The sequence below is a fragment of the Alligator sinensis genome, unplaced genomic scaffold (genome assembly GCF_000455745.1).
Source record: "Alligator sinensis unplaced genomic scaffold, ASM45574v1 scaffold820_1, whole genome shotgun sequence".
Lineage (NCBI taxonomy): Eukaryota > Metazoa > Chordata > Crocodylia > Alligatoridae > Alligator > Alligator sinensis.
The window spans coordinates 6,980-65,199 of record NW_005842428.1 but is presented as its reverse complement, the minus strand read 5'-3'; the positions used below and the strand labels follow the sequence as shown (position 1 = coordinate 65,199).

Here is a 58,220-nt window from a genome sequence, read left to right as displayed (position 1 = left end):
AGCCTACACCGCGACCATCTTGGGTGTAAGTAAATAATCTTTGAATCAACCACTATGCCTCTGTGACTAATTCTAGCCCATGCGTGCCTTGCCGCCGCGCGGTCTCCTCTGACCCCGCATGCCCGGGCTGCTGGCCACAGCCCACGTGCACAAAGACGGGTCCGCCTATCGCTCCTGGCTCGCACATGGCGACATGGGTGGGACCGGGAGGCAGCCCGCACAAACACGAATCTCTTAGTTCACGCTGAAGCTGCAGAGCGCCCGAAAGGGACTGAAGGAAGGGGACTTAGTCCTATCACTGCTGAGGCCAGCCTATTGAATCGTATTGCTGAGGCGAGCCCATTGAACCGTATTACTGAGGCCAACCCATTAAATTGTACTACTGAGGAATGAAACCATATTTAGGTGTTTGGCTTCTCGGAATTCTAGGATTGTAAGTATATTATGAAAATAATAGTATTGATTCAAATTTAACTTTTAGTTGTAATTGTAGTTGTTTTTGTAGTACTAATTCTTATAGCATTGTTTGGGAAGGAAGTGCATTCGGAGCATTGTTTCTGATATATGTAATTATTGTGTTCTTAATGTTTGTGGTATTTCTTAAAGCTAAGCAGTGTTATATGCGTAGCAAAGAATTTTAAAATAAAATTGTGTTGTATGAATTAAGAGTGTAATCACTGTGAAATTGTGCAATCAACTAACTACTCCCCCAGCCAGTGCATCAAAACGAATCAGTAAATTATGTGGGATTTTCTCTATTCCATAACCCACTAGAGACAGGTAGCATCTAGCTCCTCCCAACTTTTGATGTTGGTATCTGTTTTCTTGAGATAGGCCTTCAATATATTGTTGTAGCACTTCCTTCAGCTACAAGTAGATACACTGAAACCATTATATTTACTTGTATTAACTCTTCTCGCTGCAGTGTAAATTGGATCAAATATGCTTCTCTGCCGGCTGTAAAGTACTGTGAAGTGTTACTGTGCAGTAGTAGAGCCAGTGCCAGAGTTTTCTTGAATTAGGTGCATGTTTAGGTCCTTGAAGGATTGCCTTGTTTTATGCTGTCGGTATTTGGGTCGGAGAAGTGATCCCTACAGTTACTAAGCTCTCATAAATAATGCTAATTATTGTGGCATACATTGATACATAGATAATAAATATAGGGCACATCTACACATAGTTGTCACTGTGCAGTCATTTAGTACTTGCTAAAGTAGTACTAAGTAGATTTTAGGTCATGTAGTACTACATGATTTTAAACATATGCAGCAGACATGTAGAATTGTATCTGAAAATTTTAAAGTGGCCTGCTCAGGTGATTTGCTTTAGTGGTTCTAACAGTTTTTTTCCTGAGGTATCATCCTATGTACCTTAATGAGTATGTAAAGCTTGTTCCTGTTTGTCTTCTTCGTACTCAGAATCTTGCATCAAATCTGTGATTGTGCCTTCTAATTGGGTGTGGTGCAATAGGAGTGCTTTAGAAATTTTAGAGAAAAAAAAAGTTCTTTACTTATGAATAAATTCCTACTGGGGCAGAACAGTCACTTTGAGAGTTCTCAAACCCTTGCAAGGTATTTTTGCAAAGAAATGCTTTTTATGATGACCTGTATAAAGCGTCACCCAGTGAGTGGCAGGAGTAGTTATTTCCTACTTGCTAGCTTGCCATACAGTTTGTTCAGCTCAGATCCATTGTTCTTTGCAGGTAGTTATTGCCCTTTTATCCCCAATTCCCCTCTTTCCTTTTTCCTCATGTACATGGGAGATAATGCATACAGTAATGATTAAAAACATTTAACAACACAGCTGTTCTTTTACTTTTCCAATAATCTTGAGTTTTATTTAATTGCTTTGCTCTTGGTCATGTGCAATTACACTGCGGTAATATTAATTGCTTGTCAAATCTTGTATCTTTCTTTTCAGTTCACAATTAACTTGATATTTTGAAACCATGTGATATTATTTGGGCCACCTGCTATAATGAGAGTTTATGAAATGTGTACATTTGGGCTAAATGGACCATTGGTATGACCCAGTATGGCTCGTCTCATGTTTTTTGTGGTGATAAAGAAATATGATGAAGAGAAAACAACAGAAACAGATTTTGTTTCACCTGTTTCAAGAAACATAAAACACAATTGTAGCAGCCTTTAAAAAATGAACCCACCTGAACAGAATGGGAAGGGCTGCCTGGCAGAGAGACAGAGGTTATCCCAGAGGGGACACTGTAGGCTCTGAGGGCAAGTGAAGCTGTTTGGAAGCAGCCCTGTTGGAAGTGGGAGGGGTGATGTAACCCCAGCAAAGTTTTGAAAGAGCAGCCTGGGAAGGGCTCTGAGCTGGGATTGGCTGAGAGGCTTGGATAAAAGGGGGAGCAGTTTTTCCGGTTGGGGGGGACAACAGAGAGAGGGGGTTGAGGGACAGGCTGGAGACCGGATTCAGAGTCTCAGCACAGTGGCCCCTTGGAGAGCCCCTGAGAGAGGCCTGCAGGAGCAGCAGTGGAGAAGCTGCGGCGGCAGGATCAGGCAGGGACTGCTGGTGTGGAGAATCCAAGTCTGGAGGGACCTGACTGCAGCTGGTGTGGCTGGGTGAGCACAGCAGAGCTGGGGTGGGGACTTCCGGAGTCTACCCTAGTTTACCTGATGGGTGAGGGGCCCCAGGGGCAGGCAAAGCCCAGGGAGGGGCTGCCATTGCCAGGGCTATGAGGCTGTGTGGGGCAGGAGGGTTGCTATAGCCTGCAGCCCAGACAATGCTCACAGCAGAACCAGGGAAGGGGTCAAAGGCAGGGGAAGGCTGTCTTGCAGGAACTGCAGAGGAGCTGCTGCTTGGTGCCCGGAGACCCCAGGAACACGGAGACGGGCATCAGCGCCAGGGAGCGTCCACAGACCACGTGCAGCGACACAGACAGTCCCACTTCCTGAGATACCCCACCAGGGCAGTGCACACGGGATCCCCAGAACACCGTGTGCAAGTGAGAGACTGTGTAAATAAGTTCTTGAGGGTTTATTAGTCGGTATATCCATGTGCTTATTTAATGATTATTTGTTATGTTGTAAATAATTAAATCTTGTAAATAGTTTGAGAACTGTCTGCAAGGGTGCTTGATTGTAAGGGGAGGCTGTCCGCTTGGGGGCAGCGCACCCAGGGGGGCTGGGCAGGGCTACTGGCTACCGGGTACCCCAGGATCCCATTATTCAGGTGAGGGCACATGTAGTGTTGCGTCCAGGGTTACACACTGTTCAATGTATATTTATTTATAAGGTGTATATGCCATCCTTCAAGCTTTATAATTTTGCTGTGTCTTGTTAAGATTTTATGCCTGTTTCCAAGAGCTGATCAAAATTTTATGTACCACGAGATACAACCAATTAAGAGTTGGGCCTGCACTGTGCAATTTAGATTTTAGCGTCCCCAAAGCTCAGATGGGGTTTAGATGTGAGAGTGTGCCTCAGTGCATTTTAGTAATAGGGGCCAATTTCAAAATGTGGGGATGCATCCAATATTTGAACTTTACTAAAGGAGACGAGGTGGTGAACTTTGTTTGGGTAACTGAATTTAACCTGAAGAAGTAGTGTCACCTACTGGAAGGGCCCTACTGGGACTTCAAGTGATGTAGGTACAATTCCAGATTGTGCCACTGGGGTGCCAGGTGACCTTGAGCAATCAGTTCTTCCCGTTGTCTCAAATTTCCACATTTGTAAAATGGGATGATGTTATTGATGTCCTTTGTAAGGAGCTTGGAAATCCATGGATTTTAAGGTGGGAGTCGGGTCTAGAGGTAACAGTGGTCATTCCTAAATGAAAAGGAATCTAAAGCTGTTTACAAAGAGCAAATCATCTATTCTTTTGGTGTGGTATGGTATGTTGATACACAGATTACAGGGAGCATCAGAAAAATAAAAAAGACTGGCTGACTGCAACAGAAACACAGAAAATTTCATGTAGGAATTGTTTAGATTTCCAGAAGAGTTTCCAAAGAAGAAAAAAGAAACTTTGCAAAAGTTAACCTAGTTATTTTACCTTTGCCTGTGCTCCACATTTAGTTTTATTACAAGTTTAGGTACTACATAATTCCTGCAATCCTTGTTTCATATGAAGAAGTGCAAGCAATCATTTTTCATATCCTTTTGCACCATAAACAGTCTAACAGCCTTAATAAATTATATCATATACATCCTGAGTATTGAAAAACCTTTCTTTTAATATGGTAACTTGCAAAAGGCCGTGTTCAGTTAAAAAAAAAAAAAAAAAAGAGACCCCTATAATCTTCACTGATTGTCACAAAATCCAGTCCTCTTCTAAGGATCAGAATAAAGAGTTTGTATTTCCACCTCTGATTACATTTTCAGAACTGCTTTGCATCAAGATGTCCTTCGACTACAAACATGATCTGTCTTGATGATTATTTCTGAAGGATATGAACTGCACACAAAATGGAAAGTTTTTTAGACACTGACTGATAGCACCACTTCATGTACACTGTGTTAAAGAGAGATCTTTTACAGTGACTGGGCTCACCTACACGAGACTGCGCAGTATAAATACAAGTACTGTCCTGCTGCAGAGCTTTTTCATGTGCAACAACACACATGTAGATGCTGAGCCGGCTGGCTGGGGCACAAGGGTACTTCAGTGGAGGGGCTGCCTGCCAGCTGTCCCCACACTGGAGCACCCTCATGCCCTGGCCAGCCCCTCCGCAGCACGTTGAGCCAGATCAGAGCAGTCCTGGGGTGGCAGGCTGACCCCCTGGATCCCCTACCAGCCAGGGCTGCTCCTACCTGGCTCAATGTACTGCGGTCCTTGGTGCATGTTCAAACCTGGCTCCCAGGAACAATAAACTCTGGCACGATATGCACCACAGTTTATTGCTATGCATTAACAGCATGTATAGATGCATTCACTGTCAGTTACTTCCTTGTTTTGGACAGGGGAGGATGAAGTTTGGTAGTCACGCGGCTAAAGCCAGAGTGGGAGATAGAACTGTTTTTTATTTCCAGCTTTGCCAATTACTTACTGTCTGACACTGCAAGTCACATGCAGTATGAGGTATGTTGAATTCTGCCTGCTGGACATGCACCACACTTGCTGTGAGGGATTCCATATACTGAATGCCATGTGCTGTTAGTTTTCTGGAGCCAGGAAGAGTTTAGGCCCAGTTTATGTCTTTCAGCCTATAGGCCCTTAAGTACCTATTTCAGGTAGAAACCAGCAGCACAGACAGAAATGCAGCTCCCGGTTTAACTCATGGTGCTTCATAGAAAGCACCATGGGTTAGACTGACCCCTTGACCCAACAGATATTAGCTGTTGGGTTGGGAGAGTAGGGAACTGAACTTCAATTTGGGGCTGATCCAGCGAGACAGGCTATCTGTCTGCAGCCTCCTCCCCTAGCCCTGTCCCCTTGTCCCTCCCTGGTGCTGTCTCAGGATGGGAGGGAAAAAAGGCAAGGGAGGGAAGTCTCTTCTGGGGTTTGCCCAGCTGTCCTGGAGGGTTGTGGGGTGAATTGAAGCCCCACACCTCAGGGAGTTGGGGGGGGGGCTCCAATCCACCTGTGCCCTGCCCCCACCCAAGCTGGGCAAACCCCAGAATGAACCACCCTTCCCTGCCTTCGCCCCATCCCATCCTGAGACAGCACTGGAGATGCGACTTGGCTGCTTCAGCCCAGCCGTTGGAGCAGACAGAAGTTAATGAAGGCACTCTGCTTCGGAGTGCTTTCACTAGAACCCTCATATAATGAGGGTTAATTTGTTGCATGATTGGAGCACTCTGCAGCCATGCAGTTCTGTTTGGGGATGGCTGTGGAGCGCTTTCAAGGGGATGACTGTGCTACAAATGTAATTTCTGTCTGGGCTTCTGGTTCTGATAAACTTGTCAATGGGAATCCTGCTGCATGCAGATATACCTTAGAAGCAGGTTGAACACTTATTAATATAAAGATAACTAGCAAGTGTTGATAATTTCCGTGCTTTGATTTCCTTATGTTGGAGCATTTGGGGAACTTTCATGATGATCCTTTGGCTGTTTAACAGCCTTCATATCAAGGATCTTCATATCAAGGATCTTTTTTCCCCTCTGCACAAAATGAATTTTCTCTGAGCTTGGCTGATCTAGCAGCTAAACCTATGTCCACAGAACCATGCCAATGCTTTGTCTCCCTACTCTGAAACCACACCCCCTCTTCTTTTCTCTTTCTCCTGTTAACAGCTTCCATAAAATTTCTTCTTTGTTCTTCTTCTGAGTCTCCCTTAAACCTGTTTTGTCACCTTTATCCCATTGTCTTCCTGAAAATTTTCCACTCTCCAAAATCCCTGCATTCTGATGAGGACCTTGTCAGACTGGTTTCCTTGTTCAGACAATCTCCTTAGCATATGCATTATTTGGAGTTGTTTTTACCTTGAATGCCTAATGAGGTTTAATGACTTACACTGTTTCTGGTCTGGGAAGGATGGGGCATTATGCTGACAATATGTGGTGGATCTCCTATCTACACAGAGGCATTTTATAATACAGTAGTTTCATAACTATTTCTTAACATCAACCAGAATTTGTAAGTTGTACATATATGCCCACATCATCATGCATTTAAAGACAGGCAAAGGCCCTCCCTTTGGAAACTCTGCAGAAGATTTTGCCAGTCATTTTTGGGTGCTCAATAATGAAGACTGTTCAAAGGAGAATATGAGCAGTGGTTGTTCTTTAAAGATATGCTTTTAATACTGCATTCCGAGGAAATCTGAGTACTCAGGCTTCCGCCTCTGGCTTCTACAGATTTTCAAATCTTCACAGCTGTTTAAAACTCCATAGTCCTGGTGCTGCAATGTGAAGGAGAATAATTAAGGCATCTTGCTGGGCTCCAGAGGTGTGAATTAATGTTTTCCGTAGGCTTAGGGTTCCTGTGAGAGATTCACGATCATTCACAGTTTCTCAAGCAGAGCGACTGGGCAGCCCAGGCACTTCTACACCATCAATTTTGTTCACAGAATTTCTAGTTTTTACTGTAGCCTCATAGTTGGAGTTTGTCTAAATTAGGGGGCAGCTGCCACCCTAACTATGGTGGCAGAGCTATGTCAGCAGATCCCCCTAATAGGGATGAAGCATGTGGTGGCAAAAGGCAGTTTCTGCTGGTATAGCTATATCACCGTTCTTATCTCTTGGAACTAGCCACCTTCTGTCAGCAAAGCTATATAGCCAGTTGTGTGTTTTTGCCAGCATAACTATACAGCCAACATAACTAGGCTTGCAAAACTTTGTGTTGTATGTCCAGATTTTAGACTGGGACTTTTGTCCCTGTGGAAAAGATTTTAACTCTTTTTGCCTTCTGCAACTACAGTCAGACAGCTCTTTTTAAAGCAAGAGGGTATAAGGTTAGGCTCTACATTCCTGATCTTTTGGGAAGATTAGATTCTTATCCTAGAAAAATCCTGATTTTCTTTCCTAGAATGAGATATATTGAACACTACTCATGATACAACCTGGACTTGGTACTGATCTTTGTTATATGTATGTATCAGAATTAAATTAATTTAAGTCACTTGGACTTGCTGTGTAACTGAAATAATTATCTGGTCTCATTTCACATCAGTTGTGTATTGCTTTTCCACAAATTCAACATGACTGTTCTGTATGTCTGTCAAGGAAGAAGAGGAAGGCTGAATTCAGTGCTATCAGAATGACCTTTTGAGGTTTAGTTATATAAACAATTCTATTCCATCATGGGTTTACACTCCTACCTGGGTGGTAGCACTGTTAATCATGTTGTACTTCTGAGAAAGCAAAAGGAAAGAGAAGATTGAGAATCTTCTGAATTTCTTCCAAATATGCCATTTCCCAAAGTTGACAAAAAAAAGGCAATAATACTGAAAGCTTGAGATTAGAACCCCTCCATAACTATCTTGAATTTGGCAGGATCTCCAGCTGAGAACCACTGGAATGCTGCCTCTGCTTGCCACAATGGTTCTGAACCAGGGTGATGCCCCATGCTTCTGCCTGTGTCAAGGTTATCTGCCTAAAGCAGGCAGGAGCATAATGAGTTTTGTACTCTGGGCAAAACTTGCCTGTGCCCCTGGGGCAGTGTTTGGAGGGGAAGGAGGGTGGTTTTACCTGTCCTGGGTGTCCCTATACCCAGCTTCTCCAGCCAGGCACAGCAAAAGGCTGCTCCAGCACAGCAGGACTCTCTTGGCTGAGCAGTATAAAAGGCTGCTGTAGCCCAGCGTGACCCCTCCAGCTGGGCAGTGCAAAGAGCTGCAACTGGAATGCCAACTCTTGCCACAGGGGTATAGGTTTTAGCCATGTTGGTTTAAGGACATAGGTAGACAGTTGGTGTGCAGATGCTTTCTCTGCCTGACAAAGGGTATTTATACCCAAAAGCTTGCTAAGAAGAATTTTTCCAACTATTTGAGTTGGTCTAATAAAAGATATCAGATTTACCCAAAGAACTCTTGACACAGCCCTTCCAGGTCTGGCCTTGCATGCTTCTCCTGGAAGCAGAGGGGCGTGGGACAGTTCTACCTGCCTGGCTTCAGGAGGTGCATGTGGGGTCAAGATCAGGAAAGCCTCCAGGATCTCCAGGAAGAGAATGGGTTTCAGCCAGCTCCAGCCACAGCTGCTTCTCAATTTGTCTCTGCAGGAAGTGCCTGGGGTATTTTATCTTGGCTGTGGCTGCATCCAAGTTGCAACACTCCTGGAAGACTCTCACAGCACCCTAAAGTACCAGATCACCCCAGTTGAGAACCACTGCCCTAGAGGTTCTACAGTGAGACTTCTTAAAGTTGAAAGGAGCATCTTTTTAATAGGGGGAGCAAGCATGGTGATATATAAGTACCTCCACATAATGCTGGAGACAGGAAGTATGGGGCATTGAAAAGGCTGGCAATAGACAGGGACAGATCCACAGATTCGGTGTGGGGTGGTCGGCAGGGTGGATTCAAGGGGTGTGCAGTGGTACAGTTGCACCTCCCACTTTTGCCTCTGGCTCACTGCTGAGAGCTCTTTGTGGACATGGAACACGTGCAATGGTTTTTCCACCACACTTCCCTTTTTGCCAACCTGGATCCACAACAGATGGTTAGTCCATGTTCCTTAGTGCTGCATCTGTGCTGTACAGCAGCATATCTAAGCACAGTGTACCCTAGTGCACCCCAGAACCTCTCCCTGTATTTACACTTGGTGGTAGGTTTAGCAGGATTGATAGACTTCAGTAGCAAAAGAATATGGAACATTTTGCCACAAGGAAGTTTATATCATCAAGACAATGGCTCAGAGTATTGCCAACTATGGTGGAAAATTTCTGGGGGTTCCTTGTTCAATCTGAATGCATGTTACTAAATTACAAGTAACACATCTTCATTCTCTAAGCTTCTGAATGTATCCTGTACTTTGTGCCGTTCCACTGAGTTCAGTGAAATGACAATGGATGGATATAGTGGAGGACCTGCAGCAGAACAGTTGAGCAGTGGTTACAGTGTTTCCTGTGATGCTTGCTAAGGTGAAAACTATTTCAGCATACACTAGATTTCCTTATGGCAGAAATGTGAACCTAGCTAGTTATTTTACTTCTGTGCGATTTCAGTTGCCTTGCAATCAAAAGGCATGACAGCCCTTAGTACTGTTTTTCTTCCATTTAGGTCCAACACTAAGATATATAATTTATGGAAACAAGTGCATTTTTCCCATGTTGCCCAGTGTTTGATGAAAGCTCTCCTTGTACCAGGTCCCTAAGCCACTGCCCCTTCTTAAGATTCTCTTTAAAAGAACAGAAAACCTCTTTTCCTATATAACTAACAAATTATCATTAACTGTATTTCCCAGGGCATTTTGTTTTCTAGACCATTTGTTTGGTAGGTCCTAGATAAGTATCTCAGTAATGCCAACTAAGTACATAAAGCTGAGCACATGCACACAGATTTGGAGGATTAGATGCTTAGATTCAAGCTCACTGAGGCAGACTGCTGTTATATTTGTTGAAGTCAAACAAATTATTTAAAAATCAAAATGCTGGCCCATGAGTTGACATTTGGGTTGCCAACTCTGAATCTATTCCAGGAACCAAAGTGCCCGCGGCACACAATGCAAATGTGCCTGCATGCTTGCATATATCAGTTATGGATTACGGTGCGTAGATTTTATGCCAGGAAGGCAAAGGCACGTTACTATTACATTTTAAAAACCTACTGGACTACTATAGAAATTGGATTCAACATTTATTTTAATGAATGCCCTATCACGCATCTCCCAGGTGACTCTCAACCGTCTCCTTAAGATTTATATCTAATTCCTGGAGACTCCAGGGCAGCCCTGGAGGGTGTCAGCCCTAGATGATAACCAGCTGTTGACATTTTTGAAACACTGAAGTCTGAAAAGGAGAAAAGAAGAAAGAAACTTACAACAGCTGATACTTTTGGACTGCAATCATATTTTTCCTGGAGGTTTCCTCTTTGAACAGTTTTTTTTTTTTTGACCTGGTATAATTATGTTGGTTAGAAAAGTGATATTCTACTGAATCAGTTATCCTGGTCCAAACCCTTTTCTGGACAAAGTTATATGGGTGTATAGTAAAAGGGAATGGCCTGTTCTCCTTTCTATAGGGGACTAGCTAAGTTGCTTAATGGATATTTCCCCCCATTTAACTGCATCCAATATGGGCTATTGCTTTAAAGCAATACCAATATGGGTAAAGGAGTATGATGTGTGTGTGTGTACACAGGGGTGTAGGTTGTAGCCATGTTGGTCTAAGGACATAGGCAGGCGAGATTCTTTGGGTAAATCCGGTATCTTTTATTAGACCAACTAAAACAGTTGGAAAAGTTATTCTTTGCAAGTTTTCTGGTACAAACACCCTTCAGCAGCCTAAAAAAGCTGCTTCCTCAGCCTGACAAAGGGTGTTTGTACCCAAAACCTTGCAAAGAACTTTTCCAACTATCTTAGTTGGTCTAATAAAAGATATCTGATTTACCCAAAGAACTTTGCTTCCCTCTGTGTACACAGTCCCTTACTAAAGCTCCTGCCCCACCTGGGACTGGTTATAAATATTGAATCATGCTAAAGCAATGACTGGCAGTCCAGTAAGAAGACCACCTCTTGTTCCTGCGGGTGAAATCTGGGTGCTGTTATGTGCAAGGGCTTCCTCTGCTTTTGCTTGCCCTGATGCCTGGCAGAGAGAGCAGGGTTTTTGGACGTGCTCCTCACACGCAAAGGGCAGGTGCCCAGACTGGGAGCACTGGGGGCTTTTGGGTTCCTCCACAGCAGGGTGGAGTCACCGGTGCCGCCTCGCCCAGCAGCAGTGAAGGGTTTAATCCACAGCCCACTTGAGTCCCCGAGGACCTCCACGCACCACTCTGGCCTCTGGGGCACAGCAACACTCCCCTGAGGCGTGGCCCCCACAGGCCCCTTCGCCTCAATAGGGCGGGCTGCCGCAGCGGCCCGGTCCTCCCCGCTAGGTGGCAGCAGCGCATTCCAAGGCCTGGGCGGGAGCCTGGCGCCCACCGAGTCCCAGGGTGCAGTTATTGAGGGGGCGGGGGGTAGAGCGGCCCGGAGGATCTTTGTATCTCGGCGGACTCGATAGTCGTGGGCGTGCGCAGTGAGACAGAAGTTGAGGGGGCGGCAGGACTTAGCGATGGCGTGGGCGGGCTCCGCGGGGCGCGCAGACCGCGGTGTTTCCCGGCGCCCTTGGGGCGCTTCCCTCCCTGGATTCGCGTTACGCTCCGCAGTCTCGGCCGGGCCTGAAACAGTCATGGTTCAGCCCGCGGCCTGAGCCGCCGCCTCTGCGAGGCTTCCCGCCCCGGCTCTGGGCCGGGCCCTGCTTGATAGAGCCGCAAGGACTCGGTAGGGTGCTTCTGACATTTCTTTTAACCCCTCTTTTGCGGCACGGCCGTCAGCAGCTTTTCCTGTCCTTCCTCTCCACGCTCTGTGGTTGTCGGCCTTACAACAAATAGTCACAGAGACTGGAAGGGGCTCAAGGGCATTTAGTCCAACCCTTTGCCTGAGGCAGGATCATCCGTACCCAAACCATCCCATGCAGACCCTTGTCTAAACTCTGCATAAGGCAACCATGGAGCCTGACACAACAGAGGCCTAACACCCTAACCCAGGGCTAGACAACCCCCGGGCAGGTGCCAGGGCGCAGCATGCGAAGGCATTTTGTTTGGCACATGCACCTCGGGGTGGACAGCGGGGAAGGGGCTGGGGCTGCACTGCTACAAAAAGGATCAGGTCCCTTGTGGCTCCCCCACTGGCCACCCCTGGCATGCCAACATCTTCCAACTTGAGGTTGCGGGTGTTTTTGGCACTCTGCCCAAAAATGTTGCCAGCCACTACCCTAACCTGCCACAGAGAAAGGGGAACCACTGCAGCCAGTGTCCTGCTTCTATGAAATGTCATCAGAATACAGGCAATCCTCGGACTTAATGACACAATTGGTTCCTGAAAACCGCGTTTTAAGTAAAAACATTGTAACTCAGAACCAATTTTCTCATAAGAAACAAGGTTATAAATGGGGGATTAGTTCCTGAACCAAGGCCCGATACCCTATTTTCACCAAAAATACCACGTAATTTTGTACTCGATCAATTATAGATGGGCAACATAGCTACATTAATGTATTTATATTGTGAATAGCAATCATATTGTTTTGGAAGGACTTATTTGAAGTGACTTTGCTGGACTTTTTGAAAGACTTTGGTTGGATTTTTTGAAGGATTCTTGACTGGAGTCTTCTCAGGAGTCTTGGCTGCAGGTTTTTCTGGAGTCTTGTCTGCTTTGTTAAAGTGCCAAGGAAGTTTGGACAGATGTTCTTCAGGGAGATGAGTGACGCAGCGAACTTGTTCGCTGGCGTGGCATCGCATCAGATCAAGTGTTGTAAAGTCAAAACTGACGTCATAAAGTTGAAGCAGAGTGTCAATTTATAAACGTTGTAAGTGTTAAACATTGTAACTCAAAATGTTGTAAGTCGAGGACTGCCTGTACACTCCAGAAGTCCCAGGTAGAAAGCCATGTTCCCCGCTACAGAGGAAGGCAAAAACCCTACAGTCCTTGCCAGTCTGACTATGTGGTAAAAATCCTTGTTGACCCCAGATATGTTGATTGGTCTGACCCTAAATAGAGGGACAAGACCTTTTAGCCAGGAACCCCCAGCTTTTCTGCCAGCAGGAGCCTTGGCACAGCCCAGTCAAAGTCCCTAGCCTTGGCTGTAGCCAACACTCAGTGTATTTGGGAAGGCTTAAAAACACCCCGACACACACAGGAGAATATATGTGAGTTTCACAGCCACTCACTTGCTCACCCTGAAGGTTACTTCTTTCTAGAGAGCTGGCCAGCTCTTCGTTTTGCTCTTGGAATGTTTTGCGTGTAGCACAGGCATTGGCAGCTTTCTGCTGGCGTGACCTGTTGCCAGTAATTCTCCATCCCTCTGTCCCTTCAAGTGGCCAGCTGCCAACTACCTGACCTGCCTTCCACAACTCCAAGCTCAGATGTAGCAGACCAGTAGGCTATGCAGTGGAGAGGACCATTGTGAAAGGGATGGGCAGCACAATGCAGCTCCGTGGTACTAATCACCTGTGCTGGATTGAACCTCTTTGTGGGCTGGATCTAGCCCACAGGCTGTAGGTGTTTTCCTCTCTACCTGGCTTAAATATTTTACCTGTTATCTTGCTGTCTAGGCAACCCCCAATTAATGCTTGAAGATAGCAATGTTTAATAGAGAAAGAGGCAAAGTTATTTATGAAAAGCTCTGTCAATCTATGGTGATGAAACTATGCAGCACACCTAGCATGTTACTGGTGTAAGAGCTGTCTTGTTTTTATCTATTATTTATGCCTCTTAGTTCTAACAAGAAGGACATATTTTAAAAAGAGGAAAGCCTCTAAGGCTTCCTACAGGATTAAATACAGACACAAAGGCATCAAAGAATTTATTCGAAGTACAGATGTGTTAATTATATGTTTTTAAAAGATTCCTTTAAAGGAATCCCAAGTTGAAGTGTAACTTGCTGAAGTTGTGGCATAAAACAGAGTGAGATGTTCTGATTTTACCAGAACTAGTTGTTGTTCTTCAGTACATCAATGCTTTCTCCAAACTCCATAATTATGTGTTTAACATTGTGTTTGAAGCTCAGTGGAGGTCAGCCTATTCAAAGATAACTGCTTTTTAAAATTTTCCTAGGTACTTGGTGGAGGTCCAGGACTATTCAATAACCATGGGTCTCAGGTGCAGCAGCAGCAGCAACAAAGGAACCTGTCACTTCATGAATACCTGAGCATGGGACTGTTGCAAGAGGCTGGTATTTGTGTTCCACATGGACTAGTTGCAAGAACACCAGAAGAAGCATACACAATTGCAAAAGAAATAGGTATAATATTAACAAGAACTTATACAATATAGGAATCAATATGATAGAAGGGATAGCTACTTGTTTAATTTCCTGGTAAGACACTTCTTACAGTTCTACATGCTGTCTGTTTTTAAGAGCTTTTTCATGTGCTTTGGAAAAACTTGTTTGCTATCTCAGTACCTGTTTTGCTGGTGAAATATCCTTTTATTTGAAACCTTCTAAAGCCTGGGATGATGTTGTGCAGGAGTGGAAAACTATGAGGTCACTGGTGGTCAAGTGAAGGAGATGTGCATTGCTGTTTGAAATGCAGTAGTGTGTGCAACAGCACCGGGGCAAATTTATGTCCCTGAGAGCTATATATGGAGGATGTCAGTCCCTCTGCCTTGGCTGAGTCAGTGCTCACTCTGCTCTACTCCTGATCTGGCAACAGACAGCAGCCCCCATTGTCAAGCCACTACTATGTGTTCAAGTGCTTGTGTACTGGCAGCTTCATTTAGCAGCTATTCCAGCAGAGCATGAAGTGCACTCTGGGAAGGTACCAGCATTTGAAGAGGCCATAACAACTAGCTGAAGGTTCTGGAGCCTCTATATATACCTTCAGGTGGCTGTTGTATGACAGCAGAAGCCTTATTCTCCAGAGTGGAGTAACCCTGCCAGCAGAAAGAAAGGCTCTCCTCCTATAGTACAGCTTTGGGTGTGGACGCATTGAAAGCTTAGTTGGCAAAATTGGTGCTTTACCAGAAAGACTTTGTAATGTAGACTAGATCATAGAATGTGCTGGTGCCTGACACTCCGTTTCCTTTCCCCTGAACTGTGGGGGAGAACTCTTTACATGATTTTGGACCCATGCCTGGGATTCAAGTACAGGCCTGGTGGGGAATAAGGGATAGTTGATGCATGTCACTTCCCTCTTCCTGTCTCCACCATCTAGCTTTTTCCCTAAGAAAATGAATGTATCCCTCTGGCTGTGCTGGCTACTTTCTGTAATTTCTTTTTGTAATGGAATGGTTGGGTCTCATCCTTGTTTTTCAACAGGACAGTATGTTATGAGAAGAACAGAGTTTTTTGTGAAAGTCTTTAGCCTGTTTTTGTTGCAGAAGGGGATGATGAAAAGAGCTGTATGCTCTAGTGTAGCAATGTGTGCTGAATTTTCAGGGTATAAAGAAAATATTTTTTTCTTCATGACTGTGACTTCTCTGTCATGGTGCTCATAGTATATAACACTGTCATTTAATCTGTGAGAATAGTTGCATTGGCTATCATATCCCAAAAGTTGTACCAACATATTGTTATAAAGACAACCTTTCTTGTAGACTGATTCAAATTCTGAATTATCTTGACTTACATGTCACTGATGTGCTACCTTTTGGTTTCAGTTTTGATTTGCCTATTGTTAAAACTTTTGCTTTGATTTTTCCATGTTGTAATGAAATTACTTTTGCTTCTTAGCGCTTTGACATTAATCCTTGCTGAAATAATTTTCCAGACATCAGATCCGATTTTTATACTCCACTCAAATCTGGTTTTAATACAAGGAAGCATTTGTCTGATCTCACCGTTGTGCATGGGAGCCCTGTTTATACTTTCAGTTGGCTGCAGCTGAGGTGGTATCTCAAAGGCAAATGCTTATCTTTAGATGCTGGTGGGTGCATTGATATATTCCAGACAATGAGATCTAGGGAGCTGGTAGGGAACCTCTTCAAAATTCTTCTTGGAGCAAAGGGGCACTACTTTATGATGTAGCTAGAATGCACTTAGAGTAGTATATGTAAGTATCTTAAGACAATTTCTGTCCTCATAGCTAGAATGCAAAGAGCAAGAACGCAGAGAGAAAATCATCCTCTCCCTTGCCCATGGTGTAAGAGCCAGCTCTTAGTAACCTGCTGGGATTGCATGTCACAGCTGAATGAACCGTCTCTTCCTTTGTAGCTCTTTGCTTCCTTAGCTAGGACTGGGCTTCTTAGCGCTTTGACATTAATCCTTGCTGAAATAATTTTCCAGACATCAGATCCGATTTTTATACTCCACTCAAATCTGGTTTTAATACAAGGAAGCATTTGTCTGATCTCACCGTTGTGCATGGGAGCCCTGTTTATACTTTCAGTTGGCTGCAGCTGAGGTGGTATCTCAAAGGCAAATGCTTATCTTTAGATGCTGGTGGGTGCATTGATATATTCCAGACAATGAGATCTAGGGAGCTGGTAGGGAACCTCTTCAAAATTCTTCTTGGAGCAAAGGGGCACTACTTTATGATGTAGCTAGAATGCACTTAGAGTAGTATATGTAAGTATCTTAAGACAATTTCTGTCCTCATAGCTAGAATGCAAAGAGCAAGAACGCAGAGAGAAAATCATCCTCTCCCTTGCCCATGGTGTAAGAGCCAGCTCTTAGTAACCTGCTGGGATTGCATGTCACAGCTGAATGAACCGTCTCTTCCTTTGTAGCTCTTTGCTTCCTTAGCTAGGACTGGGTTTTTTTTTTTTTTTTCCACATCTGTTAACATTTGAAACTGCCACTCCTAGGTCCCAGGCTTAATAAGTCATGCTTAGAAAGGTCTTAGCTCTGGAAGCTTGGATTAAGGTGGGCACCAATAGCTGTGAAATGTGATCACTTGATCTTTCTGCAATATTATTTTAATTTATTTCTCCCTGTTTCCCAGCTTCAACTTTTGTACTATTTCTCTCAAATGTTTCTTAATGTTCAGGAAATCAGTCCCATGATGCCAAGAACCTCACCCCCTTTCCCTCCTCTTCGCTTCTTCTCTCCCACTGCCACTCTCCCTCTCCATGTTCTTAATTCACTAACCTATTGATTCAAGTAGTAAAATTTTAATTTTGAGTTTCACATCCAAAGGCAACGTTTGAGTGTGTTTGGTCAGGACAGCTCTTGGCTGCACCCTTTTTTCAGCAGCAGTTGACTGAAGTGATTTCTTGTGTATTGGAAATTCTTAGACATTTTTATAGAAATGTTGGCTACAAAGTACCAACTCATAGGATCATCATAAATTCTAGTTTATTAGATGGGATGTGAAGTTTTAATAGAATCATAAATGCAAACTTTGAGTTAAGAGGGGTATTGGCCACCTTAACGCACGCACGCGCGCGCGCACGCACACACGCAATTGCTGTAATAGTAGTGTAGCACTGATGTTGGTTTACACCTATCCAGGGTGCTGGGGTCGGCTGCCAATGGTCAGCTTCCTCCAAGGCTATGTCTTCTCCAGAAGGGAGTTGCCTGCTTGTCCTTCTGTCTTGGTAGGCTGCGTACTGAATGAGAGGGTGTCACTGAGGGTCACGCTTCACTGCCTTTTATCCCTCTCTGGCAGACTTCTGTGATCCCCAGCAATCTGGAGGTTGTGGTCTTACCTGGGTCTTGAGGTAGTGCATGACAGCTGTCGGTCACAGTCACTGGGGGTTCTGCCCGATGGTGCAGTTTTGGGAATCCATCCTTGACATGATTGACTTCATGGCTGTGTCCTAGGTTCCAGGTGACTTGATTAGCTTAAAATGGGTTGTAGGGTAGAGTTTTGTAATGGTAAGTTCCTCTGGCTAGGCAATTGTCAATTAACAGCCAGAGGCTCTTGCTTTGTCATTCAATTACCTACTGATTCATGCATACTTGCATTCACTCAAGGGACCAGCCCAATACAGCAGTACAATTGCAGTGATTACAATTCCAGTGCATTCTTATAATAATGATTTTTAGTAATACAAGGTATGACTTACTCAAAGGAATACATTTGTTAAAAGGTATAAAACAAAATACAGAATGTCAGGACAAAGATGAGACGGATGAAATATAAAAATGCAGTGCGAGTTAGTGAGGATCAAAGGCCATTGGGGACAGTAACTGAGTTAGGTTAGATTCAGTCATGTAGACTGATTTAGCATAAAACTTTAGACAGATATGGGAAGTTTGCTTTGGGAAATAAGTCTTAATCAAAGGGGGAATGTGTTCACCAGGGTATGTTTACAGTCATGTTTTCAATGCACCTTGGCTTTTCTTGTCTCTTCTAGACTGTGCTTTGAAGTGGATAGTTTAGTTCTTTTGTTTTCTTTGGTAACACTTAGCTCAGTTGATATGTAGATGTAGTTTGTAGGTTTCTCCTACAGAAAGCCACTTCAGTTTTTTGTCTTGCTCTGAGCCTTGCCACACCCATGCAGTATGTAGAAGGAAAAAAATGCACAAAAGCGGGGGGAAGATGGGGTACAAGCAAGAAGAGGCTTCTGTTATATCAGTGCCCAGAAGGGGAGTGTACAAAGGGGGCTCCCTGTTACAGAAACTTCCCTTTAAGTATGATATGGCTTACTCGACATGGAAGCAGTTGAGTGCTAAATGATGCTGCAGTACTGCTGCTGGTCCCTGTGTGTGTTGAGTAAGTTGACATTGTTTTTCACTTGATATATCTAAAAACTGCTTTAATCATACATTAAGTCACCTGTGAAGAGCTGCCTTAAATGGGTAGCACATGAATCAAATTAGTATTCACACCTTTCAACAAAGCCCAAACATCATGATGACTACAGTGTCAATCATGATGATGTTCTGAACCTAATTAACTGAATAAATGTTGGCTTCTCAGCAGAATATTGGGCTGTGTGGTGAATTTTGTTAGAATGTAGAAAACACTGATTTTTCACTTGATGCCTTTATTGTGAATGCTGCTGTGTTTATCTGGCAGTAGAGGTGCATGAGGAGTTGGTCAAACTTGTTTCCTCCTCCCTGCCCCCCACTCCCCCAGTGCTGGAACAGGTTCTGCAAGGGACTATATATTTGGCATTTGGAAATAAATATGATAGGGCATTTTCATTACTGAAGAAGACAAGGTAGATTTACACCTCATAAGTGGTAGGGAGAGCAGTGGGCTACAGGTCATGGTTGGGGGACAGGCAGCTTGTCCCCTGTTCTTTCCCCTGCTGCTCCCTCCCTTCCTGCCCCCCCCCACCAATTTACCCTTACTCTGGTACAGCTGCTGCTAGGAGGCTGGGCTAGGGTTGTGCTCTGTACCCGGGGCTGGAGTGGGGATGATGGGGGTGGCAAGCAAGGGTAAGTGGTGGAGGGGGAGAAGAAGGGATGGTGTGGAGGGGTAGAGGCTTTAGGGGAGGAGAGACAGTAAGGGAAGGGATGACTGGGGGGAGAGATGGGGATGGAAGGGAGGGGTGGAGCCCCTGAGGGTGCAGGGGGTGCAGAAGTGGTAGGAAGTGGGGTAGGCAACAGGTATGGTTTTGGCTCTGACCTGAGGCTGGAACTGGAGCCACAGCAGCTGCCTGCCCCCCTGCTGCCCCATACTCAATTCCAAGATGAGGGGCTTTCCTCCCACATGTTAAATCGGGGAGAGGAGCCTTGTCTTGGAATTGAGTATGGTATCTCTAGCAAACAGTCAAGTTCATCCTTTTTTTTTCTCTTTCCCAATCATCAAACATTCAATACAAAATACCACTAGACATCTAATCTCATGATTATCTAAAGACTTTTAAAACTAATTTTTGATGCTGAAGCTTCTGGAGTAGCAAAATTTTTTTTTGGATGAAGAAATGGAATTATCTTCACTTTACAGTGCTTTTTTCCCCCCAGAGATGAAACGGAAAAAGAATAAAAACAAAATGTAAGGCTGACCAGATCTCCTTTTCTCACCGTTTTGATTTTGCTAATCTTTTTTTGACAGCTGCTGGACATTACCACAGAAATCCAGCAAGTGTCTCCATTCTATCTACATATATTTTGTCCTTGGAAAATACTGCTTGCACTTAGCTTTAACAGGTTTTTTTCATGTCCCTAATGTTAATACAACTTGTTTTTAATCTAGATAAGGGGCGGGCAATTATATCGGGCAGAGGGCTGCTTACTGAGTTTTGGCAAGCCATCGAGGGCCTCGTGACAGGCAGCCAGGGGCAGATATATATTAATTTTGTAAATGTTTTAGGGGTCCTGTGGGCCAGATAGAATGGCCTGATGGGCCACATCCGGCCCACGAGCTGCATTTTGCCCACCCCTGATCTAAATGCTCACATTCCAGTAAGTGAGGTGTTACTTACTAAGACTCCAGGAAAGCTGAGTTAATTTGCATATAGAATCACTTATTTCAATGAACCAGTATATTCAGCTCTAATTGCTGCTGTTCCAGATGAATCCAACCAATTAAAGTGTTCTTGGACATGCTGACACTTCTCTCCCAGGATCTTAGAGCCTCAGAAAACCTGGAGGGAGAGGGGGTAGGTGGCACTCTTCCTTGTAGTAAGGGTAGTAGGTTCTTGGGTGTGTATGACCTGTGCCACCTCAGAGGGAGAAGCTCCGTTTTGTGTTCCCAGTGTGCAGCAGACAGCTGGTAGGGGCACAGACTTGCAGTGCAGAGAAGCTTGTGTTGCCCCAGCTGGCCTGTGGGTGGGGGAAAGGACAGGACACCACTATTTGACTGTGGTGGAATAATATAGGTGGTCAGTTGATATTACCAGGGCTTTTCAGCCCTGTTTCTAGCAGTCAGTTGACAGCCTGTTAAACCAAGTGGAAAGAGAGAATTTCTAGTTAAGAATCTTGCTACTTGCTTACTGTGAAGCAAGAAACAATCTATTGCAGCAGTTCCCAAGCCTTTGGTAGCCCTACTTCTGCTACTGAATTTTCACTTGGCCCTAACCCCTAGGTTGCTGTATTAGTCGATTGAATGGAAAGTGGTTAATTCTCAAATCTCTGTCAGGTATCAGTCTTCAAATTATTCTCAAAGAATACTGTTAGTTGTTAATGTTCTAAAACTGGCTATTTCATTTCTTAAGGAAGTGTCTAATGGGGGGGTTGAGCATTGTCTAATTGTATCATTATGTTTGCTGATAGCAAATGCTGATGCTGTCTCATTGATTTAGATACATATATGGAAAAGCTAATACTAAGAGGAGAATTGTTTTTCTTTATATAACTATATTGCAAAGAAAGATTTCTTAAGTGACCAGTTTACTGAGTTGCCGCATTTTTTTTTCCATAATAAAGTGACTGCTGCTGAATAATTAAAGTCATCTGGGAGAAGGATCAGATCTCTTTTGAAACGTGCTGTCTAGAAAAATAGGTCAAACTTGAAGTTTTTCTATGCAAGCCTTCTGGCTGTTAGTTTTAATGATGAGTTTTGCTAGTGCATTGGTGGGGAAATTACTATAAAAGATTGAGACTTTTTTTCAGCTGTGAAGTGTTGCTTTGTTAAACTTGTTTTAAAATGTCACTTGATTACCCAGGTATGTGCTATACAGGTAATGTAATTCATATTGCGGAGCTTGAGTAGTTTGTTAGAATTCAGCTGAAGGGCTCGTGGAATAGTGAAGATGGATGGGGATTGTTAGAGGGCTCAGTGAAGACAGCTGTACAGGCTAATGGAGTATAAAAAATACAGCAAAAGCTGTGTTATCTGGCACTTTATCAACCGGAAAGCTCCACTAACCGGCATCCGAGGGACGCGGCAAAAGTGAAACGTCCCACTTCTGGTTTTGCCGCTGCGAGCCGAGTTCTTCTCCTTCACTTCTTCGGCCCGTGGCCTGAAGGAAAGCAGCCTGCGTGGCGGCCCCCCTCTCTATCCCTCAGCACACTGATCTCAGGGTATACACATTTGATTAACTGGCATCCCCCATTCCCGTGGGATGCTGAATAACAGAGCTTTTGCTGTATTTCTGAACATAAACTTAGCTGAACTTAAAAACACGTTATTTTGATTTGTCTTGCTCCAGAGGGATTGGCTTCTTAGTAGCCAGAAACTGTTGTGAGGAAAGATTAACTTAAATCAGCTTGTAATTTCAGCTTCCAGTCTGTTGACATCTTAAACACGAGGGAACTCCTTTGCCTCTCCTTTGCCACTCTATGTAATAAAAATGGTGTTAGGAATATATTGTATAAAAGGTACCACATTTACTCAAATCTAAGATGACCTTGAATTAAGATGACACCCCAATTAGACTCTATACATGGAAAGTGTATCATTTAAAAAAATAAATATCCATGCATAGAATCTAATTATTGGAGGGTTGTCTTTAATTAATTCCCACCCCCTTGCAGGTAGGCAGGAAATGGGGGTGCAGGTGGTGTGGAGAGGTCAAGCAGCTTGCTTCCTACTTGTGCCTGTCTCCTGCCACCTTGGTTCCCACCCCTTGGGCCCCACTTCCACTTCTGTTTCTTCTCCCTTTCCTGCTCATCCCCCTCAGTCTCTGCTTCCCACTTCCCCTTGCTCCCCCAGCCTCTGCTCTCTGCACCTCCCATCCGTTTACCTTTGTTCTGCCCTGGCAGACTCCGTCCCTGTTGTAGCAGCTTTGTGGGCTGTGCGCCACTACCATGGGGCCGGGCTGGGGTTGTGCTCAGTGCGGTAGGCTGCTGCTTGGACAGAGCCTGCTGGAGAGGAACAAGGTTAAGGGGTGGAGGGAGGTTGGCCAGTGTGGGAGCAGAGGCTACATGGATGGCAGGGGAAGATGGCAGAGACAGCTGCGGCTATAGCCTTGACCCTGCTTAGGGGCTGGTGTCCAAGCCACAGCAATTGCCTGCCTCCACTCCACACTGCCCTTGTGCTCTATTTGAAAACGAGGGGCTTTTTTCCCCTGTGTTAAATGAGGGGAAATCCTCATTTTTGAAATTGAGTAAATATGTTCATTTTGATGGGGAAATGAAGATAAATCAATCTTTAATGCAGTTGAAGTATTAAGAGACATTTGTCTCTTACAAATCAAGGGAAATCATTCTTCCTTTCTATTCAGCACTGGTGGGGCCTCACCTGGGAGCCCTGTGCCCAGTTTTGGGCCCCAAACTTTATGAAAGATATGGACAGATTGGAAAGAGGCCAGCAAATCAAAAAAAAAAAATATATTAGAGGAACTGAGAGCAGAGGCCTGAACATTCAGCAAGGGAAATTTAGGTTGGTGATTAGAAGGAACTTTCTGACTATGAGAGTGGTCAAATTGGAACAGGCTCCTGAAAAGTTGTGGAATCTTCTTAATCTCTGGAGATTTTCAAGAGCGAGTTAGGCAGACACTTGGTAAGGATTGTATAGTCAGTCATGATCCTGCCTGGATTAGGAGGTTGGACTAGATGACCTCAGGAGGTTCATTCCAGCCCTACTCTCCTATGACCCTAAATGGCTTGGTTATCTCTCCCCATTTTATATTGTGTGTTTTTTGTGAACGTAACGTGCTGATAAGTCAACCCAGCGTTTCAGATTTAATTTTTAGGGTAAAATAGTTTGCACTGCTGTCCTTTCTGCAGAATCCCACAAAAGAATCTTGGAAAATGGGCTGTGGAGGGAAGGAGGAGGCATTATCTCTCTGCTCCAGTCCTCAGACTGACATCTGAACTGGAAGGGGAGTGGGCTGGAGTTTTGCCCCATTGTTCCTTCCACTCTGCTTCCAGAGACTGCCCTGGAGCAGAGTGGAGAGAACTCTGCATCAGAGGAGCAGCCTTTTCCTGGTCTGGGGAAGGTGAGAAACTTCTGAGAAACTTCCACCACTAGAAACAAAGGTCTGTTCAAACACAAAGCCTAGTCCTAGATTTGAACTGCAGTTCTGGATTCAGCTTTATGTGCCCTGTAATGCCAAAACTTTGGATTCAATCCAAAATTTTCTTTTTTTTCTTTTGGGGAATGTTGGTAAGGAGAGATCCTCTTATGTGAGGTGCCAGCTAAGATTTTACACCCCCCAGGTTTTAGCCAAGTACATTTCAGATGATTTGCATTTAGGAAGAATGAAACATTGTCTTTTTACATTTGATCCCACACTTTTTTTTTTTTTTTTTAGTTTGGTGTTTGACACTGTCATGCTTCTTTATTTGAACAGAGAAATGCACAATCTGCTGTTCAGAGATGTGAGCTTTTAATAATAAAGGCTGCTGACAGACATAAAAAAAAAAGCACTTTACAGGAATTTGGGGTTGGCTGCAGCCTGTCCTGGCTCAGGCCCCTGCCGGAGGGTGGGGAGCTATATTGAAAGAGACACTCTTGTACTAGAAGGGCTCACATGAGACTTAAATTTCTCCCCTGTGTCATGCTCATCTAATTTTATGTCAACAGGCTTTCAACTACAGCTACTCCTCGCTTAACGTCGTAGTTACGTTCTTGAAAAATGCGACTAAGTGAAATGATGTCAACAAGTCCAATTACGTCACAGTAGTTACCTGCTAGCAGGCAGTGGCAAAACAATGTTGTATCCGAACATTGCGCAACTTTAAATGAGTATGTTCTCTAATAGATCAGCAACATGATAACAAAACAACATTAACTGGGATGACATTAAGTGAGGAGTACCTGTACAGGTAAGTTACAAATGCAAGCCATAAATCTAAAAGTGGGCAGACCATTTCATTAGTAGCTATAAAACTTTTCTCTGTTAAGAAAGCTATTAACACTAAAGCAGACTTAATTAAAATGGCCTGAAGAGCAAGAATTCTTTGGGCATTTTGTTATATTAGACAGTGAGGACAAGTGTAGTTGCTTCAAAGTTAACTACACTTAGAGGCAGGGTCCATTTGGGAAACCAAAACTTATTAAATACCGTAATTATTACAGATTAAGGGCCACAGCTAACTACTGGAAAAATCCAGCTAGGGGACAACTGTGGAATACTGATCCTTATGCTTGGGCAGTGAGAGAAGTAAGTTCTGAAGGAAGCCAATATGAACTTTGTCTGGAGAGATGCACCCTTAGTTCACGCCCAGTGAGCCCAAGACAATGGACTGCAGGCAGATGTCTACTAGCCAGAGGCACAGTGTTTGAGCATGTGTTCTTGCTTTTAAACAAGGCACAAATAAACTTTAAAGTCTCTAATGAAGAGCTAGTTACCATATTTGCATGAAATGGAGGTCCTGTTCTATATTAAAGAATTTAGTCTTATATGCGTCTCCACATGGACTGTGTGGAAGCTGGGATAGGACCAGACAGACTAGTATTTAATGTAAGTGCTGACCTATTAATATAAGAATTGTTTTTGACTCTGAAAACTCCCTGTTTACTGTACTGTGATCTACAAGCCAAAAACTTCTTGCAAAGCAAATATTTTAGCAGGTTCGTTACTTCATTTTGTAATGGGTTGCTGCTTAATGCTACTACTGCTCTTTATCACTTTTTGTAATATGCTGTGGCTGTGAATGGTGCTTGCCTCTGGGACTATTTTCTAGAACACTTTCAACACCTCAAGTGCTGGAAATAACAGCTAGTGTCTGGCTCACTTGTTAACTTTCCTGGTTGAAATGCTATTAGCAGTTTTACAGCTTCTTAAAAATTTGATAAACAAGTTAGAAGACTTCCTTGAAAGCCTTCCCTAAAGGTGTAAATTGTTAAATCTTTCTTCTGACATTTGTTTCCTCTAAAATATTGTGGTGCATTTGTTTTTATGTTGTTCGTTTGTTTGCATGGTTGGGAGCCTCGTAATGCAATGAAAGGGTGCTATGGACTGCTAGTGCCCTGCACATGAAACTTGAAGACTACAGTCTTTTGTGTCCTAAGAGACTCATGAAACTGGGCTCCTAGGTGCTACAATAACATAATATTCTAAAAATTATTCTAATGGGTGTAATTAATCTATTATTGTTCTGATCTAGAGCATAAGAATTGCCATTTACTAGTCAGACCATAATAGGTCCATCTTGCCCAGTCTCCTGTGTCGCACAATAGCAGAGTGGATGCTGGGAGGGAGAGTGAATTGGGCACAACCTGTCTCCCCCAGTGTTCCTGTCTCTCTTGCAGCTTCCAGCATTTCAGGTCTGGGAAATTCCAATTCAGAGGCTGCATCCCTAACTCCCATACTCAACAGCTACTGGTGCCCCTTCCCTCCAAGAATGTGTCCAGTCTCTTTTTGAATCTGAGTAAATTATCAGCTTCTACAACCTCTGCTGAAAATGAGTTCCACACTTTCATTACATGCTGTGTGAAAAAGTGTTTCCTTTTGTAAGTTTAAAACTAACTACCTACTTGTTTCATGTTATGACCCTTTGTTCTTGTGCTGGCAGTGGCGTGGGGTGGAGCAGCAGGGGGTAGAGGGGCACATGGGGCTGCACCAGGAGCGGTGGGGGGGCCCACGGGGCCAGACATGGGGGTTGGGGAGACGTGCAAGGACCAGAGGCGGAGCAGTGGCACTGTGGGGCGGTGGGTGGTGGTGCTCTGTCCCTGCCTCCCCCCATACATGACAGGCAGTTTGCTAGTATGTCATAACAGTGCTCCAAAGCACAGGATGGTGATGGTGTTGACCTATTCTCTGTAAGCATAGCCAAGATTCTTTCTAATGAATCTTTTTTTCTCTTTAGTCAGGGCTTCAGAGGGGCAAGATACAACTATAGCTCTCCAGAACTGTATTATGTAAATATCTATACTGACCAGTTTACCAGTATAAGGAACATGGGAGAGGAAAGTGGAAGAAACTCCTGGGTCTATTTTATGTTTGCTACTCTCCCCCATTTCCCTGCACCTGGCTTGAGGGAGAAAGGAAAGTTCTTCAGGGCTGAGAACTAGAGCTGATACTTCTCTGATTTCTCTGGCTGCCATCAGACTTAGCTTTAATCAGATCTTGGCCTGTCATAGGATCATAAGAATTGTAGGAAAATAGGCAAGGAAAGGGCCTCACTAGGTCGTCTTAAAACAGGGGCAGGACTAGATAACATCATCAGTGACTAAACCATCCCAGCCAATCATCTGTCTAACGAAAATTTCTAGGAATGGAAATCCCACTTCTCTGGGGAGCTTCTTCCAAGCTTGACCACCATTAGAGTTAGAAAGTTCCTTGTAACCTCCAACCTAAATTTCCTCTGCTGTAGCTTGAGGCCATTGTTCTCAGTACTGACCCCTGTGGCCACAGAGAAAAGGTGCCATTCTCTCTATATTTGCCCTTCCTGTATTTGAAAGCTGCTATCAAATCCCCCTCAGTCTTCTCTCCTCCAGACTAAGTAAGCTTATTTCTTTCAGCCTTTCCTTGTGTTAACTAACAAAGGATTAATTATAATAAAATATGATATATTCCAGATTGGTCTGCTCTCATGCCCTAGTACCAAAAAAACATCCTTGTGAGTAAGGTATTAGGTTAGTAAATATTGCCTGAAAACTTTTCTTTATAGCAGTGGCTATTGCCTGCATATGTCAAGTGGAAGTTCCCCATTATAGAAGTTCTGAATCCCTCAAACTTCTAATAGTCATAAACAGGTCCAAGTGGGTCCATTATATAAATGGAAGAATGTCTTCACCTTTTGGTACCAACTTTATCAATTTTTATTTTATCTTACCCATATTAGGTATTAATTTAGATCCACAATTTTCCATGATATGTGGAGAAGGGGTGGTATTGTGTAGGGGTAGCTTCACGCTTGCAGATTGTCAGAACCCATTAATTAGATGTCTATAGCACAGAGGAGAATTGGTATAGCACAGAGGAAAATTGGTTTAGCACAGAGGAAAAGTCCATTGGTTTGATACATATGGCACAGTTTTGCTGTCAGTCATTTGGTAGTAACTAGGTCACAGTGGAAAATTCCGCTATGCCTGAACCCAGTAACCAAATGCTACAGTAGTGGAAAATTACAGCTTAGAAAAAGTTCCCGTCATCCTCATGCAGATACATACACCATTATTGGCCGGTTTTAAATTATTCATATTTGGCGACTAGTGATTGGCTTGCTAGCCATATAAAAGTTAAGAGCAGTTTCCGCCCAAGTTGGAGAACTCCGAGCATGTGAGAGAGTAAACTCTAAGAAGAACTCCGTATACATCTCGGAGACCTCAGAGGCAACTTGGCGGACTGATCACCCGACAAGAACTCCCCGTCACCGACCCAAGTTTAGACGTAAACCGACGACTGCCAGCCCGTGCACCTCTGCAGACCGACCTAACAAATCCTGTACCTGTTTACAACTGTAATCTAAGTCAGTTCTCGTCCTGCCCTGTAATCATCAGCAGTGTAAGTAAACCATCTATTTGTTACCAATACGCATCTGTGCCTAAGTCCGCTCCGTCGGTCAAAAGTACCTGCCTGACGTTTCGGGGCTACTGGCCACAGCCCGGCCTACCACTTGACCCCCACACAGATGAGCGTATATAATTATTTAATCTGCTTTTGAAGGTTGCTTTCATAATCTTCCAACTCTGTGGTTACTTACTTTAAGATAAAGAGGGCTTGTAAAAATCATCTATAGACTAGATGCATAAAGGTCAGAATGCCTTTTTGCATGATTTCTATACCAATATTATTAACTTAAATCTATCTGACATCTAATATGTAGTAGGTATAAAAATAGAGTACATCCAAGGTCATTATCTTAAAAATTAAAGGTTACATGAGTGTATACAACTTCTTAAACTCTAACATAAAATATTGGGAGAAGGGGGAGAAATATTTAAGATCTGTAAAATGCTTTGTTCCTTTTAGAAAAGATAGACTGCAGTGGTTTCCAATCTGTGGTATGGATACCATGAGTGGTATACAGAAAACCTGTTAGTGGTACACATTAAGAGTTTTATTATAATTGCTTTATAATAATGACAAAAATGTGCTGGTAGTACTTAATGTTGAACTGAAAAATTTGCTGGTGGTACTTAAGGTTGTAGCGTTTTAAATTGGTGGTGTGCAACCTGTCAAGAGTTTGGGAATTGCTGAGATTAGCGGGTAAGGGCTTGACTCTGTACACAAACTTTTAAAGAGACAATCGGGGTGATGGGTAGGTAATCAGGTTTGTTATGTCTCTTCTCCATATACTGCTGGTAACAAGGATGTTATCTCTGGAGACACAAATCCACAATTTGAGAACTGAAACTAAGCATCACAGAGATGCTTAATGGGCTTTTCTTCCTAGACTGAGCACTGAGTCCCGTTGGGTAGAGTGGTTTTATTTAATCTTTACTAATCTATACAGGAGCCTCTGGGAATCCCCTAAGATTGGGCCCCTGCTATAGTCCGTGGCCTGTTGTGACCTAGTTATAAACCTTCTCAAATCGTATATAATCAGACATTATAATCCCAATTCCGTGGTATCTTTGAGCGCTAACATATCTTAAATTAAAACTATATATAGGTTTTTAATAAAAATCTGATTATCTTCATTTTTTTAAAATCGTTGATTTTTTTTATCTATCCTGTTTATCACTAATATCTTCACTGTAGAGGTCACTTGAGCATTGTCCTTTGTTCAAGTCTTGTCTAGAGGTGCACTGATACATTGGTCCAACATCAGATCAGTACCAATATAAAGAAAAATGGCTGTATTGGATAATTTGGCTGATAAATGCCCATGCTGTGCTCAGCTGCAGCGCAGCATTCAGGTAGCGAGGAGCACAGCCGGCAGTGTGGAGAGCTGCCTCCAGCTGGTAAGTCTGGTGTGGTGGGAGGGAAGGGAGTGGGGGTGGCAAATAAACGCCCCCTCGTGAAGGCATGGGGGGAGGGGGGGCTGCAGCCGGGTCTGCATGGGGCTTTTCTTGGCGGGGGTTGGGGTTGGGCTCAGAGTGAGCACTGGCAGTGCTAGGACAATGCTGCATCCACCCCAAATCTTGCCACTGCTCCGCTCCCAGTGCCGCCAGCCACCTAGTGCACCCCGGCTCTTCCTAGTATGTGGGTGGAGGCAGGGCTGTGGGGCTGGGAGCAGATTGGCGGTGAAATTTGGGGTGGATGCAGCATCCTCCCAGTGCTGCTGGTGCCTGCTCTGAGCCCAGCCCCTGCAGAGAAGAACCATGGGCAGCCCACCCCACCCCGCACAGATCAGGGGGGCAGATGGCCCTTTCCACCCACCCTCCTGGGATGCAGGCAGCAGCAGGAGCCATCCCCGTGGCCTGGGCAGTGCCCCTTGCGGCCTGGACAGTGACTGCCCCTGCCCCTTCCCTCCCCTTCCACCACACCAAATTTATAAGCTGGAGGCAGCTGTATCAGAAATCATATCAGTATTGGTCGATATGCCTCCTTAAATATCGGCTATTCGTATTGGCCCCAAAAATCTCTATCTAGTCTTGTCCCCACAAGCAGGGGCAGTGAGAGTATGCATGAGAACATTAAGATTGGGTGGCTCATTGGAACATACAAGTTAATTTTTAGTCATTAGCTGATTATTGATGCCTATATAATTTTATGTGGATCCAGACTAGTTTCACTCGGGTACCTCAAGCTGGCAGTGCCTTTTCATAATTCATTTTAGAAATCACAAATGACTCTTCCCAAAAATCACTGGGAAGGAATTCATGGAGTGACCTGACTTATTGCAGTACAAAGGAAAATGAATTATGCTCCCAGACGTCTTAATGCTGTGCATAAGTCAGCACAATTCCAGAGTGGACTTGGAAGTTGGAGTGATTCATTGTAACTGCTTTCTCCTGTAGGCCAGTTTAAAAGAAATAATTGAAGTTACCTCGTCAGTGAACACTCATCTGGAAAACATTTTTCATAAGAACCCTCAAACTTGGCTGCTGTAGATGTTTCAAGTGTTATCTTATAAGAATTTGTTGATGTTTTACTAGTAGTGCTCTCCTTTGTCAGGCATGATTTAATCCAACATTTTCTTTTTCTTCTTAGCACAATAGGATGTCCCACTTCATTATGATTTTATTCTTCTCCCAAATGCAGTAGATTTCTTCTTTGTGATTTCTGCAAAGCAATGAAGCATGTGCTTAAGTCCTCTGTTTCACTGGGGCTTTTTTGGTTATGCAAGTAACTGTCATTTGGAGGATAACTTAAGTAAATATCTTGCTTGTATGCCCTCACTAGCAAAACTGATAGGATGGATACATGTGACTATTTCTTTTTGTATTAAAAAGAAACTCTTGACCTATGATGACTTGAGAAGTCATAATTACACCCTTATTGTCTTTTAAAGGAAGTAAGTACCGAGACCAGAGGAAAATGTTAATTAACTCACTCTTGTGTGTCAGTGACTGAATATTGGTACATTAAAACCAAAAATCAGCATTTTCAAAATCCAGACATGTCTTATGTTTTTTTTTAATTGCCTTTGAATGCTAGTGCTCTAGAGGCTGCTTGCATATCAGCCTGAAATTGGTTTTCTGGTTTTTATTTTGAGACAAGTTTGCCAAGTAACCCATGACTGGTGTTTGCTACACTGGTTCTTGAATGTTTGCCTACTGTTGTTAGGGCAGAGGGAGAAACCTGAAAGTAGCCTTAGTTACTTTATCTAGCACTAAATATTTTAAGAGTTTCAGTTTGACATTCTGGGTTTCTTTCATTCTAGGTTCAAAGGACCTTGTGGTAAAAGCACAGGTTTTAGCTGGTGGTAGAGGAAAAGGAACATTTGAAGGTGGCCTCAAAGGAGGAGTGAAAATAGTTTTTTCGTAAGTTTCTTTTCTAAGTTATTAGTTGTGTGGGGAAAAATATCTTTGGTCCACTTGTGGACTGAAATTTGTACTTCTCTGAACTATTAATTCACAGTAACAAATGGCGTTCATTATAAGTAGAACTATAAAAGCTAGTTACATTTATTTGTAAGCTACTCTTGTTGTTCCAGCATTTCCCTTGTCACACCTGAGCTTCTCTTATTCTAGTCCTGAAGAAGCAAAAGATATCTCCTCCAAAATGATTGGGAAGAAGCTGTTTACCAAGCAGACAGGAGAAAAGGGCAGGATATGCAATCAAGTATTTATCTGTGAGCGCAGATATCCCAGGAGAGAGTACTATTTTGCAATAACAATGGAAAGGTCATTTCAAGTGAGTAATCATAGAAAATAGTGCTCTGACAACAAATTTAGTATGTTTGGGATCAACAGAATATTAATGCTGTTATTCACATGGGTCTGTAATTTGAAACACAGACTTTTTGTTTGCTAGCATGACCTAGGACTGCATGGCTTTTTTTTTTTTTTAAATGCAAAAGTAGCTCACCCTAGCACAGTGTAATCAAAGGAATGCTTTGTATTTGTAAAGCATAACATTTAGGTACTGTGTATTGTATGATTGTCATAGAAGGAGGGGAGCTGGTCTGACTTCTTGACTTCCCTTAATCACCAACTGTTAGATTCAGAGTAACTTAGTTACAGCCATCCTTTTCTAAAGACTGAAGTAAGACTTTAATGGGTGTCTAAAGGAAAGCTCCTGCATCCATATTCAAGAATTGAGGTGGCCTGATTTTGACGGGCTGTGTACTTAAAAAAGGGAAAAAAAACCTGTTAAAAAAATCTCAAATTTTGTTTATGGTCCTGGACCTGCAACATGCTAACACCAGTGTTATGTACACCAATGGAAATTAACTTGGGTTTGTAGTCAGGATATCCCAGGGGAGCTGCAGCAGTGGGTGCTATTACGGTATTTACCTCTAGGTTGCATTGTAGCCTATAACTACCCCAGGATATCTGCATATGCAGTATTGCTGCATAATTTATTTTTACTGCTCTTTTTCTTCCTTGACGCTGGATTTCAATAAGTAACACTGATTTTAATGGGCTGTCATGTTTCCATGCATTTTGGACAAACTTTGCCAGAATCTTACACAGTAGCAGAATCACTGGTGGCCATCGAAAGGTAATTATTCTACATGTTGCTGTGCCTTCTCTGATCTGCAATCTGTTTGAAGGGAAGAAAGAAACTGTGTCTTCTAAATAAGCCAGTCACTGGAATTTGATTCCTTCTCAGAGATAAGATTTGGAGCACATAGGTCCCTCCAGATCACTGCAAGCTTTAATGCTAAGGATCCCTGGATGAGGAAGTACTGCTCATGGTAGGTCACTGGTAGAACATAAGTACTGTACTAGATGAAACTAGTCATCTGTCTAGCCCAGTATGCTTTCTCGGTCAGTGGTGGGAGCGGATGCTTTAAAGGGAAGGCATACAAAAAGGGTATATCTAGAGTGATCTGTCCTGCGTTATACCCTCCATGGCACCCAACACCACTGGTTTAGAGATGCCAAAGGATACGTTCTTGGCTGTTCCATTTAATAGCTATGAATGGATATATTATTTCAAATTTACCTAGTCCCATTTTGAACCTGGTTATACTAGCTGCCTCCACAACCTCTTGTGGTAATGAGTTCTTCAAGTTAATTACATGCTATTACAAAAAAACCCCAAAACTTTCTCTTATTACAAGTTTAAAACTTTCAGTGCGTGCTCCCTAGTTCTAGTTTTCTAGGACTTGGGGAACAATAGTTCTGTGTTCACTAGGTGCACACCCTGCATGATTTTTATAGACCTCTCTCATATTCTGGCCCCTCAGCCTTCTTTCTATGCTGAAGTCCTAGCCCTTTTTAGTCTCTGTTAAACCCAAGTTTCTTCTGCTTTTAAAAATATGCAACAACACCTTGCACATAACTAGATTTCTGGTACAGGATGGTTCCATGCACCTCACTTGGCAATGTAGCTGTTTCCTTACATCACTTTTTTTCTCTGTAAACTGCAAGTGGATTTGAGACCAGAGGTTTATCTCCAGTGCGTGCTGGAAGGTGACACCCATAGACTTTCTTAGTTAAATCCTCCCATTTGAAACAAAACTACTTATAAAATAACCTGATTCCTAAATACTGATCTGTTGAATCTGGTTTATAGAACCATGCTTATAGCTGGTGATGGAATACATTTTGGACAAAATATTCAGAAGATAGTGAAGTGGGTTCTGTAATTTTTCTCTCTCCTCTCCTGTAGTTTTTAAAACTGGGGGATGAGAAAGTCTTCAGTGGTTTCTAGGCAGTAGTGAAGAGAAGTCTTCCAGAACTTCCCAAACTGTATTAATAAGAAAAGGCTTGACTTGGACTTTATTGCGCTATGTATGGAATTAACTCAGTCATACCTTTTAGCTTTCTGATGGATTGTCAGCCCCCAAAGAAGGGATGATTTAATTTAGAGGATCTCTACTTCAGGTCTTCCTAAGTTGTGATTTTTGAGGCATTTGAGACTGTTTAGGATTTTCTGTTTAATTCAAAGCAAAGAATGTCTAAAGTGTTTACAAGTGATCTGTATTCTGGGTTTATAGATGCCCAGTTCTTCTCTTGAGAGAGAAATGTGCTGCTGTTTTCTTTCTTATTCTAAGTAGGTTGTCTGTATAACCTTCATGAAACAATGAAGAATTAGATAATTGTTTGATAATTTTTTGATAATTCTATTTTTCTATATGAAAAATAAATTAGTATTGCTTTGTGCGGGCCTACTCCCGATCCCATCCATGTTGCCATGTGCGGGTCGGGAGCGATCCGGGCCCTTTTCGCTCCGTGCGGGCTGTGGCCCGGGCACGCTGGATCGGAGAGAACGGGCGACACGCTAGAATTAGGCACGGACGCGTAATGGTTGATTCAAGATTGTTTACTTACACCGAAGATGGTCGCGGTGTAGGCTGGACAGTTTCCCAGGCACAGCTCCGATTAAATCCCTGTTTGAGGACTATGACAAGCTCGGTTCTCTCTCACGAAGTTTGCTAGGCTCCGTGGATCGTTTTATTCACTCACTCACACGAAGTTTGCTAGGCTCCGTGGGTCCGTCTCTTTTGCGCGCAGGGAGGGATACGTCTAGGAATCTATCGGCGATGGGGAGAGGCCAGAGGCTGATCAGGCCCCTGTTGCCTTTTAAGAAATGCGTTGGGTCCGTAAGGATCTGCAGCGCTTAGAGATCTTCACGCAAGGCGAAGATTTTCTCTCTCTTTCTCGAACTCTGACTTGGGCGGAAATCACCCAAGCTCTTTATACGGCTAGCAAGCCAATCACTAGCCGCCACGTGTGCATAATTTAGAACTAGCCAATAATGGGGCTCTAATTAGAATACAAATGGCGGGAACTCTTTGCACCCAAGCATTTCTTAGATGCAAAAGAAATGCACCATGCAAAGAAAGCTACAAATTGGCGGGAAATTCTCCCTTGCACCGGGGTTCTCATTTACAGCAGAAAACTCCACTGTGCAAAGAAGCTGCAATTTAGCGGGAAAATAATTTAGCAGTGCCAAAGCGCACACAAAAACAAAAATCATAACTTTGGGTTGTGACATGCTTAATGATGGGGAATGTCCTGGGGGAAAAGGGTGATTTCCATGCTCTTAATGGACTGCAAGCAGTTTAGAGGTATCAAACAAAAAATGACAGCACCCTTATACACCCAGTACTTCAGGTGCTAATCCACTGAATGAGTGAGTTTTATGACTGCTGTACCATTTGGAAAAGATATTTATCAGTGGCCCTAATATCTGTGATATTTCATGTAGATGTTAGGAACAGTATGTATGTAGGGATGGGAAATGAAGCTCATGTTTATACAACCTCTATGACTGCCTTTGACAGATGCATGTACCAGAACAGATTTTGTATTTCAAGGTATTTATTTTTCTAGGCCACAGGATAATTGGAAAGTAGGGCTGAAAGGGACCTTATGAGGTCATCTAGTCCAGCCCCCTGCTTAAGACAGGATCATGATCACTGACTAAATCGGGGGCGGGCAATTATTTTGGATGGAGGGCCACTTACAGAGTTTTGGCAACCCATCAAGGGTGCATGACAGGCAGCCCAGGGCTGATAAATATTAATTTTCTAAATTTTTTTAAGGGCCCCACAAGCCAGATAGAATGGCCTGGCAGGCTGCATCCTGCCTACCCCTGGACTAAATCATCTCAGCCAAGTGTCTGTCTAACCTGTTCTTGAAAACTTCCAGGGATGGAGATTATACCACTTCTCTAGGGAGCTTGATCCAATGCATGACCCACCCACATAGTCAGAAGGTTCCTCCTAATCTCCAACCTAAGTTTCCTCTGCAGCTTGAGGCCATTGCTCGTAGTCCTGTCTCCTACAGCCACAGAGAAAAGCCCATCTACAGGCCAAATTGGTTTGGAGCACAAATCACACGGTTAAGACCAGCGTTTGATCAAAGACCTGGCTCTTGCAACTCTTTTGGTTACAGCAATATTATTAGCCTACCCACTTGTCTTCAGGCAATATGTTCAGTGATCTTTCTAGGTCGTTCCCTGTAGCTTACAAGGATACGATTTTTTTTTTTTTTTTTTTTTTTTTTTTTTTTGAGGGGAGGAGAGTACTAGTCTTTGTAATGTCTGTGCATATCTGTTCCAGTGGATTAATTGATAAATGGTTAACTTTTTATTCCTTCTACTCTTAATGCTTTTCCTGATCCCTGTCCAAAATAGGGAACAGTTCTTTCCTTCTGTGTGTTTTGGTTAAAATGTGGCATTTTTCTCCTCTTAAACCTTTTAATTTAATTGTTATGTTGTAAAACTGAGCATGTTCTCCTCCTGTGTACCACAAGGTGGCATTAGGACACTGGAAATGGTTATTATACTTTGTCCCCTAAAATTTTTCTACTTTAAAAAAAAAAAATAGAGTGTTCATCTTTGAGAACTACTTGCCATGATAGACTTAAACTAGATTACTTTCCAGTTCTTGTTCAAACACTTCCAATGCAATTTCTTATAGAACAAAACTTGTTTGATATTTTTTGTTTTGTGGAGGGGAGTGAGAAATGTTGCTTTGCCAATGAGCTTATCTATTTTTGTGGATAGGAATCCTTCCACAACAACAATAGCTAATTTTCCCATAACTCAGTGCATTTAATTCAGTGCTAAAAATTATCACCAGTGGTTTTTCTGAAAAATGCACATTTTTTGAGCAGTTTGCGGATTGAGACCAACGCCCTGAGGTAAGTGGGGAAGCCACTGGAGGAAGCACAAGCAGGAAGGGGTGTGAGGTTGCCTTATTCTGTCTGAGAAGTAGTGAAATTGTCTGGTTACCTCCATGAATGCATAGAGCCTGGGAAACAAATGAGAAGAATCGGAAGGCCTTGCACAGTCAAGGAACTATGATGTGATTGGAATAAAAAGAGACTTGGTGGCATAGCTCGCTTGACTGGAGCACTGTCATGGATGAGTGCAAACTTTTCAGGAAGGACAGGCAGGGGAGAAGAGGAGGAGTTGCACTGTGTAAAACAGCTATATGATTGTCCAGAGCTCCAGTATGAAACTGGAGATAGGCCTGTTGAAAGTGTCTGGGTATGGGTCAGAGGGGGAGAGCAGCAAGCATGACATCATGGTGGGTATGTGCTCTAGACCTCCAGACTAGGAGGATGAGGAAGATGAGGCTTTCTTCAAACAGGTAGCAGACGTTTCCCAATCACAGGCCCTGGTTCTTGTGGGGGACTTCAGTCACCTTCATATCTGCTGGGCAGTACACAGGCAATCCAGGAAGTTCCTGGAGAGTGTTGGGGACAATTTCCTGGTTTAAGCATTGGAGAGGTCAGCTAGAGGCCCTGCTCTTCTTGGCCTACTGCTCATAAGCAGGGATGAATTGGTGGGGAATGTAGTAGTAGTGGATGGCAACTTGGGCAGCAGTGACCATGAGATGATTAAGTTCAGGATCCTGAGGAAAGGAAGGATGGAGTGTAGCAGAGTAAGGACCCTGGACTTTGAATCTCTCAGGAAACTGATGGGTAGGATCTCCTAGGAGGCCAGTTCGAGGGTCAAAGGAGTCCAGGAGACCTGGATGTACTTTTAAGAAACCTTACTGAAGTGGCAGGAACAAACCATCCTTATGCACAGGAAGACTAACATAAGGCAGAAGATCAGCTTGGCTAGCAGGGAACTCTCCAGTGAGGTTAAACACAAAAAGGATGCTTACAAGAGATGGAAACTTAGATAACTAGGGAGGAGCATAAGAGTATTGCTTGGGCATGCAGGATTGTAATCAGGAAGGCAGAAACTCAACTGGAGTTGCAACTAGCAAAGGATGTGAAGGGTAACAGCAAGAAGGGTTTCTACAAGTATGTTTGCAACAAGAGAAATATTAGAGAAAGCTTTGGTTCGTTACTGGTGGAGGTCCTCAAAATCCTTGGACCTCCTAGTGACAGATGACGCAGAAAGGGCTCAAGTACTCAATACCTTTTCACCTCAGTTTTCACAGGCAAGGTCAGCTCTCAGACTACTGTACCTGGCAGCACAGCTGGAGGAGGAGGTAAGCAGCCAACAGTGGTGAAAGAACAGGTTAAGGACTATTTAGAAAAGCTGGACCTGTACAGGTCCATGGGAGTGGATGTGATACACCAGAGTACTGAGCAAGCTGACAGATGTGATTGCAGAGCTGCTGACCATATCTTTGAAAACTCATGGCCATTGGGAGAGGTCCCAGCTGACTGGAAAAGGGTACATATAGTGCCCATCTGAAGAAAGGGAAGAAAGAGGATCTAGGGAACTACAGACCTGTTGGCTTCAACTCAGTCCCTGGTAAAATCATGGAGCAAGTTCCCAAGGAATCCATTTCTAAGCAGTTGGAGAATATGATTAGGAACAGTCAGCGTGGATTCACCAAGGGAAAGCCATGTCTGTTCAACCTAATTGCCTTCTATCATGAGATGACCGGCTCTGTGGATATGGGCAAAACAGTGGATGTGATATATCTGGACTTTAGCAACATTTTTTTTTATATAATCTCCCACAAAATTCTTGCAAGCAAGCTATAGAAGTATGGGTTGGATGAATGTGAACGTACTGTAATGTAGATAGAAAACTGACGGGGTCTTCGGACTCAAAGTGTGTAGTAATCAATGGCTCAATGTCTAGTTTCATAGATTCATAGATGTTAGGGTCGGAAGGGACCTCAATAGATCGAGTCCGACCCAACTACTAGTTGGTAGTTAGCATCGAGTGGAATGTCCCAGGGGTTGGTCCTGGGCCTGGTTTTGCTCAGTATCTTCAACAGTGACCTGGAAGATGGAATGGCATGCACTCTCAGCAAGTTTGCAGGTGACACCATGCTGTGGGGAATAGTAGATATGCTGGAGGGTAGAGTTAGGATTCACAGAGACCTTGACAAATTGAAGGATTGGACCAAAAGAAATCTCACTAAGTTCAGTAATGACAAGTGCTAAACCCTGCACTTAGGACAGAACGGTCTCATGCACTGGTATGGCCTGGGGACTGACTGGCTAAGCAGCAGCTCTGCAGAAAAGGACCTGGGGGATACAGTGACCAGTAAGCTGAATATAAACCAACAGTGTGCCCTTGTTGTGAAGAAGGCTAATAGCATACTGGGCTACATTGGAGTGTTGCCAGCAGATTGAGGGAAGTGATTCTTTATCCCTATTTGGCCCTGGTGAGCCCACATCTAGAGTACTGTGTCCAGTTTTGGGCACCCCACTACAAAAATGTTGTGGACAAATTTGAGAGTCCAGCAGAGGTCAACAGACATGGTTAGGGACCTGGAGCACAGGACTTCTGAGGAGAGACTGAGGGAACTGGGCTTATAGTCTGGAGAAGAGAGGGGTGAGAAGAGATTTAATAGAAGCCTTCAATTACCTGACTGGTGGTTCCAAAGAGGATGGTGCTAGATTGTGGTGGCAGGTAACAGAACAAGGAGAAATGGTCTCAAACTGCAGCAAGGGAAGTTTAGGTTAGATAGTGGGAAGAACTTTCTCACTAGGAGGGTAGTAAAATACTGGAACATGTTACCCAGAGAGGTGGTGGAAGCTCCATCCTTGGAGGGTTTTCAAAACTCAGCTAGATAAAGCTTTGACTGGGATGATATAGTTGGGGCTGGTCCTCCTTTGAGCAGGGGGTTGGACTAGATGACCTCAGGTCCCTTCAAACCCTAATTTTCTATGACTCTGATTGTACAGTGTACTATATATTCTGATAATGGTGTAAAACCAGGCTTCCAAAAGATAGCTAAATAAAAACATCTAAGGATAAAAGCAAAAGTGAACTTCGAGATTTATCTCCATGGGACATTCATGGAAAATGAATCTGGATTAACTGCAAGGTGTGAATTAATGTATTTACTCAGTTTATAAAATGACTCTCTTCCTCCATTCAGCGTAGGGAAAATCAAGCCTTGTCGTTTGATCACATACAATTTTACCTGAAATCAGCAAATTCACAGGGGATGGCAAGGTTAGTGAGAAGGCAGCATGGCCAGGCACCTAGCACATGGCTGGCTGGCTAGCAGCAGTTGCCTGGGCTCCCCTCAGTGTCCAGGGCTCCTGGGTGGCCAGTGCAGGGTCACTCCAAGCTGGTGCCTGTCAGCATATTCATATGCTGAGCTGCTTTGGCACCCACTGGCCAGAAGCCCCATGTGTGACTTGAAATGATCTGGCAGGTGCCAGCTAGGCACCGTCCCCTCAGCGTATGGGATTTATGGCCAGCACATGCTGATTTTTCTTGAGCTGCTGCTCAAGCAGCAGGTACTGGAGTAACCCAGCACACAGAAAGGGACCCAGCCAGGCTGCCAGCATGTGATGAGTTACTCCAGCACCTGCTACTGGGGCAGCAGCTTGGAGCAACTCAGCACGTGCTGGCCAAAAACCCTGGACTGCAGGGATGGTGCCTAGCCTATGGTGCCTACTGTGTCATTTTGAGCTGCATGTGGGGTTTCCAGCCAGAGGGCACCAAAGCAAGTTGGCGCACGCTGGCAGGCAGCAGCTTGAAGTGACCCTGTACTGGCTGGCCAGGAACACTGCACACAGCTTGAAATGACCTGGCAGGCACCAGCCAGGCACTGTTCCTGCAGCATCAATTCTGGATAAACTATGGGTACTATATGCAAGTTGCTACAGCCATGTTTGATTTCAAGGGTATTGTTTTCAAGTTTGCTTCTCACTTCCACATGCTCAGGGAGAGCAGGTTCTGACAGTTAGGAAAGGGGGAAGAGGCTGCTAGGGAAAAAAGCTGTGGGGGAGCCAGGGAGCAGAGAGCTACCTGACCCCCAGATCTATTTTCCCTGCTGTAGCAGTGGGGGAGGGACAAATTCAAGACAAAGGGCTAATTATTAGATTCTATACCTGGAAATTATAACAATTTTTTTCATATAGTAGGGGTTTTCAACCTTTTTGTGTCATTGTACCCCCTGGCAGCCAGATGCAGAGCTGTGTACCCCTGGCTGCTGAGTGGGGGGAAGGAGGGGAGCGGGCAGAAAGCAGTGGGAGTGCCGAGTAGCTGGACGCCGAGGGACGGCAGCCTCCACATGCGAGTTTCCCCATCCCCTTGCGCCTGGCTGGGCTGGTGACGCGTGCACAGCAGTGCAGGATGCTGCATGGTAGCATTCCATCCCTGCCCGTGTGCATGTACCCGCTAGGTCCGTCTCAAGTACCCCCAGGGGTACCTGTACCTCCAGTTGACACCCCTTTATATATAGAATCTAATTATTGGGAAGCTGTCTTACCAGGATCATCTTCTATTCTGCGTAACTACAGTAATTGACTATTTCAAATCCCTGTATGTAAAACATACCAACTTTTCTGAGTGTCCTACCATAGCAAGGCCTATTTTCCCACGTCTTAACAGAACTAATAACTTCAATTCAATGAACATCTGTAATGGATCTCAAAGATATTTGTAGCTTGTGACTGTTCTTGGTACACAGTTAAGAATAAGCTGGTGAAGAACCTTGACTTTTATTTCCTCTCCTGCAGTAAAATCCTCTAACATACCAAGGTTCCTTTTCTTTTCTTCTAAGCCTGCCTGGTGGTGCAGTGCATTCCTCCTGACAACCAGTAGTCAGTAGTTGTAAAGTGTCTTTTTTTTTTTTTAATGTCTTTATGTACTTCTAAGAAGTGCTGCTTTCATAGCCCAGCAAGCAGCAAACTTGCATCCATGCAACAGGTCAGCCTGTGTAGTGACTGACAGTGAAAGCTGATTGTCAGTAGAAGCAGTTGTCAAGTTTGAGATGAGGCACCATGTCCAAGGTAGAGAGGGTCAAAGGGTCGTTCATTCTACGTGATCATCGAGTCCTTGGTGCTTCTTCAGAGACATAATTGTTAGTGAAGTCACTGAACAGTCAAGCTATGTTTTGCCAATACTGGAATAAGTTTTCAGAACTGGATATAGATTTCAAGGCTTGTGATCCCACTGAACAGGAATAAAGCACCAGGATCATTGTAAATGACTGTACAGACCTGCTGTGTCTGAGCACCTGAGAGCAAATCTAAGTTTGGAGGGAAACACAGGTGGTTCATGTTCAGTAACAGTGTTCCTAGAAGTCACCAACCTATGTGCTTTTCCATAACTGTGTTTTCTGATCCTAGTGTAAAACCAGTACTGTATGTTGTTCCACTGTTAATAGCAAAATTAACAAAGGAAATGCTTCTTTTGATGCAAGTGTTTAGATCTGTTCTAGCTTGAAATATATAATTAAAGGGAGCCTATATAAGTATACTGGGTGCAAGGGTGATATTTTGTAAAAACAAACTTTAATTAGTGGAGTGTCAAAACCAAAAATTTCCTACTGTGAATAAGAGGTTTTTGGACTATTTGTGGAAAGAAAATATTGAATGGTATAAAACTTTACCTTTGTGTGTGTGTGTGTGTGTGTGTGTGTGTGTGTGTGTGTGTTTTTTCTTTAGGGTCCTGTGCTAATAGGAAGTTCTCAGGGTGGTGTTAATATTGAAGATGTTGCAGCGGAGAATCCTGATGCGATAATTAAGGAACCTGTTGATATTGTGGAAGGCATCAAAAAGGAGCAAGCTGTTGGGGTACTTGAAGTACTTTTTCACATTAACAATTAGAGGGGAGTGTTGCTTCTAAAATTTGCTAAGTATATTTACATATAGCCTGCTAAGTTGATTTCATACTAGATATTATAATGTAGCTTTCAGTTTATAATAATATAAATCTAGCACCATATGTTGGAATTTAACTTAAGGCTCATATATAGAATTATAGAAAATTAGGGTTGGAAGGGACCTTAGGAAGTCATCTAGTCTGACCCGTGCTCAAAGCGGGACCAGCCCCAAGGGCTTTGTCAAGCTGGGCCTTAGAAACTCCAAGGGTGGAGATTCCACCACCTCTCTAGGTAATCTGTTCCAGTGCTTCATCACCCTCCTAGTGAGAGAGTTTTTCCTAATATCCAACCTAAACCTCCCTTGCTATAACTTGAGACCATTGCTTCTTGTTTTCTCATCTACCACCAACTGAGAACAGTCTAGCTCCATCCTCTTTGGAACCACCCTTCAGGTAGTTAAAGGCTGCTATCCAGTCTGCCCCCTCCCCCCCCTTTTCTCTTCTGCAGACTAAATAAGCCTAGTTCCCTCAGCCTCTCCTCATAAGTCCATGTGCCCCAGCCCCTGAACCATTTTCCTTGCTCCCTGTTGGACTCTTTCCAACTTATCCCCATCCTTTCTATAGTGGGGGACCCAAAACTGGACAACAGTACTCCAGATGTGGCCTTATCAGTGTAGAATAGAGTGGAATAACTACTTCCTTTGATCTCCTGGCAACACTTCTACTAATGCAGCCTATATGCTGATGGCCATTTTGGCAGTAAGGACACTCTAGTGACTCATCTATCTTACTGTCCACTGTAACCCCCCGGTCCTTCTTTGCAGAGCTGCTGCTTAGCCAGGCTGTAGCAGTGCAAAGGATTCTTCGGTCCTAAGTACAGGACTTTGCACTTGCCCTTGTTGGAGGATTGGGCCAAAGGAACTATCAAGAGGTTCAATTTGTCTAGGTCACTCTGAAGCCTAAGCCCTACCTTCTAGTGTATCTACCACACCCCCCAGCTTGATGTCATCCACATGCTTGCTGAGGGTGCATTCCATCCCATCTTACATATCGTTAATGAAGATGTTGAACAAAACTGGTCCCAGGACTCACCCCTGTGGCACTCCACTTGATACTGGCTGCCAACTAGATATTGAGCCATTGACTACTACCCGTTGAGCTTGACAATCCTGCTTTCTGTCCACCTTACAGTCCATTCATTCAACCCATACTTTCTTAGCTGGTTTGCAAGAATACTGTGGCAGATGGTATCAAAAGCCCTGTTAGAATCAAAATGTATTATGTCCCCTGCTTTCCCCATATTTGCAGAGCCAGTTATCTTATGATAGAAGGCAATCAGGTTGGTCAGGCATGACTTGGCCTTGGTGAATCCATGGGGACTGTTCCTAATTGCCTTCTCCTCCAAGTGCTTAGAAATGGATTCTTCAAGTACCTTCATGCTTTTTCTGGGGACTGAGGTGAAGCTGACTAGTCTATAGTTCCCTGGATCCTCCTTCTTCCCTTTCTTAAAGATGGGTACTATATTTGCTCTTTTCCAATCGTCTGGGACCTCCCTCGATTGCCATGAGTTTTCACAGTTGATGGCCAGTGGCTCTGCAATCACATCAGCCAACTCCCTTGGCACCCTTGGATGCATTCGCATCTGGCTCCATGGATTTGTACATATTTATCTTTTCTAAATAGTCCCTAACCTGTTTTTTCCACCACTGAGGTGACTAGCCAGTTGCCCTACTTTTTCAGGAAAAATGAAGCCTCTCCTGCTGCGTCCCCTCCTGCTTATGCTTCTTCCGAGTCCCCCACTCCCCCACTTACCTCAGGGCTTTGTTCTCCATTCCCTGGTGAACGTAGTTTAAACCCCTCTTCACTAAGGTGGCGAACTTGTCTGTAAAGATGCTCTTTCCTCTCTTTGTCAATTAGATCCCATCTCTTCCCAGCAATCCTTCTTGGAACAACATCCCATGCTCAAAGAAGCAGAATCCTTGCTGGTGACACTGCCTGCACAGCCATGCATTGATCTGCAGCATGCATGTGCTCCTGCCATGGCCCTTTCCCTTGAATACATTTGACGTATAATTCACTAGCCTTTGTAGGGCAATGCAGACTTTTTTGTGTTTTAAACTAGATAAATCCCTCAAATGCAAGTTTTCACTCAAGACAAGTGAAGGTCTATAGCCACAGATTAGGCTTGTGCCAAAACAAAATTACCCACTAGGCTAAGAAGTCCAGTAACCAGAAATGTAATGATTTAATGATCTCATTATTTCTTTTACTTTCAGCTGGCCCAGAAAATGGGATTCCCTCCTAACCTGGTGGAGGAAGCAGCAGAAAACATGATCAAGATATATAATCTCTTTCTGAAGTATGATGCCACCATGATAGAAATAAACCCTATGGTAGAAGATGCTTCAGGAATTGGTAAAGTTTCCTCCTTTACTAATGCTCATAAGGGGGATTTGAATTTGGCATTTCATAAAGCATATTGTCTGGTGCGGAAACTCTGCTAAAATTTTCCTTTGCGCATAGCGAGATAATTTAACATGATCCTTTGAAACATTAATTTAGGAAACTGTAGCACCTAAATAACTACAGATAAATTTAGTGCAATTTGAGTGGTTTTTAGATTCAGTGTGCATTCAACTCTAGACTACTAGGCACCGGATCAAATGTTTAGAAGTCCTGGTTAGCAGTCTTAAGTTGAGACCTTTCAGAAGTGACTAGGCATCAAGGCTCTGAAAACCTTGCATCTAAAAATCATGCTAACTGAAAATTGGGCCCCCCTTTAAGGTGTTCCAAGTAGGTTAACAAAAAACTAAGTAATGTTTATGGCTGCTCTTAAATGAAAATATTCATTCTGCTCTGAAGAGGTGATGTATATACTTGGATTATTCAACAGTTCTTTCATCATTTTTTAGTGCTAATTGCTAGCCTATTGTTTTTCCAACAGTCGATTCTTTTTGTGCCCAAGCACAGATGTAAGTTGTTATATACTAAGCTATTGTTTCCTCAGAAAAGAAACCTGCGGAAGAACCCTTTTTTGTGTTTAAGGGGACTGCATTGGTCTCCTTTGCTCTACCTTTTTATATGAAACCCATACTTTTAATCTAAAAGCAGGAACCAAAATGTGATAAAAATATAACAGAGGTGGCACTGTGGAAGGATTGATGTGACAGTTTGTCATTTCAGTAGTATGCAACTGATCCAGGCACATAATAAAACATATCCTAAACTGTGAAAGAATTTCATTTCAAGAAATGCATTTTTACATGTTACATGCACTATTCAGGCAGCCATAATCCACTTTCTGATTCTATAACTTGTAGTACATCTGGGAGACAATGCTATGGTATTGTCTAGTCCTATGATGCTAGTTTACATAAAATATTGTTTTGGCAAAAGTTTGGAGCAGAAATTTCATAAAGTAGCCTGTGCCCTAAGAAACCAGTTGAATGTGAGTACTTAACATGTATTCTATTGTATGTACATTGGAGAAATAGTTGTGGCTTTAAGTGAGGAACATTAACGGCATCTTTTGTTTCTGTTTTGTTTTTCAATCTTACAAGTGATGTGTATGGATGCGAAGATAAACTTTGATAGTAATTCAGCATATCGTCAGAAAAAAATCTTTGATCTCCAGGACTGGACGCAGGAGGATGAAAGAGACAGAGATGCAGCTAAAGCCGACCTCAACTACATAGGATTAGATGGAAACATAGGCTGCCTGGGTATGTAATTTATATAACAGAGTTTTAAATGCTGTTGTGTTTGCTAATGGAATTCCTAAATGCACTTTATTTTTTCTTTAAAGTAAATGGTGCTGGTTTGGCTATGGCCACAATGGATATAATTAAACTTCATGGAGGGACTTCAGCAAATTTCCTTGATGTTGGTGGGGGTGCTACTGTGCATCAAGTAACTGAGGCCTTTAAACTTATTACTTCAGATAAAAAGGTAAGAGAGGGACTGGCATTTCAAGTGTCTGCAGTATTAAATAACAAATTGCATTTTGAAATGACACATAATGCTTATCTTTAGTAAACATGTCATTGTCTTAAGGGAGACTACAGAGAGAGAGAGAACTGTTTTGATCTCTTTGTCCTTTATGATGTGGACTAAGAGGCCACAAAAACATATTTAAGGGTTTTTTTCTTACCTATTGAGCCCAGATTTTTGGACAAAGGAAGTTTCTCAGCTCGTTGCAGAAGGGGCAAAGTGTATTTGAATCTTTTCCAGAGAGCCTTTACAGGCATCTATCAGTTAGTTGTTCAAACTTTGCTCAGTTCTGATGTACATTACATACAAGGTGTTTATAATGTCCTTGTGCAACTTTAAGCTTTAATAACTTTGGATTTGCACATGATAGAAGCAAACTGTAAACAGAAATTGAAAGCATAATGCATTAAGTTTTAAAACGGTACAGCTCAAACTCCTAGACTTCAACATAACTGCCATCTTTCGTGATATATCATTCAATCGGATTTTCCAACTTGTAGAAAACATTTTCCAGAATGCTTTCATGAATTACATTTGTGACCTTTACCCTATGCATTGCTTACACTATGCTAAAAATCTTAATGAATTATTATGCTTTCAGTTGCCACTCACAGCTCGCTTCTATCATGTGTATATCCAAAGTTATTAAAGTTTAAATTTGCACAAGAAATTTATAAACATGCTGTATACTACTGAATTTACTATGCTGCTATAAGAAGCTTAAGCTGCAGCAATGAGAGCGAAATTAACAGATTTACAACTTGGCCAGTAGCTTGCTAGAGTGAATGTAATGTGTGTGATGGGATTCCATACAACACCCGGCATGCTAAAGAGTTGGAAGGAGAGTAGTACAGCTAAGAACAATACACTATACACATGGCTCTTTGATAGTGTTGAATGAGGAGGAAGTTGGAACAGCTAGTAAGTTGGGCCACTGGAGGATTATGTGTGGTGGGAAATAGACAGGAAATACTTTTGAGTGAAAGGCCGTATGGACGGGCATTTGATAAGAAATTGAACCAAGTACTAGTGAGATGTGCCATATCAAATCAAAGAAATGAATGCTGAGTAGCTTTGTTTTATCCAAAGAGCTGCAGTGTGATAGGATTTAGGCCTACAAGTCATGTACTCTTTATCTTATGTGCCCAAGTGGCTCTCTAAGTCACTTCTAGATCCTGCTGTTACTTAGTACATGGATGGTTGTCTTAGCCCTCACTTTCTTTTTCCCCCCTCGGTTTTGCTCTGTCTTGCCTATTTGGACACTTGTTAGGTCACATGAAGGGAGACCCAGATTCTAGGCTGCCCCTTCACCCAGAGCAGGTGGTTGAACCTGCAGTTCCCAACAGAGTACCTTGCATTTGCTGTGTTGGATAAACAGTAGTGGGATAACTTCTGTGTCATTGTGGTTAGGTTCCAGGGCTCATCCCTTGCACTGTACTTGTATCACTGTGTTTTGGGGGTTTGCAGACAAAGCATTTCAAACAGGAGTTGAGTTACCAGTTTATTACTACTGTATGCTTTGGTCATCAGAATGTGTGCTTTTAAGACCCTTACAAAAATCAGAAAAAACCATACTAAGCCAGGGAAGAAAGCCCTAGGCTCCTAAAAATGTTTGCTAGATCATGAACATTGAGAACAGGTCATCTAAAAACTATTGGAATGAAGGTTAAACCATTGATTCAATGAATACTGTCAAGGAAGTAATCTCTTATGCATGTTGAGGAATGGTCATGGCAGCACTTCTGTGAGGTGCACAGTGGGAGGGAGGAAGTGCAACTTGCTATTACAGATATTTAATATCAAATCCATTCATTTGACTAATTAACTGGAGAAATTAGGCTTGTACACATGGCTTCTGAGGCTTGTTATAAAAACTTAGTTTTATGATGAAAGACTTTCACATTACTTAATTGTTGTATGATTGCTGTTTAACAGCTAATAAGGTCGCAGTTGTTAACAAGGAGGGGACAAGGTAATGTACTATCACAGTTTCAGAAGGGTTAAACTGCAGTCTGTTTGGATTCCCATCTTCTATGGAATCTCTACAGAAGGCTGTAAATAGGATTTTTTTGTTTGTTTTACAATCCCATGGTGGCTTGATGTTTTTGAAGACAGCTGATTAATTTTAATCTAGGTTTTGTTGGTCATCTTAAAGGCAGCAGATAATATGCTGGCAGTTGACTTGGATAAATGTGAAGGTAATAAATGTTAAGGTAATGAATGCTTTGGAGACAAAGTGAATGTTTAGGGACACTGTCGTGTCTTGCTTAAAAGTCAGACTAAGGCTGTCTGACTTTTAAGCAAGGGACTTTTAAGCTAGGGACTATACCAATGTGACCCATGTCCCCGCAGGCTGTGAATTGCCTAGGGGCACCCCTCCTCTCAGTGCTCCACCATGTCATGTGCACAGATACTCTTTCCTCTCTGTAATGTATTGTGCCATGTGTGGAGGCTCCCTATTGCACTGCTCTGCATGTGAACTGTAGCTCTCTTGGATTGGTTCAAGGCACTTGCATAGAACAGCTAGTCACCAGTCCTCATGTTCCTTATGTCCAAGCTGGTTAACTGATGCTTTTGAGACTCTGATTTTTTTATTCATAATTCTGGGTTTATCTTGTGTATCAAGTTTGCACCCTTAACATTGCTAACATAGTGGCACTCTTGAAAGTATCTTGAGGCACCCCATCAAGAAATACTGCTCTAGAATAAAGAACCCCTACGTTCATAATCACGTACTTAGCATTGCACATGTGGAGGTTAAATTTTCAGAACTGATTTTTAGGAATCGGGCCACCTTTTAGTGAATATTTTAAAATATTTAATTAATATTTAATTTTGAATGATAATTCTGTTGCTGACTGTGTGTGTGTGTGTGTGTGTGTGTGTAAAAACCCAAACAAACTTGTATGCTACTTCCTTACTAGGTACTGGCTATTCTGGTCAATATTTTTGGAGGCATTATGCGATGTGATGTTATTGCACAAGGTATCATTATGGCAGTAAAAGACTTGGACCTAAAAATACCTATCGTAGTACGATTGCAAGGTATGTACTTTTCTGTGTACTGCATAAATATATTTATTTTGTTTTATAGCAGCAAAAAATTACAGCAGTTAAACTATTCTGTTACTTTAAAGAGAAGAGGTGTGCTTTTTTTTTTTTTTTTTTTTAATAGAGAAAAAAACTTTTTGAGACTATTTCTTGAGACCTTGTAAATATTAGTGACTTGCCAATTAGGGCTTTTCTATCTTTGTACCCATTTTTACTTAAGATTTTTTTTTTTTTTTTTAGAACTAATAAAATTGGTGGTGGTGCTGCAGAGACCTCCTATTATGGAGTATAATTAAGTCAAAATAGAGGTATTTTGGCAGAACTGTCCTGGAACACTTGAACATCATCAATTCATACTGTAGCTGACTTTGCTAGGGAACGTTAATACATGTTTGGTAATACTAAAATCTATTATGTTAAAACTACTTGCTTTTTAAGGTACGCGAGTTGATGATGCCAAAGCTTTAATAACAGCTAGTGGTCTTAAAATCCTTGCCTGTGATGACTTGGATGAAGCTGCTAAAATGGTGAGCAAAAGAGTTTAGTAATACAAGATTTGCAATAGATGCTATGCTTTAACATGTCTCAAATTCCCCAGTTAATAAACAAGAGTAGATGGGGATAAAATATTTTTAAGTCTTTAGCTTGCATAATGCCATTTACTAAAAAAACCCACTTAAAGCAGTGTGTGAGTAGTGGATAAGGCAGCAAATTACTTTGTAGACAGAAGGTAGTGTATCTGGAACTTCAGCACTTAAGGACTTGCTTTATTGGTAGAGGAGAAACTTGAGCAGATTGTTGGTTCTGTGTCTTTTTTGTACATGGGTTTGGGGCAGGGCTGTGGCTGGGCTCTGCCAGGCTGGGAGGCTTCACCCTCCCAACATCACCACCACTGCTCACCTGCCGTGCTCAGCTGAGCCTGCCCTCTCTGAGCCTAGCCCTGGTCCAGACCCCCACCGGGAAGAGGCTGATACTGCCACTTCTGCCAGGAGCGCTGCACCTTTTGCGGGCTCATCTGTGCATGGTGAGTGGACAGTGGTGCGGGGCAGGGGGGGCGCAGCTAAGGTGAATTTTGGGGTGGCTATAGCCCCCAAGCCCTCTGCCCCCTCCTCCCCCCCATAGGTAATAGAAAAGAAACAGCCCTTCCACCCATCTTCAAAGTTTATCTAAAAGATCTTATCTGAAAGGCTCATGCTAAGTGCAGCACTTTAAAAAGTGTAGTGCTTTGTCAAAAATAGTTTTAATTTCAAACCAAGGTTAATACTCTCTAACTGGTCTGTCTGTAATATAAACTGTACATGGCACTTTGTCCTGCGGTTGAATGCTTCAGAAATATAGCAGCAGTCACTGAATGGGAGAGTCTGGTTACTTTGATTCCCATGGCTCTGAGTTTTTATTTTAAGACGTTTTATAAGTCCTGTCAAGATGGCCAAGTTCTTAATGGACTACTAGACTATTTTTGTAGCAAGGTATGCATATGTAGGTTTCTTTTTTCTTAAAAGTAATTGTTCCTGGCATCACTTTTGAGGTCAACTAAGCAGTCTTTTTTTTTTTTTTTTTAATGCTTACTGTAATTTGTTCGTGTTTTAATTTTCTTTGTTTCCTTTTTCCAGGTTGTGAAACTCTCAGAAATAGTAACCTTAGCAAAGCAAGCTCAGGTGGATGTCAAGTTTCAGTTGCCAATATGAAAAGAAAGGTGTCATGAAAGTGTTTAATGTGCTATTCTTTTGAAATACTGTTGTTCTGTAGTATTTTTGTTTTTGTGTGGAGGTTTTAATTGCTTGACAGGCGCACAAACTTTAAAGTACCTGATCCTACATTCAGGTTAAATGGTCAGCGCTCATGTAAAAGTTTGTATTGCTGATATTTAGTCTTTTTAGTTGCAGTTCCAACCTCTCCAGCTTCTGGTGCAGAATATCACTTGCAATATACTCATTCATTATTGTCAACAATGAAGCTTTTGGTTGAAAATTGATTCTTTTGAATAACATCTGAAGTTATTTTTAATTGTACATTCATATTACTAGATTCAGGAAAGAGAGATGTAATGATTAGATTCTTTAGCACTCAAAATATGGAGGATGTATTGAAACGGTATCTTTATATTGAAGATGCTTGTACTCAGCAGTATAACAAATGGACTCGAGCACACCAATCATTATTTATAAGCGAGGCATTTGAACACTCCCAGGAACATTCAAAAAGTGCTTTGTTGGAATGGCGGGTTAATTAACTTGACAAGACAACTTAATCACTACAAAATATACTGTAGCACTTAAGTCTTTATGATCTCTGGTGCCTACTGAATAGCATCAGATAGTTTTGTAAATGAACAAATAAAGTATATTTCCTTGATGTTTGGCAGACATAACATACAGAGAAGAACTAGAATGTCTATTGTACGTTAATAAAATGTCTCCCAAGAGATTAGTATTGTTGTCTCTTGTGTGTCACTAGCTTAATCAGTTTCTTGGTTAAGTGAGCTCCTAAATTAATTTACACCCCCTCATGAGGTCAGCCAGCAGGCTTATATGTGTATGCCCAAACCCAGACAGCCAGCAGGCGAAGAACTTTAAATAAATCTATTAAAAAAAAAAAAAAAAAAAATGGCCTTCAACTGCAACATCTAAACCTAATGAAACAAACTTTACAAGTTGGGGTTGGCAACCAACAGCTCCCAGTCTGGATTCAGCTGCTGTAGAGGTTGGATCCAGCCTGGGAAAGTCTGGGGCAGCATGGAGAATTGGGTAGCACGGAGTTGTGCTGAGCCACCTATCTCCTCTGTAGCCCACCTTTTTTTGCTGTGCTCTTCCAGCCTGTACTTTCATGTGCAGAGGAGTCTTGTATCTGTAGCAAGAATATGTGCAGACACCTTGAACTCTCCAGGGGAAAAGATTTACAGCCTGTGACAGGGAGCCAGGTCATAAGCTCTGGCCCAGGATAACAAAGTATTACTCACCCCTGTGCTAGGTTATTTACATGATGCTCTGTTGGCTCATCGTACATTCACTTTCTGTAAACTCTTTGAAATAGCAGTGTTTGAGCAGGAGTCAGCTTAGAGCAAGGCCACCCACACCAGTGAATAGAATATCCTGTTTGTGACTTGGTTGCTTTACCTTGCCACATTTCACCATCATGGAGTAATGCAATAAAACTTGGGAAACCTTCTATATTTACCCTACGTCTGATTCTGAAACCTGGTACTACATACAATTTTTATACGAGCTGCCCTGGCCTTGAATTTCACAAAATACTGGCAATAAAGGCAAGTTAATGTAATCCTTAGTTTTTTCCTTCTTAATGTTTGCATTGTTTGAATAGCTTTTTATTGAAGTACCACCAAGATGCCTGTCAGGATTGTGACAATAACTGCCTTGCATTAGGTCCTACTCAGACATACTCCTACAATGTGGTGTACTTATCCAGTATTTCAGACATGATTTACTGTTGTTATTGTGCATATAAACAGTGAACATACTTGTAACCGTAAATGCAATATGTGTAGTCTCAGGGGTATAGATTGTAGCCATGTTGGTCTAAGGACACAGGCAGACAAGGTTCTGGTATCTTTTATTAGACCAACTCAGTTGGAAAAATTCTTCTTTGCAAGCTTTTGGGTGTAAATACTCTTTGTCAGGTTTTGGAAGCACCTGCAGTTGGTGTGTGCTCTTCCTGGATGGAATGAATAATAAAGAAGCCAGAGGCTTGCATGCATGCAAGAAAAGCAGTCAGTGAAGACGTAAATTGAGGCGTCAGTGGGCGAGAGACAGCTTGTAGCGGGGAGGGAATTAATGTAGCTGGTAAATAGTGGAGTAGTGGAGAGGTACCTGGGGAATCTGGCTGTTAATTCAGTACAGACCCATGTCATGCAGAAGATAACAAAGGATGATTTAAATGAATTTTAGAAAGGGAAGTCCCCTTATGCATCCTTTGCCTGTTGGAAGGAATGGATAAGGCAAGATGGTCTAACTTTCATCCTGTGAGCTGTATGCAACTTACAAGGGCTTAACTTTGCAGCCTATGCTCCTTGTTGGCCACTACTGACTGCTGCCGCTGCTGGGGTCTCGGCTCCTACTGTGTGTGTGGGAGACGGATGTGTGCACAAGGTCCTGAAAAGAAACAAAACAGGAAAGGAAAGTATGTACTGATGGGGCAGATGTAAATGATGAAGGGAAGTGATCAGCTGAGGTTCAAAGAAAGCTCGTCAATAAAATTTCCTTTGCTGGGTTTTGCAGGGAAGGGACTGTAGGTAATCATGAAGCAACAACGGTCTGAAAGATCTTTTATAAGTTGCAAGTTTAAGATGCATGCAAGTCGATTCTGTTCACTTGGCCAGATGGTGATTCTTGTCTGAAAAGTGCCTATAAACATTGTGTTGTGTTATCTCAGACTTGCATATCAAACATGTTTGTAAGCTGAATACACATGTCTTTTTCTACCAGATGCAGGTACATTGAGTTGCTGCTAATGTTCTTGTCAGATTAGGCACTCTGTGGTACCTTGGCAACCATACTGACTCCTCTGGATTTACACAATAACTGGTTTTGAATTTATTAAGCTTCTGATACACAAGAACAAACTGAATGAAGTTCACCTCTAGCCTTAGAATTAACAAATGGAAACTAGCAAAAATGCCTTTGCCGTTGAAATCAACACCACTAAACTGGCAAATCTTCTTGTGTGTATAAGAAGGTGGTTTGGGGTTTTTTTATGTATACCCTTCTTGGACTAGGTCTGACTTTTTAAAATGAAGACATGAAAGTAGAGGGTAGAAATAAATTAATATGGGCAAAAGTGATAGGCTGAAACTGAGCAATAGGGAAATGTTCTAGAGTAGAAATGATACACAGGTACTTATTTTCTTACTACCCAAGGTACCCAACTATTTATGTCAACTGTTGAAGTCTCTGGTCTCAGCTGGGGGGCTGTGAGATTCTTTTAAAAGGGCTGTGAAGAGAAGTGCCTGCCGCTCCATTCCATGAGGCAGCCGGGCAAAATATATCCCAGGTGTGTTTGAGCTTAACATCTGACCTTGATGTTATCTATGAGAGAGAATACTATCTCAGCCCCTCAGAATCCACCATTACACTGGGAGAAATCCTAATAGACAACACAGGAGTAGAGAGATGAAACACCTGGAAGGAGAAGATTGAGGACCCCAAAATCTGACACACAACAGCAAGAAAGCTTGGGCAACTATAAGAAAACTAGGAGGCGACAACATCACATCTCCAGATATATCAAATGTTACTGCCAACTAGGTTGCACAACATGGCTAGGGCTAGAAGTTACAGATAAACCAGTTTAAGTGATCAGAAACTGGTTTAAACCTGTAACAACAGAAGTTCAGTGCACATAAACTGCTTTCAAAATGGCCGGAACCAGTTTAAGATAAACCTGGTTGAATGAAGTATCAGACTTACTTACTTATTAGTAAGTCTGATTTAGGTCAAACCAGACCTGATTTAGGTCAAGCTGATTTACTAGACTGAACCAGACTCAATCAGTTTAGTCTGAATCAGACTAAACCAGACTGATTTAGGTCAAACCAGTTTATGGAACTTCTGTTCCAGACCCCTTCCTGCTTCAAGTTAACTCACAGTCTCCCATCATCCTAGGATGCTTTGCAGTAGGACTGTGCAAAGCGGCAAGTATTTGGTTCAGATTAGGCCAATTCGGCAGGACAGGGATTCGATTTGGTGATTTGAGTCATTGTCCCAATTTGATTCAGCTGAATCAGATTTGAAGATTTGGTGATTTGGCCACAGACTATAATGGGGAATCACTAAAATACCTGTAAGTGTTATTTTTTTTGCAGATTTGAATGAAAACAGGGATGGTAGCTCCTTCTGAAGGCATGAAGCTGGCCAAGTTTGAAGGAGATAGGTGCAGGGGTTTCTGGGAAACCACCTCAAACTGCTGAAAGCAACTCATATCACTTGTGCATGTTACGGGGTATAGATAGGTTGGTCTAAGGCAGTGTTTCCCAACCGGTGTGCCATGGCACACTGGTATGCCGTCAGGCACGTCCAGGTGTGCTGTGACATTTTTGGGCTGGAGCCATGTTCCCAGCTGCTGCTGCTGCAGGCAGCCAGACAGATAGGTGGCGTGGCTCCAGGCAGTGAGTCAAACACTGCGCCACCTGCTTTTTGCTGCTCTGCAATGTTTGCACCCCTTGCAACCCCCGCTTCCCAGTCTGCGGTGTTCAGCCACGCGCTACCCGATTCCCCTCTTTCCCCTGCCCCCCCGCGCCATGGTGTTTGGCCCCCCCCCCCCCAGCAACTTGGCTGGTGGGCCATGGGGTGGGGGAGTCCATGTAAATGTGCTGCGGGGTGAAAAAGGTTGGGAAACGTTGGTCTAAGGACATAAGCAGACAAGGTTTTTTGGGTCAATCTGGTATCTTTTATTAGACAACTGAATAGTTGGAGAAATATAGTTTAGCGAGCTTTCGGGTTTAAAAACCCTTTGTCAGGCTGAGAAAGCATCTGCAGTTAGTGTGTGTGCTCTTCCTGGATGGAACAAATAGTGAAGAAATCAGAGGCTGGCATGCAATGCAAACAAAAAAGCCAGCCAGTGAAAATGTAAATTGAGGCATTGGGGGTGAGATACAGGTGAGGGGGGGAAGGGGAATGTAGGAGGTAAAAGTGGAGAGATACCTGGGGAGTCAGATGTTAGGCAGGTTATAGTGTGTCATAAATCCAATGTCTATATTGAGTCCATGAGTTTTTTCTATCTAGGAGGTTGATGAAGCGAAGTACAGAAACAGATCAGTTGACACGATGTCAAGTGTGTTGTTTCTACGTCCCTCCCTCAGAGCACTGCAATTGAAAGGGAACTCGGGGAAAGATCACAGTCACTGGCCAGCTGCAGATGTTAGTATCAGATCAGCCCTTCCCCCTCCCTCCTTCTCAGTTTCTGTTTCCTGCAAGCCTGCCTTCCGAATTTTTCCAAATTTTTTCCAAATTGATTTGGATGCTTCTGATTCGATTCAGACCTTTTAATGGGTCTCCTGATTTGATTTGGATTCGGAGATTGGCTGCCGCATCTCCTCTGAATCAAATTGGCTACCAAAGCTTTTCACAGCCCTACTTTACACCCTGGGCTATGCTACCTGTTCCAGTGAAGCAGAGACTGCCTTTCCTCTGTTTCTTAGCCTGCTTACTTCTGGTGTCCATCAGCCCACAAGGATAGAGTGGAGGGGCGGGGGAACAGACCCCTAGCTCCCCTAGCCAGGGTCTACACAGCACATGGGGGGGGAGGGGGGGAGGGAAAACCCCTGTGGGGACTTTTCAGACCTCCCCCCTCCTGCTTCACACCTGCTGATTGCTTCAGTGGCTGCCACAGAAAGGAGGGAGGAGTCCTCCGGGCTGGGTGCCTGCCCATGCAGCCCAGTATGGGGGCACCAGGGAGCTCAAGTCTTGGGAGGCTTTCCTCCAACCTAGCCCAGGGTTCTTCCCCTGGGGAACCCTGCTTGCCCTGCTAGTCTCATGGATAGCCCAGGGAGTGGAGAGAAACTCTCCTGCTTCTCTGCAGCTGGTTTTGCCTTAGATGCTGAGAGTATGAGGAAAAACTAATGCAAGGGTTTCCCTCCACTCCCTGGGCTATCCCTGAGACTAGCAGGGCAAAGGCGAGCACAGCTCCCCAGAGGAAGAATTCTCTCAGTTCCCTGGGTCTACCTGGGGCTGAGGGACCCTGGGTTGGGCTGAGGGGAAGCCCTCCCCAAGAAGGGTGCTTCCCGGTAGGGCTGTGCGAGATTTCACCGGCTGTTTCGTTTCGATGCTGTTTCAACTCGTTTTGAGCTCAAAACAGCGAAATTGAAACGAAAGTCTTCGAAACAGCCTTGAAATGAAACGAAGGCAATTGAAATGTTTTGAAATATTTTGAGTTTTGAAGCTGGCTTGCTTGCAGGGAAACAGAAACTAAGGAGAGGGAAGGGGAAGAGTGGGGAAGGACTGCTCTGATATTGATTGTGTAACTGGCCAGTGTCTGTGATCCTTCCCTGAGATCCCTTCCAATCCCAGTGCTCTGGGGGAGGGATGGAAAAACAGCATAAAAAGCATTGTTTGAACTGAGCTTTTTCTGTGCCTTCACGCTTACAAGTAACACAAGTTTTGCTCTGAACAGTTTGAGTGAAGTTTCCCAGAAACCCGTGCACCTATCTCCTTAAAACTTGACAGGCTTCATGGCCTCAGAAGGAGCTACCATCCCTCCAAGTTTAATTTGAATCAGGCATGAAATGAGTTATAGGCAGTTTCGTGCTTCCCCATTATAGCCTGTGGGTGAAACGTCAAAACAGCAAAACAGTTTTGACAAAACAAAATGGAATAGTGGTTTCAAAACGAAACTCTAAATGAAACGCTGTTCCATCAAAATGATGAAATGGAAGTAGAAACAAAACGGTCCTGTTTTGCACAGCCCTACTCCCTGGTGCCCCCATGCTGGGCTGCATGGGCAGGTGCCTGACTGGGTTCTCCCTCCAAT

General features: G+C 43.2%; 1 protein-coding gene across 1 annotated transcript; it reads left to right on the top strand.

Moving 5' to 3' along the window:
• The first annotated feature begins 12,878 nt into the window (after nt 1–12,878).
• On the top strand, nt 12,879–53,140 carry SUCLA2 (succinate-CoA ligase ADP-forming beta subunit). The gene is made up of 11 exons (XM_025211767.1): nt 12,879–12,900; nt 14,148–14,334; nt 31,474–31,573; nt 31,784–31,946; nt 42,542–42,670; nt 44,975–45,113; nt 46,259–46,420; nt 46,504–46,646; nt 49,613–49,733; nt 50,178–50,266; nt 51,353–53,140. The coding sequence occupies exons 2-11, from the start codon at nt 14,244–14,246 to the stop codon at nt 51,425–51,427; spliced, it is 1,212 nt and encodes a 403-aa protein (XP_025067552.1). The 5' UTR covers nt 12,879–12,900; nt 14,148–14,243; the 3' UTR covers nt 51,428–53,140.
• Nucleotides 53,141–58,220: the final 5,080 nt, after the last annotated feature.

Coding starts and splice junctions, on each gene's coding strand:
- SUCLA2 (XM_025211767.1), top strand. CDS start 14,244: ATGGGACTGTTGCAAGAGGCTGGTATTTGTGTTCCACATGGACTAGTT. Junction 46,421..46,503: donor TGGAAACATAGGCTGCCTGG/GTATGTAATTTA, acceptor TTTTCTTTAAAG/TAAATGGTGCTGGTTTGGCT. Junction 49,734..50,177: donor TATCGTAGTACGATTGCAAG/GTATGTACTTTT, acceptor TTGCTTTTTAAG/GTACGCGAGTTGATGATGCC.